The 54,543-nt window shown below is 44.9% G+C and overlaps 9 protein-coding genes across 13 annotated transcripts; 7 read left to right on the top strand and 2 right to left on the bottom strand.

Moving 5' to 3' along the window:
- Positions 1 to 2,026: 2,026 nt before the first annotated feature.
- LOC4348940 (uncharacterized) lies at positions 2,027 to 9,014 on the top strand. Of its 2 annotated transcripts, none has more exons than XM_015758683.3 (8): positions 2,027 to 2,356; positions 2,880 to 3,296; positions 3,814 to 3,866; positions 4,019 to 4,426; positions 4,860 to 6,687; positions 7,012 to 7,109; positions 7,548 to 7,689; positions 8,175 to 9,014. In XM_015758683.3, the coding sequence occupies exons 1-8, from the start codon at positions 2,152 to 2,154 to the stop codon at positions 8,780 to 8,782; spliced, it is 3,759 nt and encodes a 1,252-aa protein (XP_015614169.1). In that variant the 5' UTR covers positions 2,027 to 2,151; the 3' UTR covers positions 8,783 to 9,014. The 2 variants fall into 2 exon arrangements, with proteins under 2 accessions (XP_015614169.1, XP_066160778.1); XM_066304681.1 differs by having other exon boundaries at positions 7,788 to 9,014.
- A 1,150-nt stretch (positions 9,015 to 10,164) lies between these two features.
- On the top strand, positions 10,165 to 20,792 carry LOC4348939 (pre-mRNA-processing protein 40C). 3 transcript variants are annotated; one of them, XM_066304878.1, is made up of 16 exons: positions 10,165 to 10,633; positions 11,712 to 11,835; positions 11,983 to 12,219; positions 12,297 to 12,873; positions 12,973 to 13,136; positions 13,247 to 13,284; positions 14,821 to 14,899; positions 15,015 to 15,479; positions 15,753 to 15,836; positions 17,601 to 17,741; positions 17,889 to 17,995; positions 18,089 to 18,200; positions 19,314 to 19,457; positions 19,542 to 19,688; positions 19,780 to 19,902; positions 20,363 to 20,792. In XM_066304878.1, the coding sequence occupies exons 2-16, from the start codon at positions 11,812 to 11,814 to the stop codon at positions 20,645 to 20,647; spliced, it is 2,727 nt and encodes a 908-aa protein (XP_066160975.1). In that variant the 5' UTR covers positions 10,165 to 10,633; positions 11,712 to 11,811; the 3' UTR covers positions 20,648 to 20,792. The 3 variants fall into 3 exon arrangements, with proteins under 3 accessions (XP_066160975.1, XP_015614639.1, XP_015614640.1); XM_015759153.3 differs by having other exon boundaries at positions 11,712 to 11,858; XM_015759154.3 differs by lacking the exon at positions 11,712 to 11,835.
- Positions 20,793 to 21,397: 605 nt separating this feature from the next.
- On the top strand, positions 21,398 to 23,154 carry LOC4348938 (small ribosomal subunit protein mS86 (rPPR1)). Its single transcript, XM_015758916.3, has one exon. The coding sequence runs from the start codon at positions 21,494 to 21,496 to the stop codon at positions 22,778 to 22,780; it is 1,287 nt and encodes a 428-aa protein (XP_015614402.1). The 5' UTR covers positions 21,398 to 21,493; the 3' UTR covers positions 22,781 to 23,154.
- Positions 23,155 to 23,247: 93 nt separating this feature from the next.
- Positions 23,248 to 25,648, bottom strand: LOC4348937 (type III polyketide synthase A). The gene is made up of 2 exons (XM_015758918.3): positions 25,348 to 25,648; positions 23,248 to 24,525 (listed from the first exon to the last, which is right to left on the bottom strand). The coding sequence occupies exons 1-2, from the start codon at positions 25,541 to 25,543 to the stop codon at positions 23,552 to 23,554; spliced, it is 1,170 nt and encodes a 389-aa protein (XP_015614404.3). The 5' UTR covers positions 25,544 to 25,648; the 3' UTR covers positions 23,248 to 23,551.
- Positions 25,649 to 27,601: 1,953 nt separating this feature from the next.
- On the top strand, positions 27,602 to 30,096 carry LOC4348936 (uncharacterized). Its single transcript, XM_015758917.3, has 9 exons — positions 27,602 to 27,855; positions 27,945 to 28,075; positions 28,179 to 28,264; positions 28,396 to 28,490; positions 28,646 to 28,742; positions 28,857 to 28,971; positions 29,064 to 29,218; positions 29,311 to 29,436; positions 29,597 to 30,096. Exons 1-9 carry the CDS (start codon positions 27,674 to 27,676, stop codon positions 29,846 to 29,848), a joined length of 1,239 nt encoding a protein of 412 aa, XP_015614403.1. The 5' UTR covers positions 27,602 to 27,673; the 3' UTR covers positions 29,849 to 30,096.
- Positions 30,097 to 30,409: 313 nt separating this feature from the next.
- On the bottom strand, positions 30,410 to 33,007 carry LOC107277251 (uncharacterized). The gene is made up of 3 exons (XM_066304997.1): positions 32,300 to 33,007; positions 31,249 to 32,206; positions 30,410 to 31,075 (listed from the first exon to the last, which is right to left on the bottom strand). Exons 1-3 carry the CDS (start codon positions 32,887 to 32,889, stop codon positions 30,521 to 30,523), a joined length of 2,103 nt encoding a protein of 700 aa, XP_066161094.1. The 5' UTR covers positions 32,890 to 33,007; the 3' UTR covers positions 30,410 to 30,520.
- Positions 33,008 to 37,199: 4,192 nt separating this feature from the next.
- Positions 37,200 to 40,624, top strand: LOC4348935 (uncharacterized). The gene is made up of 2 exons (XM_015758920.2): positions 37,200 to 38,525; positions 39,618 to 40,624. Exons 1-2 carry the CDS (start codon positions 37,590 to 37,592, stop codon positions 39,651 to 39,653), a joined length of 972 nt encoding a protein of 323 aa, XP_015614406.1. The 5' UTR covers positions 37,200 to 37,589; the 3' UTR covers positions 39,654 to 40,624.
- Positions 40,625 to 41,746: 1,122 nt separating this feature from the next.
- On the top strand, positions 41,747 to 44,136 carry LOC4348934 (pentatricopeptide repeat-containing protein At1g09820). Of its 2 annotated transcripts, none has more exons than XM_015758915.3 (2): positions 41,747 to 43,565; positions 43,729 to 44,136. In XM_015758915.3, exon 1 carries the CDS (start codon positions 41,826 to 41,828, stop codon positions 43,560 to 43,562), a length of 1,737 nt encoding a protein of 578 aa, XP_015614401.1. In that variant the 5' UTR covers positions 41,747 to 41,825; the 3' UTR covers positions 43,563 to 43,565; positions 43,729 to 44,136. The 2 variants fall into 2 exon arrangements, with proteins under 2 accessions (XP_015614401.1, XP_015614400.1); XM_015758914.3 differs by having other exon boundaries at positions 41,747 to 43,570.
- A 566-nt stretch (positions 44,137 to 44,702) lies between these two features.
- On the top strand, positions 44,703 to 47,408 carry LOC136353774 (uncharacterized). Its single transcript, XM_066304996.1, has 2 exons — positions 44,703 to 45,587; positions 45,812 to 47,408. Exons 1-2 carry the CDS (start codon positions 44,747 to 44,749, stop codon positions 47,263 to 47,265), a joined length of 2,295 nt encoding a protein of 764 aa, XP_066161093.1. The 5' UTR covers positions 44,703 to 44,746; the 3' UTR covers positions 47,266 to 47,408.
- The last annotated feature ends 7,135 nt before the right edge of the window (positions 47,409 to 54,543 follow it).

The raw sequence follows: 54,543 nt of genomic DNA, 5'->3' as shown, positions 1-54,543 counted from the left end.
GGGCTAGGGGATGACGCCGTCATGTTGGACCACGCGTCAATGATATTGGCGCCATGAAAAAGATCATTTCTATAATAAGTTTTTTTTGTCTAGTTTTAGAATAAGTTTTCTAAGAAGATAAAAAGTAAAAAATCCATATCAATTTTCCACCCTATAAAACTTTGGTAGGGCCAAAACCGCAAGTGTTAACACTTCCAAACGTGGTATGATTCAACTTAACCAATCGGTTAATAGATAACCAATGGGGATAAAAAGTGGTAGTAAATCAATCATCTAAGTGGTTCTATTAAAGTTGCCAACATTCTCATTTGATAAAATTAGCTTCAATCCAAACAACCAAAATTTTAATTTGCATAACTCTATTTTTATCATAGTTCAAATACTAACATACTGTTAAAAAAAACTAACCTACACACTTATTGGTGCATTTTAGCAGGGTGTGGCTAATAGGCGATCGATCCCCATCCCCCTTACGCTCTCTTTCCCCTTTTCCTCCTCTCCTTCTTCTATTCCTACTACACCATAAATTTTTTTAAAAAAATAATAAAAAATAAAGTTAGAAAAATTTATGTATAGAAATACTATATATAAAAAATATTTGAATTTAAATTAAAATTTGAAACGGGTATGTAAACTTTTGACTTATAAACTTTGGGTCTATAAACTCATATTTGAATTCAAATTCAAATTTGAATCAGGTATGTAAACTTTTGACTTATAAACTTTGGGTCTATAAACTTTAGGTGTATAAACTTTAGATGTATAGAAATACTATATATAAAAAATATATGAATTCAAATTCAAATTTGAATCGGGTATGTAAACTTTTGACTTATAAACTTTAGATGTATAGAAATACTATATATAAAAAATATTTGAATTCAAATTCAATTTTGAATCGGATATATAAACTTTTGACTTGTAAACTATGGGTCTCTAAACTTTAGATGCGTAAATTTAAGGTGTATAAATTTACTAAAATAGGAAAGTAATACTGTGCCAAAAAGGAAACCACATGGAGAAGGGGGTGATCAACGTGGGGAGGGGGACCGATCTCTTAGAGCGATCGATTGCCTCTTAAGACTTTCGATTTAAGCATGGGCTTATTCTTGGATTTCTTCGGTTGGAGATTGGAATGGCACATGAAGAAAAAAAACTAATTGTAAGAAGTGTCCCCCCACTCATAAATATTTAGGAAAATTGGTTATATAGCATCAAAAGTTTACGTTTTCGATTTTATAGCACCAAAAGATACCGGTTCACTTTAATAGCACTCAAAGTTCACCCCGTTCCTATTTTTAACACTTCTGTCAATTTCCGATCGTTTTTCCGTCCACCTCGATCGCTATTGACCCAGCCACGCATGCGATATGACGTTTCTACCCCTCACAAGTACAAGTAGAATTCATGGCATATGAGGGGTAGAAACGTCATACCACGTCTTCGGCGACCGCGGCGACCGGAGCAGGAGTGCCTTGGGGTCCAACAGCGACGTTGGGCTCCTCAACGCCGGTTCCCCGCCATCCGCCACCCCGCGCTTCGCAGCCAGCCCAACAAACACAACCTTGGCACGGCGAACAGCGTCGCGCCACCGCCGCCTCGAACCCTCCCCACCTCCCCGCTGGCGGCGCCGTCCGGATCGAACACCATCCTCCGCAGCATCGCCGCCAATCTAACAAACTCACAAAAACGACACTTTCACTTTGACATGTGGGACCCACGTGGGTCCCACGCTAACTCAGCCACTACGTAGGATAAAACCGGGGTCAAAACTACTTAAGGATCTATTGTGACCAGTTTTAATTGGTTGTATTTAGTTCACGTTAAAATTAAAAATTTGGTTGAAATTGGAACAATGTGACGGAAAAGTTTAAAGTTTATGTATGTAGAAAAGTTTTGATGTGATGAAAAAGTTGAAGTTTTGGCCTTATATCTCGTTTTGGGATGATTTCGTAACTCGGGGGGGGACCTTCGACGGCAGGGGCACACAGCAGAGTATCGCCCCGCGAACTCCAGCGGTCGGGTCGAGCCCCTCTTCGCGAGCCCGCGACCCACGACACGAGACGAAAGTCGTGGGCTCCTACGGCGGGGGTGGCGCTCGCGCTACTACACAACTCCCCCGCCGCGCGCGAGGACGGACGGCCGCCCGCCATGCGCCTCCCCCTCCTCGGCGCGGCGTTGCCGCTCCTCCTCTCCCTCCTCGCGGCGTCGCAGCTGGGGGCATCTGCGACAGCGGCGGCGGCGAGCTCCGGTGCCGCCGCCTCCGGGCGCGCGGAATGGCAGGTCCTGACCAGGGCCAACTTCTCCTCCCAGATCCGGCTTCACCCCCACATCCTGCTCGTCGTCACCATGCCATGTGAGCACCCCCTATCCGTTCCTAGTCGAGAGCTCTGGTTCTCCGATGAGTCGCGTGGTCGCACTATGCGGTTAATTTGGAGAGCTGAGTTTTTCTCTCTTAGCGGAAATGTGAATCTCCATGTGTCGAATTATATAAACGATAAGGGACTAGGAACACATTTTGTTCTGTACTTCTGCTGAGTTGATTGATTACGGAAACCGCGACAATTTTGTAGTCTGAAATGCTCAACCGTTGTAAGATCCTACACTTCTGTTAATATATGCTTTATTCCCTTTTGAGTTTTGAGTCAGCTCTGCGTAGTTTAATAAGTTAAATGCTCTCATAAATGCGAATTTAAGCTAAACGCTCTCATAATTGCGAATTTAATTCTATGAAAATGCAACATTTTACCCCCAAAGACCCGGGCGAACATTTGTATTACAGCGAGTTCATAGTATCCAGCAAAGGAAAAAGGCTTGTATGGGATCTTTTTGCGCGCAAAGTCCTTACTTCTACTGTTTTTGTTTATGATAATCTGTAGGGTATGGCGAGTCAAGATCACTGATGGCCGAGATAGAACTTTTGGTTGCTGCCGATGAGCAGGAGCTCGGGCATCTCAAGTTGATGGCTGTGTACAGAAATTCTGAGAAGTTGCTAACGGATGTACTTGGTGCCACAGAAGGAATAAAGTTCATATACTACCAACGCTCGTTGCCATTCAAATATGAAGGGAAGCTTCGTGCACGTGAGATATTGTCTTCAGTCCACTATATTATGTCACTCAAGCATGCAGAGGCCCCATTTGTGGTTTTGCATACGAAGGAAGATGTGGAGGCTTTTGTTGAATCAACTGACAAAGCTGTAGTTCTATCTGAATTCTGTGGGTGGTTTTCCAAATTGGCTCATGGTGGGAGCAACAGAACCGAGGGCACTTCATCCAAAAATCACACAGAAAATGGTTCGTCAATTCTGATCCACTCTTTATGATTCATTTAACTATTACGTATTCTCTCGCTGCTATATTTTTTAGGGGCTTTGTTAAGATTGTGTTTGATAGCCGCAGTAGGTCAAGTAGTTCTTTCCCTGAACATGAGTGGGCACGATTTTTTCCCTTTCTAAAAGAAATAAATGGCCTAGTTTGGTTATTCTATTCTGACTTAAGTTAATTATTACTAAATAATTTAATATACCAAATGCACATGCAACTTATAAGACCACAAAAGCCAGGAGTCAGGGGGTGCAAATATGGTATAAGATGGTAAAAGTATCCTCATGTGGGGCTCCAAGGAGTATTTGGTTTGTTTTCTCCTTTTATGAATTCGTTCAAATTGATCTACTTTAATCTTTAACTCTCAATCCATTTCAAGCATGACTTGCTCCATGACCTTTATCATTTAACTTTTGAATAAATGATAATGGTTCCACTCCATTCCAGCATGTGCATGCTATGCTCATTTGTATCACTTATCATACAGTTGACATTTCTGGGAAGGCACTAACAGGAGAATCGGATGGGCCACTAGAGCTTGTAAGTGTAGCAAAGAGGATCACATTTATCTCTGATTAATTACACTGCTAATTTCTTTGAGAAGAAATATGAAATATCTATCTGAACTACGAAGATTCAGCAAATACCAGGAGAAACATCCCTGAAAATATACTTATTTGAGATGAAAACAGGTTATAGAGGATGAAGAACTGATTTTTGGAGGTGGGGTTCAGCTTGCTGGCTCTCCTTGGAAAGGTGGATTTACCTTAGCAAACGGAAGCATGTCAGATCAAAATGGGATTACAACTGATGAAAATAGAAAGTTGTGTACAGCGGAAAAGCTTCAACAGTTTGAAAGTTTCTATGCAAAGCTTACTGCTCTATCAAGAGATTATTTTCTTCCTCCAGAGAAAGTTAGATTTGGCCTTATAACTGAAAGATCATCATTACCTTCATCAGAGTTTATCAATGAAGGCAATTCGGAGACATGGTTCCTCAGTGTTCATTATCTGGGGTGCACCAATTGTTCAATTGTTGCAAAAGAAGGTGATGACCTAAGAAGCCTACTGCAATCTTATCATAATCTTAACATTAACGAGGTAGGTGAAAAACAATTTCATAACTTCTTTCCATAAAAAGTTGTCAACTGACAACTGTCATGTAACTGAGTGACAGATATAACAATGTGCATATCCTTATTACTTTTCTTACAACTCTATTCGATATTGGTTGAAAATGGACTAAGAAGATAGCTCATAGCTGCTTGCATTTATATTCTATTCCAAGCTTACCAATTCAAATCCTTTGAACCATGTTTCTCTCTTTGCAAATGTGTTGCTCTTCTTGAAAAATTTTCTTGGGCTGCACATAAAGAGAATACTTCTGTTCATATATTAGAAGTATGCAATTATCTTGATGACATAATGTTGTATTATATAGAAATGACATGTCCTGGATGCATTCTATGAGTTTCTTCTTTCTTTCTGTAATGACCTATCCAGTGACCTTTCGAGTTGCATGCTATATGTGTAGATGGATATTGATGCAAGTGGTATCGCTACCTTTCCTGCAAGTAGATCATCGGCTATTCTATTTATTGATAGATTGTCAGATTCTTCAAAAGTCAGAGATGAAAGCAAACTATCCCTCAAACTACTAAGGGAATATGTGCAGAAAAATTATCCATCTCATTTCAGTACTGGTGGTCTAACTAGTGGTAAATCCAGAATGAGCTCTAAAGCTGTTCCTTCCCTAGTTAGCACAGGTAGATCTGCCCATACTGAACGAACTAGGCTGAATGATTGGGCCTCCAAATTAATGGAAATTGGGGAGAAAATGTCAGTAATGGTGGTCAATGATGGAGAAAGTATTTCGTACAGAAGTGATAGCCAAGGTAGTACCGATAATCCATTATATGATATTCTAACAAAACTGATACACAAAACAAGACCAGCACATAGGTCAAAGAAAACAAAGATAAGTTTTGTTGCAAAAGATGTTGCCATAAAGAAGCTGTCTGATGATTCTGAAGTCCAAGTGGTGGAATCTCTGTCAATTCGAGATAGTCAACTTGAAAGAAATGAAGGGTCATGTGCCAGTTCAGACGGTGGTAATGATGATTACACTGAAGATTCTGTTCATGAAAACAGGGCAACAGAAGCTGAATATATCAATGATAGACAAGCACCCATTAAACTTGAGAAAGGTCCTGCAAATTACTGTGATAACAATGAAAAACATCTTGAATCCAGTGATACAGAAGTGGAGGAAGAACACAAAACAAAGGCCTCAGATGTAAGCCTTGATCTGCAGGAAGATATTTCTGTTGATGTGCACAGTAGCAATGCTCCTAAAAATTTCTGTAAGATCAATAAAGAAGATCTTGACTGTAGTGATACAAAAATGGAGGAACAAGAACATAAAACTGAGGCTTCAGATACAAGTGCTGATCTTCAGGAAGAGGTCTCCACTGATGTGCATTCCAGCAATGAAGTTGGTCATATATTACACAAACACAAAGATGAGGAAACAGTTAGAGAAGCTTTAGACATTTTGGAACCCGATGGGACAAATGTGAATTTTAACCAACAGAAGTCAGGATCAGCAAATCAGCAAGATGCTGTGTTTTCAGTCCTGGGTCAAGAATCTCGAAGAATTGAGGATGCCATTTATGAGGATAACCTATTTATTCTAGATGAAGGATCAGAAGAAAGTGATAGCAAATATCCTGTGCATGCAGCATTAAGCTCTTCCAGTAGCCTTGTGGGCGATAACACATATTATACAGAGCAGGAAACTCCAAGTATACCTGATGAACATTTTGCGGGTTCACTCTTCTTCTCTGATGGTGGTTATAGGCTTCTGCAAACTTTAACTGGTGGATCGAGAATGCCATCCCTTGTAATAATTGACCCAATTCAGCAAAAGCATTATGTCTTTCCAGATGAGATTGAATTTACCTACCCTTCTTTAGCAAATTTTCTCGACCATTTTATGAATCGAAGTCTATCTCCATATTATCGTTCAGCCTTATCTGTCATAAGTTCGAAGGAGCTTCTGAGACCACCTTTTATTAACCGTGATTTCCACGAGGCAGATTCCATCCCCCAGTTGACAACAAGTAATTTTTGTATGTTGGTCTTTGGATTTGAAGGTTGTGTTTCAAAAAGTGAACTGCCGTTTTCAAACACTGAAAATATTTCATCTGCTTGGAAGAAGGATGTATTGGTGCTTTTCAGCAACTCTTGGTGCGGATTTTGCCAGCGAACAGAGCTTGTTGTCCGTGAGGTATATCGATCATTCAAGAACTTTTTGAGTTCAAATTCTCAATTTTTACAGGCTCAAGACTTGCAGATTGAAGGTAATAACATATTCACCAATATCATGCTGAGAACTTAGATTAAACTTAGTCTCAGAAATATTTAAAATTTCCTGCTATTTAGCTTTGTTTAGTTCGAATTTTAGGATCATCCCGTCAATCAAATTATATCATACCAGAATGTAATGCAACATATGCTAGCAAACTTTTAGGCAGCACTATGCAATGCATTTCCTATATATAATCATACATGTGTCACACCATAGTAAGATAACCCTATAGCCTGTTGGAGCTCACCGTTTATATGGTACGGCACTTCAAACGTGAATTACCTGTGGCACTGATGAATCATCTTTTTGGTTGCAGAGAAAGAAGAAGAATCTACCATGAAGGGTTTTCCAGCTATTTATCTAATAGACTGCACATCAAATGAATGCCATCATTTACTGAAATCAGTTGGCAAGGTAATCAAATATTTGCCATTTATTGAAGTTTGCTCTGTCTCCTGACTAATAAAAAAAAAGATAGAAGTTCTCCATACTTATTGCTGTTGTTTACCCCGAAATAGTCTCATTTCATTGTTCGTAATAAATGTACCGGTATCGGCAACAGTCATTCAAGAAGTATGTTTTGGTTTATTTGGACTGATTAAACTATTAAAGTCTCATCATTTGAGTCTTAAGAATGACCTTGTCATTAGACTGTTGGAGATGTTATAATGACCATAGTTCTGTTCAGCAGTACTGAAGCTTGAATTAAAAATAAATAGATGGTCCATCTAATTAAATATACTTATGAATCTATTCTATTTTTTTGGTACTGAAGGGCCTTGCTTCACCTTACCATTTTTGTATTGAAGTGCTTATATTGACAATACTAATGTAACCTTCATGTGTTCACAGGAGGAGCGTTATCCCACATTGTTGTTTTTTCCGGCAGAGAACAAAAGTGCAATATCATATGAAAGAGGAATTTCAGTTTCTAATTTATTTGAATTCTTGGAGTCTCATGCTAGCAATTCACCCCACCTGTTGGAATATAAAGGTTAGTGCAAAAATCTCATAACTCATAAATTTTAAAAAATAAATGAACCTAGTACGATGATATATGTTGTCTTACTATAGTAGTGTTTGTTACTACAGGATGCGCTGTTGTTGCCACTCTCAAAAGTGTCCACTCCACTGTCTTTTTGTTGGCTAGCATACGATGTATATTAGTGTCTTGGCTGGGTAGCTGCTTGATGGTAGACTACCTTGTTAGAAGTGCTGAAAACCCCAGGGAATGCGACGTGAACAGTGGTCTGCTTGATTGAACCACCATGTGACTAATGGCTTTGATATTTTCTGACATTGTTATTCTAATTTCTCAATTCCTTTATATTGTTCACATTTCATATATAAACCAACCGTTCGCAGCTGACCTGGGCATTCCCAAATGTTGCACCAAAGATTAATAAGAAAGTGTTTTCACTGTCCACTATCACTGTGATGAAGGAATATTCTAATGCCTGCGCTCTTTTTGGCTCGCAGGATTTCTGTGGAAGAAGAAAACGGTCGTGCAAGGTGATGCACCACAGGCAATTCAGTTTGATAACAGCGACAAAATCAGCAACGATGTTGGTTCCCATTCACCAAGTCATTCAGAGAGGAACGAGGCACGTGTCCTCACAGGTTCCGTGCTCACTGCAACTTCGAAGCTCGGGTCTGCCGTTCCATTTGACAACTCCCAGGTGCTCATCGTATCCGCTGACTCTCGTGAGGGCTTTCATGGCTTGATCATCAACAAGCGCTTAAGCTGGGACACCTTCAAGAATCTGGACGGCTCCATGGAGCCGATCAAGCACGCCCCGCTTTTCTACGGCGGACCTGTTGTGGTGCAGGGCTATTACCTTGTGAGCCTTTCCAGAGTAGCCTTCGATGGGTACTTGCAGGTTATACCCGGTGTGTATTATGGAAACGTAGCCGCCACAGCCCAGGTCACCAGACGAATCAAATCAGGGGAGCAATCTGCTGAGAACCTGTGGTTTTTCCTTGGGTTCTCGAACTGGGAATACAGTCAACTATTTGATGAACTATCTGAAGGAGCTTGGCAAGTGAGTGAAGAGCCTATCGAGCATTTGGTCTGGCCAGAGAATTAATTAGGGCATTCCTCTTCTATTTTTAGAGAATAGACTAGAGTTTTGAGGGTTCCCGAATTGCAAGTGTTCCATGCACATACATGCTGACACTGCAATATGACGTTGTACTGCACTCTTTTTTTTTTTGGATCAGACAAGACAGCATTACACTAACAGTTTTGATATTTCTACTACTGAACTGTACTGCTTTCTTTGTGGATTAGAAAAGACAACATTGCATACAGTTTTGATATTTCTACTACTGAATCCACAGTATGCAGTATTTTTTCACTGTTACTGTATACAATTGTTTTAAGACTGTTGCTGTACACAATCGTTTCTTTGTGGAACTGGGCATGTACAAAGGTATACTCTGATATGAGCTCTTAGTTAATACATACTCACTTAGAGACTATTTTCCTGCAATAGTTGAGACAACAAAATCTCTTAACCTTCGCATTAATGCACATAAATATTTTTTTATTACTCTTCTTTCCTTTTATCCACCTGATACAACAAAAATTTCTTTAATAAATGCTAATAGTTGACTCTGAGCTATTATCGTGCGTAGCAATCATGTTTCTCTTTCCTCCCCTTTCTCTTCTCTATGTTACCAAAATTACTCTGCATGGCAACCAAAATTACTCTGCATGGCAACGGAGAGAATCCGTTAATAAGCATCTTTGTACATGCCCTAATAATTAACTAGTTTATACCTTGAGTTATGCGCGGGATATATGAATGGATGCATGTTGTATATTATAGAAATGGTATATGTACATGCTTAAATAATGTGAAAATGACGTGGAGATAATGATTTGACATTAATTGTCTATTGAGTTCTAAAAATATATAAATGGTATATCATATTTGCGTGATATTTAAAATACTCTACTCCCTCTGTTTCACAATGTAAGTTATTATATCATTTCCCACATTTATATTGATGTTATGAATCTAAATAGATACATGTCTAGATTTATTAACATCAATATAAATATGAAAATGATAGAATGACTTACATTATGAAACGGAGGAAATATATAATACTCCCTCCATCCCATAATATAGTCTCACATACCTCTAAAATCCCTTATATTATGAGGCGGAGGGAGTAATTGCTAGTGGATGATGATGTGACATGCTTGCATGTGATTTAAAATACTCTAGATAATAATTATCAGTGGGTAATGATGTGGCACACTTACATGTTGAGCTTTTAAAGATTGGTAGACATCAACTTTATATAGTAAGATATGATTAATCATAAATTTTTCATGAGTAAAACCAAGGCCAAACTACGAGTTGACGCCCATTACAGCCCACGGCCCAGATCCAGCCCACGGCCCACGTGTCAACGCTCGTGCATCCCCCAATTCTCAATTCGGCCGCTCGCTCCGGTTACTGCTCCCCTCTCGCAACATCCGGCTCCGCTCGCCTAGGCCGCAAAAACCCTAGGCCTTGCCCCCCGACTCCTCCTCTCCCATGGCGACGCCGGCGACGGCCGCCTCCGACGCGACCAACCCGGAGGCGGCGGAAGTGCCGTCCGCTGCCCCGGCGTCGGAATCGGAAGGACCGTTCGATTCCGGCGTCGTCGCGGCGGCAACGACACCGGCGGTGGTGGATAGTGCGGTGGAGGGAGACGCCCCGGCCGCTCCCGCTCCTACCTCCGGCTCCGGTCCTGCGGCGCCGTCTATGCCGGCGAATCCGGCGTCTCCTGCAACTCCAGGGCCCCCGCGGCCGCAGTTCGCCGGGTCGCCCGCTTACGCGAGCCCCCCGGCGCCGGCGTTCTCGTACAACGTTCTTCCGAGGCCGTCACCCCGGCCGCAGGTGGGCAGTGGTGCGGCCCAGCAGCAGCTAGCTTCCCCTCCGGTAGGGTATCGTGCACCCTCTATGCTTCACATCGCAATTATATTATACTCCATACCTTTTTGTTTTCACCTTAACTGCACGAAATGTCGTTTTATTTTTTTCCTTGGGAATGAGAAGCAATGTTATATAGCGTTGTTGGGACCAATTTGTGGTGTTCAGCTCAGATTATGAGCGGTGACTTACTGTTGCGTTAATTAGTGCTATTATTTGTATACAACTGCAGAAAATGAGAATTTCTGCTTTATAGATTCCCTATGAACTCTTGTGGGCTTCAAAAGTTGATATCAGCTGCCGTTTAATTTGCTGATCAACACATTGCAGCATTTATAGTTCCTAGTGGCGGTGAAGATTCATATCAGATTTTGTTAACTCCTGTTTAGCTTCAGTAGCCGATGGCTAGCTCATACTTTATCTGAAGAAATTTCTTGTTTAGATATACGCAGCAGCAGTACGAGTTGTGTTTATAATTTTTGTTCTCATTTTACTCTGCTTTTATCTTGATCTGATGATAAACATGCCTGCTTACGTTTTGCTCTGATACAAAATGTTGTGAGATTAGTCTTTCTCTTCTCATGTGAAATGTTATTAAGCTGATAAGTTCTTGCACACAAAACTGTTGAACCTTTCATATCGATATATAACCAAAATTGGTCACAAAACTGTTAGTAATCAGTTCATCATAATTGGTCACCTGAAAGCTGTTTATGCAGCAGAAGTTACATGGCTCTTTAATGTCTCAGCATAATCTGGTACTTCCTCCATTTCATAATGTAAGTCATTCTAGCATTGTCCACATTCATATAGATATTAATAAATCCAAACATATATGTGTCTAGATTCATTAACATCTACATGAATGTGGACAATGCTAGAAAGTCTTACATTATGAAACGGAGGGAGTACAATTCATATAAAATAACAAAACACATATAAATAGAGGACTATTGTTGTTCCTGTTTTATTCAATCATAGCAAACAACTCAACAAAGTTAAGTTGGATTAATGTACCATATGATGGCTTTACTTGTCAGAGTGGAATCCCCCCATGTGAAACTTTCGTCTTCTCTTTTCCTTCCAGGCCATGATGGCTCCTTCAGTGGCTGCTGCAGCTCTTCAGCCTCCTGTCCCAGGGCAATATTTTGGGAACAGGCCGTCTTTTTCATATAATGTAGTCTCGCATGCTAATGCTGGCTTGCCTACTGGTCAGCAGTTTCAACTTGACACCGTAATTCCTCATGTCTTTATTGCTAGCATTAATATTGAACATTTTTATTTGTCCATTTTACTTAATGATCTGAATCCTCTTCTCTGACTCACTGACTGACTGTTGATGCTTTCTTTTCTTCCAGGGCACAAACCATGCTGTCCAAGTTTCACGGTTTGTTCCACCATCATCCTTGCAACCTCCAGCTCCTATGAATTTAGCTCGCCCAAGTTCAGCATTTCCAGGAGCAGGAGCTATGCCACCAAATCCTCCTGGATCTATTCGCTTGCCATTTCCAGGTCCACCCAGACCATCCATCAATACTTTTGTTGCAAGCCCACAACAGGCACAGCCCCAGGCATCTCAGTTACCTTCAAACAGTGTATATGCTTCGACCAACTTTCTTTTATATGCGTGGGTTATAATGATCAATTTACTAATAATTTTGAATTATTACAGGGGAGCTCAGATGTTAGCACTTCCAGGTCTGATACTCGAAGTGTCCCAGAGGCTAGTCCCCAGACCATGCAGTTGTCGACAGGCCCACCATCAACAAGTACTGCTGGAAGTCCTTCAATCACTGTTCAGATGCCAACAAATCCATCACTTCCAACTCGCCCGGAGGTTTTTGGGGCCATTGGTGCTTCTGTACCTGGACAACCTTCCACAATCTTGTCTGCTCCACCAAGCCTCCTTGGGAGACCTATGACTCCATCTGCTTCTCCTTTTCCCCAAACATCGCAGTCTCCAACTGCTTTTCAACAGCCTGGTCAGCAACAGTTGTACCCCTCCTATCCTTCAGCACATGGGGTTCAACCTCAGCCTCTATGGGGATATCCCCCACAGCCTACTGGTTTTCAGCAACCCCCCTTCCAATCATACCCATCTGGTCTTCTAGGGCCTCTTGGTAGGCCGATGGTTGGGAGTTCTTCTGTGACTGCATACTTGCCAAGCATACAACCACCCGGTGTCTCAACAACTGACAGGGATTCCAAGGAGCTATCATCAGCAAATCCTGGATCTGAGCAGCCCACTCGTGCGTTAGCTTAACTTTCATCAACTGGGACAGTTTTACTTAATTTGATGATCAGTATTAGTGGTCCAGTTAATTCTTGTGATCTTTTGTATGCTGCAGAACAGGGAAGCCAAAACAGCGATCAGCTCGAGGACAAAAGAACTACTGCCATTCAGGATTCAGATTCATGGTCTGCACACAAGACAGAGGCTGGTGTTGTATATTATTACAATGCCTTGACTGGAGAATCAACTTATCAAAAACCACCTGGTTATAAAGGGGAGGTAGTTGCACAGAGGAATAGCTGTATCAAGTAATATGACTTAATTCTAGTCTACGGCATAGCAATTTAGCATCACAATTTAACTAATTTATTTCATTCGTTTTCCTGCAGCCTGAGAAGGTCGCAGCCCAGCCAGTTCCAGTTTCTTGGTACGTTAGTGTGAGAACTTCCTATATTCTTTGCTATCTTTAACAGATTTTATAACAGAAATTATATATTCTCTTGTGAGGGTTGTAACTGGTTAAGTCACCTTTTGAAATTGGTTTCTGTTTTCCACACAATTAGGAGTGCTACAACTTATTTGGGACAACCGATTTTGGTGACATTGTTACATGATTTCTGGTAACCTGCACAATAGCCAAAAAGTTAGCAAAATTCATGTTTGACATGGATAGTAAGACAAGAAATCCCTAAAGCTTTACTTTTTTTTAAAAAAAGAAAAAGATCTAACATTATCTTGCATTTTTGAAACTACTATAAATCTTGCTTTAATTTGGTATTTCTGAAACTGAAAATGGTGTTGACTGCAAGACTACCTAACATGCTTGGTACTCATTATTTAGGCTTAGTTTGTCCCAACAGTTTGGCTGGAGCTGATGACTGCTAAGAAAACGGGGCAGATCTAATGCACATTATTAATTAAGTGTTAACCATTGTAAATTTGAAAAATGGATTTATTTGATTTTTGTGAAAAACTTCTATATTGAATTTTTTTGCACAAAACACACCGTTTAGCAGTTTGGGACTAACAGAAAACGAGGAAGTTGCCACAACTAGTTGCTCTACCGAACTAGGCCTTGATAAGTGTAGCGGCTGATTAGTTGTATATCTATGGTGCTTGTTTAACAAATACTTTATAGGCCACAAATGTCATCATGCTCATGCAACTAGGGACGAGAATGGTTGGAAAAATCGTTTCCAGAACCATATTTTTCTTGAAAACGGAATTGAAAACATAGAGATGGAAATCAAAACAACATTGGAACTATTGGAATATAACTATTGGCAAGCAAATCACAGTATGTTTACATTATAAATTCGCATCACTTGCAATTGTTGTTGAACATTCAAAGAAGGGTGTAAGTAATTTAAAATATGCCATGATGATGCACAAGGGTTTAGGCTAAGGTATATTTTATTCTGATGGGTTGTCAGAACTATACCGTATTTTTCCAGAATTATGGATGAAAATGGTATACTGGTAGTTTCCTTTTCATAGTCTGTACAAAACAAAACGATAGGCGGAATGGTCGGGAATTTCCTGTAGGTTAGCCGCTTTCTAAGTTACTTGACCACATATGTTCTCATTGTGTTCAAAATAAGTCTAATTATGCAGAATGATACTATGTGAGATCATTTTTTCATTTCGAGCATATATGAATGATATTTTGTTGCTCAAAGCCTTCTAGTAGTTCATTCATTAATGTTCTCATATGGCACCAAGTTGATGAATAAATTTGCATGTTTCCTTAATTAGCTAAAGAAAAAAAAAATCTAGAATTGAGCTTTCTCAAACAGGTCTGTGATGTTTTTCAAAAAGTAGAAGTTGCAATATTTATGAATGCTGCTATTATTTTTGGCTTTTGCTCTTTCCCTCTTTACCCATATAAATGTCTTGATCTGTTATTCTGTTCTTGCTCATAAATTTCGTGCCACATGAAAAATTAAACACCTCACTTCGACAGGGACAAACTGGCTGGCACTGACTGGAGCATAGTAACGACAAGTGATGGAAAGAAATATTACTATGATAATAAGCTAAAGGTAAGGCCTATATTATGACATAATCTCAATATTGAATGTCTATGTAGGTATTTCAATGCCACGACTTCACAAGAACTTATATATAAGTATATAACTCATTTCTAAAACTGAACAGGTTAGCAGCTGGCAGCTTCCACCAGAGGTGGCTGAGCTCATCAAGAATGCCGAGTCTGGTCCATTGAAAGGAAGTTCAACTTCGCTGCAAGATGCTGGCACGATAGGGAATAAAGAGGAAATAAGTATTGATATTGATACTCCTGCTGTACAGACAGGTGGCCGTGATTCGTTGCCACTTCGACAAACAGTTGCCCCTGCATCGTCTTCTGCTTTGGATTTAATAAAGAAGAAATTGCAGGATGCTGGCGCTTCCAGTGTGCCTTCACCTCTTGCTACTCCATCTAGTGCATCCGAGCTGAATGGGTCTAAAACAACTGATGCTGCACCTATGGGACATCAAGTCTCAATTAGCGGCGAGAAATCAAAAGATAACAGTGGTGATGGTAATATGTCAGATTCCTCTTCAAATTCAGATGATGAGGAACATGGCCCAAGTGAAGAGGAGTGTACTCGTCAGTTTAAGGTGGTATTTTCACTTCTGACTGAGCCTTTTGTTTGTCATTGAAATTTTCCATGTTATCACTTTACATTAGTTCTGTTTGGTCATTACTGTTTTGTAGTGGTCTGCAATTTACGGTTTGCTTTATAATTTTCTTAGACAGCTTTTGGTTTTCTATTTTGTGTAGTTGGATAATTAGGATAGCTGTGCCTCAGTTCTATATGAAATCATGAATAGAACTAGCTGATTTTTTGACGAATGGATTGCATGACCTAAATGAGTTTTTTAATTTCACAGGAGATGTTAAAGGAAAGAGGTGTATTGCCATTTTCAAAGTGGGAAAAGGAACTCCCAAAAATAGTGTTTGATCCACGTTTTAAGGTTTGTTTTTCTTGGCATTTTGTACAGTTTTGTAGACTTGTTAATTTTTTTTCTTAGCGTTGCCTATGACTTGGCATACTATCACTTATGCTGTTGACCTGTTGTAAAATTATGCTATGGTTACCTTGGGTGTCGGAAACATTTTTCACCTGTAATGCATGATGTCATGTGCAGTTTCTGGTGGTTGATTATTTACCTTTGTTACTCGTATAGGATGTATTATCTTGATCTTAGTAAGTTGTACATAGATGCCTGTTAACTTTTGTTCAGGAAATTTGGGAAAAAACATAACGCACATTCATTTGATTTATGAGACTTCAAAATTCCAGCCGATTAGGAAAAAAAAACTGGACTATGTATTTGATGTGTCCTACTTAGAAGAACTAAATGCTTACACAGTAACACTTCATTTTTTATAGTGTTTAGTAAATATACTTTACTTTTATTGGCCTACTGCTGTGTCGTACCTTTATACAGTGGCAGTGCTAAACTGCTAATCCTATAAATTATAGGACAGGGTCTACTTGGCCCCCTTCAGTATAAAACGAAGCATTTTACTCCCTAAACTCAAAATGATCTAAATAACCCCTAAGATGCCGTGGTTTTGAAGGTAGTTTTGCCACCTGGCGAGTGACATGGCTGACACATAGCCATCACTTAAGGCTAATTTTTTTTTAATCAAGGTCCATGTGTTATACAGTTAAGATTATTTTGCCATGCAAAACATTCATGGGGGTTCCGAGAGTGGCATGAGAACTAATTGAAATATTTTTAGTTGCTGAGTTTGCGAGGAAGGCAGATATCATCTCTTATTTGTCAAAACCATGGCTGCTAAGGTGATAAGGTGAGGCAAAGTCACCGCCTTACAGCCTAAGTGGTAAGGTGAAGGCAAGGCAACACGTAAGACAAGGCCATACCTTATACACAGCTGAAAAGAAGAAAAGATAAAAAATATGGGCTATAAACAACACATTACACACTAAGGCTCAAACCTAACAGCCCATGTAAAGCACCAAACCAGTCCACATGTTATCCTTTCCCACTCCCGCAGCCTCCTAGCCTGGCTCCCCTGTGTCTTCTAACCTAGCTGCCACAACAACGAGCAGCAATGGTGTCATGGCACTATATCAAAGGCAGAGCAGAAGGGAAGGGAGAGGAGTAAATCGGTGCTAAGCAATGGAACACTAAACTTGGCAATAGGATGAGGATGATGGGCTGGATTGGGCGATGCTAAGACAGCAAGGTCACTGGCGGTGAGGCGGTGGGGAGGATGGTAGAACAAATCCACATTAGGATGGATGCACTACTGTCTATGTTGCCTTCTCCTCTGCTCTCTCTCTCTCTCCCCTGGTTGTGCCCACAAGGTGGAGGGATGCCTTGATCCCTGAATTTTCCTTAACATCTAAGCGGTGCCTCAGCGACTATGGTCAAAACCACTCCATGCCACACAGGTCATGTGGCCAAACTACCTTCAAAACCACACTAGCAGTTATTTAAACAGTTCAGCATTTTGCATTGTTCAGGAGGCACAAATGCATAATATGTAGTTTTATGCTTTAGGGTGGAGGGTGGGATTGGGAAATAGAAATGAATGAAGGGTTGGGATAAACTGAGGTGAGATGAATTGATGGTAGAGATTATATCCTGTCCTTTGGAGGGTGGGATAACATTTTCCTAACCCTTTTTCCAAACATGCCCTAGGTGTTAAGTAGACTTTTTCCTTAGTTTAGTAATATGATGTTTATACTAGATTGTCCGTCACAGGCTATTCCAAGTCACTCGAGGAGACGGTCTACATTTGAGCAGTATGTTCGGACACGTGCTGACGAGGAGCGGAAAGAGAAAAGAGCTGCTCAGAGAGCTGCAGTGGAGGCGTATAAACAGTTACTAGAAGAAGCATCCGAGGTTCGTTATTGATACTTTCTGAAAAGTTGTTTGAGTTTTTCACATGAACTTACTTTGATGTGCGATAATTGCCAAATGGATCCAGTTTTCTGTCCTGTATACTTGCTTTTTTTTTAGGGTCATACCATCTTAATACATAAAATGCAGGACATCAACTCCAATAAGGATTACAAGGAATTCAAAAGAAAATGGGGCACTGATCCAAGGTTTGAAGCCTTGGACCGAAAAGAAAGGGATGCTCTTTTCAACGAGAAGTATGCACACCCTTCTATTAACATTTTTGAATATCAATTTTTAAATCATATTAGTTCATGTACTATACTTGACGCATTTCCAATTTTCCACAGGGTGAAATCGATTGAAGAGAAAGTTCAATCAGTGCGCAATGCTGTGATAGCTGAGTTCAAATCAATGCTTCGAGAAAGTAAAGACATAACCTCTACTAGCCGTTGGACCAAAGTAAAGTCCTTGTACTCTTATCACCATACAAGTAAACATGTTGTGCCAAAAGATGAAAGAGGCAGATCTTATTCATGAAAAAAATGGCATTCAATTTACCCTGCAACGACCTTGTTGTATACATCTACAGATTATAAAATACAGTGGCTGCATGATACTTCCAGGGTGTTGTCCTTGTCAGTTTTCAGTCCTGTTATGTTCTAATCATGATAGCAGGAATGTGTTCAATCTCTTATTGTGTTTAAATTATTTTTTCTAGTTGTGATACTTCATATTATTATTTGCATGCCTTAGGGATTAACCGAGTTCCTTTGAATGCCGACCAACGATTTAGGGAGTTGGCCTTTTAACAACTACTCCCTCCATTCCAAATTGATCTACATATAGTTTTTTTGAGGTTATTCCTAAATGATCTACATATTTGTGTTCATTCATTAAGTCTATTCGTTATTTGTGCATTGGAGTAAATGGACATTGATGCATGCATCCATGCATACAAGTATTTATAACCCACATGCAATATCTTGATTTCCTATTGGCTAGGAAATAGTGGGGATGGTGCATGCATTGAGTTTGTTGCTAGAGTAAATATAGTATGAGAGAGTTATTAGTTTTTCTTGGTCTTGGTGTACCTATGAAATATGTAGATCAATTTGGAATGGAGGGAGTATTGTACTGGTGGTCTAGTGTAACCTTTCTTTTATACAAGTCTTTAACATCCTGATATGTTCTGAATGGACTTCAATGAAGCATGAAGGTCTGATCTGTCATGATAATTGATCATCTAACTTGCATGTGGTCATGCGTATCTGTTCTTATGGTATCTTTTAAACCATAACTCCAACTTTTACTTGGATGGTATCTTTTAGTGTATTAGGACTACAGTACTACTCCCTCTGTTTCACAGTGTAAGTCATTCTAGCATTTCCCACATTCATATTGATGTTAATGAATCTAGACATATATATTTATCTAGATTCATTAACATCAATATGAATGTGGGAAATGCTAGAATGACTTACATTGTGAAACGGAGAGAGTACACAGTAACATTTTAAAGTTGCTCACTGTACACAACTCATGAGTTAAGTACTAGTGTATTACATCATGCAGGTGAAAGAAAATTTCCGGAGCGATGCAAGGTACAAAGCCATGAAGCACGAAGAAAGAGAGGTTGCTTTTAATGAGTACATAGCAGAACTAAAATCCGCTGAAAAGGAAGCAGAGCAAGCTGCCAAGGCCAAACTGGATGAACAAGTCAGTCAATTTAACTGATGTACTCTGATGCTTTGTTTACTGAATGTAGCTTTGTAGCTTCACATATACTATGTAATAACCCAGGCCAAGTTAAAGGAGAGGGAGCGCGAGATGCGGAAAAGGAAAGAAAGGGAAGAACAGGAAATGGAGAGAGTAAAATTGAAGATCCGAAGAAAAGAGGCCGTGTCTTCATATCAAGCTTTACTTGTTGAAATCATAAAAGATCCCAAGGTAACTTGACACTTTGTTGAACTCCATTTGACAAGCTATTTTGCTATGTACTGTACAACTTCATATTAACTATGCTATTTTTTCTGCATAGGCATCATGGACAGAATCCAAACCAAGACTTGAAAAGGATCCACAAGGCCGTGCAGTAAATCCTGATTTAGGTAAAGGTGATGCAGAAAAGTTATTTCGTGACCATGTCAAGGACCTGTATGAGGTAATCAAAATGCTGTTATTGCCTGTAGTTTTCACATAGAATTTTAAATTGCTTTATATCCTAGCTGGGTACTTATTGAGGGTTTGCATGATGGGCCCTGAGCCTTAGACCTTTTCTTAATTCCTACATGCAGCATCCCCCAGACATTTGCACCATTAAACTCTTATGCATTGGCACATACGTCAGGCACACAGCCTGCTTGATGGAATATTGATGTAACATGTAAGGAAACATACTGTGTTTGTAATAATACTGATTTAAGTGAGCATACTGTATTCTTCCAGGGGTGTCAATGCATGCATTTGTTTGAGCTTGGATGGCTGTCTCAGTTGCTTGAATAAATTATCTTCACTTAATCATATATCGTTGGGTTTCCATTGCAATCTATTTATCATGTGAGCTTTGGATGTTCATTGCATGCCTTTTTAATTCTGACCTGCTGCTATAATTTTTCCTCCAGCGATGTGTTCGGGATTTCCGTGCGCTCCTATCTGAGGTGATAACTCCAGAGATAGCTGCTCGAACAACAGATGAAGGAAAGACTGCAATTAACTCCTGGACCGAAGCAAAAGGTCTTCTAAGATCTGATCCTAGGTACAACAAACTGGCAAGTAAAGACCGGGAGTCTATTTGGCGGCGCTATGCGGACGACATGAAGACAAAACTTAAACAGTCAGATATGAAGGAGAGATCAGATACAGATGGAAAGCAGCGTAGGTCCTCTGATCCGCCAAGGCGGAGATAGCTTTTAGAAATGCCCACCTGTAATTCGCTACTCAACATTATTGTTAACAGTAGTTCAGATTCTGTTTACACTTGTAACAATGAGGGCGTCAAATTAACTGGAAATTTTGAAGCATCCATGTTCTGTGAGTTTTTTGGCCATTCAATTCTATGAGCCGTGCATCCAGATTGCAGTACAAATTCCCAACAGTAGGTTTTTGAATTACAAATGCATCTCGTTGTTTACATGTATGTCCGAATGTAGTGATGCTAACTAGTGAGGAATCTGGTTGCTCTCTGTTAGTATTCTTACCGAGAGCTTACTAAGTGCGTTGTTGCAGTTCCTACACGTACCTAGTATGTTTATTTGATTTATCTGGATGCTTATTCGATATATCTGAAAATTGAGCCGTTTCCTGTAGAAAGTTCTGAGTTGGAACCAAAGTGGAGCGACGGTTAACCCAATGCAGGTTCACATAATCGTGCACGTTCCAGATCGGGCTATTGCATTTCTACTGTGTAGGTCTGGAAAGGAAGATTTATTTTTTTTATAACAAAGATTCCTGTATAAAATAAACTGATTTCTACGAAATTTCTATAAAATAGTTACTCCTTCGTAAATTTCTGTGAAATTTGTTTCAAAAAATCATTCAAATTTATGTGAAATTTATATATTTAAAGCATTCTCCATTCTCCACCATAGACTACCCTACCTAGCACGAGATGTCGACTACCACTTTTAACTGGAGTAGCCAACAAGAGCCTCTCCCCCAAACGTCCAAACCCTAGCTCGCACAGGAAAGAGAAGGGAGAAAAAAAAGTTGGGGGGATCGGACCCAAACCCTCCCAAACCCCATTCCTCTCAACCATGGCTTCCCTCCTCCGCCGCCACCGCCACCCCCACCCGCTCCCCGCCGCCCACCTCCTCCGCCGCTTCTCCGCGCTCCCCGACGTCGATCACCCGCCGCCGCCCGCCTCGACCCCCACCACCCCCGCCTCCACGCGCTCCCCCATCCTCGACCTCCAGCTCGCCGTCCGCGGCGAGGCCGACCCGGCCCGCATCCACTCCCTCGTCGCCACCGCGCTCTCCCGCCCCGACGACTACCCGCGCCTCCACGGCTCCCGCCCGCTCTTCTCCCTCGCCGCCTCCCGCCTCGCGCGCCTCCGCCGCCCGGACCTCGCCGCCTCGCTCCTCCGCGCCCTCCTCGACTCCGCCCCGGCGTCCCCGGGCCTCCTCGCCCGCGCCATCTCCCTCTTCCCGGGCCCCGACGACGCCCTCCGCGCGTTCTCCGACTCCGCGCCCGCCGCCCGCTCCGACGTCTCCCTCTCGGCGCTCCTCTCCGCGCTCTTCCGCGCCGGCCGCGTCGACGACGTCAAGTCCACCCTCGCCTCCGCGGAGACCTCCTTCGGCGTCGCCCCCGGACGCGCCTCCCACAACGTGCTCCTCCACGCTCTGGTGAAGAACTCCGAGCTCGCCGCCGCCCGCAAGCTGCTCGGCGAAATGGCCAAGAAGCTAAAGCACCGCCCGGCCCCTGACATCGTGTCGTACAACACCGTGCTCGCTGGCTATTCTGCGCAGGGCGATGAGGAGGGGTTTGAGAAGCTACTGAAGGAGATCAGCGCAAAGAAGCTGGAGCCGAATGTTGTGACTTACAACTGCCGGATACAGTGGTTTGCCAAGAAGGGTGAAACCTTCAAGGGGGAGGAGCTGCTTGATGCCATGGAGTCAAAGGATGTGGCGCCGAATTACCTTACGTACAATGCGCTTGTGCAGGGGTACTGCAAGGAGGGGAATGTTGGGTCAGCCATGCGTGTGTTCAAGAGGATGAAAGTGATGAAGAGGAGGGAGGGTAGGAGTGACTTGGGTGTGTCAGCGCATTCGCAAACATATGTGGTGCTGTTCAGGAGCTTGGTGGAGAAAGAGAGGCTTGATGATGCTCTATGGATTTGTAAGAGCTGCTTTGCGATGAAGGCAGCACCACCCTTTGAGGCAGTCAAGGGTTTGGTTGAGGGATTGGTGAAGGGTGGGAAATCTGCAGAGGCAAAGGATGTTGTCGCCAAGATGAACCTTCTTGTGAAAGGTGATGCTAAAGTGGCTTGGGAGAAGATTGCTGGTGAATTGTCCCTTGAAGGAACACCTAGTTCAAATCCATGATTTGCTTGAGGAATGTATGTCACTGTGTCACTTCTGATAAAATCATATGTTTTGGCCCTTGAATAATGCTGATGAAGAACTTCCAGATGGAATCTAGTGTTTTCGTTGCGTTATCATGGGGCTGTTTTTTCGAGTTCCAATGTTTAGATCAGAATGTAACAGATGAATCTATAAAGTGGAATTTAAGAAGTGGTATTTTGTAATCCCTTCAACGTAAGAACCTCTTTTTTTCCCCCTTTCTTTCGTTTTTTTAATAATATTTGAGAAGGATGTTTAAACATGTTGAAGTGAACTCATGATGCATGTACTATCAGCCACTGTAATATGTTTTTTTGTACTTCAGTGCACTTCAGAATAGTGGAAAGATTATGGTATGCTTGATGTCTTAAACAATATTTGTTCTGCTTATTTATTCTTTTGAGAGGAAGGTAGTTGGACTATCACATTACTTTTCTCACGTTATGCCATTTGTGTAGCCACTAGAAATTCATATAAATACTCTTGCAAATTACTATACATGACAATGTAACAGGATGCAATGTATTGCCTGATATTTTTTCAAGTATCTTGCATTCAAACTAGAGTACCTCACATTGTTTGATACATAAAACATAGATTACAGTAAAACAATAACTATGTAGTGCACAGATGCTGTCAAGACATCTATGCTCCTTATGAGATGTTTCAAGTTCATACTATATACTTAACCTGGAAATGGTATGTTTGTGATTCTTCCATCTAGCTGAAAGTCTTCTTGGACCCCTTTCAGTCTCAGTTAATGCCTCGAACTAGCATTCCTTCAAATGTGATGCCTGGGCCAAAAGCCAAGATCAGTCCCCATTCTTCCCTTATCATCCCTTTCTTCAACTCATCCCTCAAATACTCCAACACATAGAAGACGGTGTTGCTGCTCACATTACCATAGTTCATCAGGGCCTTTCTACTGATCTTGAGCTTCTCTGGCTGGAGTTCAAGGCAAACCTCTAGCCTGTTCAGTATTGCTGGACCACCAGGATGCACAGCCCAGAATACATCATTGAACTCCTTTATCCCAACCCGATCCATGAGTGTCCTGCAGAACCCTTCTATACGGTTTTCAATCTTTTCGGGCAAATCACGCCCCAGTTTGAAATTAATCCCTTCCTCAGTGATCTTGCCATCAATTACCTTGTCCGTCCCTGGTAGGAACTCCTGTGTTGAGAACTGAAGCTCTAGGAAGGGACTCTCCTCAGCAGCAATGGGGCCTGCTCCAATGATCGCAGCTGATGCGCCGTCACCAAACAGGGCAGCACCAACAAGATCGTAAGGACGGTCAGGACTTGGTGGCCGGAATCCCAGCACCGTCGTCTCCGCGGCTACTACAAGGACGCGGCTCCCTGGGTTGTTCTCAGCAATGTCCTTGGCGGTGCGGAGCGCGGCAGCGCCACCGGAGCAGCCAAGGAAGAGAAGGGAAGTGCGGACGGTGTTTGGATGGAGGCCAAGGCGAGTTGCCAGGAAAAGGTCACCCCCTGGGAGGCGAAGCTCACTGGACGAGATGTAGACAAGGTGGGTGATGTCAGCTGCTGGACGCCCCCATTCACCAAGGGCGGCACGGGCTGCAGTAGCACCAAGCTCAAGCACTGCAGCATTGCAGATGTCAAGCCGTGGCGTCAGTGTTGGAGTTCCCTCAGTCCTGAGCTCTGGGTGCTCGTCTAGGAGCTCCTTTGACATGACAGTGTACCTTGTCCTCACTGTGGTGGTCTTGCCTGTAAAAAAAAAATCAAATTGTAGGAAAATAAGTACCCACAATTTTGTGCATTGGAGGGACTGTGCAAGTCATGACAGAACAAATTCAAGGTATATATATTGTGATTATCTCCTATAACTCTTATTTTGTCAGCCCTTGGCCAAGCCAGAAAAATGGCAACTAAATTTGTGTTGTGCTTATTTGTACTGCAGACTATAATCCAAAATGATTTTGAACTTTGATTAAGAATAATTCTAGGTTGAATTTTTACATGTCCCCTTAGCAATCATGAAAAGAAAGCTGACCAATAAAAGTGATGAAGAAAACCCATACAATGAATATCTAAAATTCAATATCATATTTGGACTATAATCCAAAGACTTGCCAAGCAGCATTGTAGTGATTTTCCTAGAGCCAAGTGCTCCTGTAAGTTAGGGAGTACTTATCATGTGCACATGTTGTTTACTAATTACAATCTGTTGCCTTTTTCACTGTAATAATTTCATTTTCCACACCCTACTGATTTTTGTTAAGCAGAAGTGCTACTAAAATTTAGTAGTACTGATGATCATGTGCCCATTTTCACTAAACGATGATCTATTTATCTTTCTCATTCTACTAGTTCCATTATCAACCTATGATGATTAATAGTCTCAGATGCATAAAAATAAAGCTAGATTCTACACACAGTGATGCAGCCAAGCCAACAAACAACAATCTTTTGATAACTCAGGGTCCAGTTATATTTTTCAGGAGAGCTAAGCCAACTATGTTGGCTTCTGAAAATTCTCAAACCTAGAAAGCAGGATGTAAAATACCAAGTGACATGAACAAAACTCACAAAGTCTTTCCAGCTTTGCCCTTGTTGCAGGATCGTCGCAGATGGTGTCCTGGAGGTAGGTCTCGACGACCTTCTCCTGGGGAAGAACTTGCTCAGGGAGGCCCTTGCCGAGGGCGAGCAGCATCGCCTTCCCCCTGGAGCATTGGCTCCTGCTGCCATTGCCACTCCTGGCATCGCCGAATCCAAGGTCAGCCATCTTCGCCACCCGGTATCCTTTCGCCTCAGTAGTCAGCAAGTATTCTAGTCCTGTGATTTCGCTGTGTGACAGTGCAATCGCAGCATGCTTTGTGGTGTGCTTTAATAGGGGAAGATTTTGCAACTCCTGGAGGTTGTTTGGATTCAGGATTGCAGGGGACGACGGCATGAGGGAAGACTACAAAGCTTAGTAGGTTGCAGACTGGTTTGTTTTCTGCTGTCATTTTTTCTGTTGGGGGGAGCAGAAGGTTCATTCCTTCCACCCTTCTTTGGTTTTACCCTGCATTTTTGCTGCCCATCCATTCGGTGTGATCTCTGTTACAAACTTACAGTACAACCGTTTGTTAGGTGATGAAAACTATTGTTGACTAACAAGGCTAAAAATCTTTGAGCAAAGTGGGGTTTTTAGTTGATGCTGCATGCTGAATTTCTCCATGATTCCGAGCTAAAAACAGCGTCTCAGCTCGCGAGCTGGCTTGTTGACGAGCTTTATCTCATGCATATTACTTTTATCATTTTAAATTCATCGTATGTTAATGTAATAAAGTTATTACGAGTAAAGCATTCACTTAAATACAAGATACTAACTAAGACCAGGTACAATAGTAGACTATAAGCTAACTACAAACATATTTTAAGAAAATAAAAGAGAGGAGAAGAGCAGAGAGCTATAGATTTGTAGCCAGCTGCCGTACGGACTCCAAGACGTAATGTATACGACGGGTGGGACCATGTATTAATAGTATAATATATGTTTATATATAACTATTGTATGAATTGACTATAAATGATTTGGAGCTAGTAGTTAGCTGTACTATTAAACTTGCTCTAAAGGATTAGGTTGAGTTCTTTTCTTCACTTTCCCAACTCACCTCTCTCGTTTTCCGCGTGTACGCTTTTCAAAATCCTAATAGATGTGTTTTTTTTAAAAAAAGTTTCATATGAAAGTTTTTTTTAAAAATATTTTTTTTCGCGAACGCGCAAAAGGATTGCACATCAATATATTAAAAGAAAAGAATGTTATACAACGCAATCATTCAGACCAACTTATGTCAAGGGAAGGAAGAAAAAAAAACCAAGAAAAAGGGAAGAGATAACTATGACAGCTAAACGCAACTTCAACCAGCGGGAAGGGGGTGTAACCACACTACCCTCCTAAAAAAACCCCAAAGAATCAACGCCAGCTAACGACTATAGATGGCCCTCTGAGAGGATGGACTCTAGAATCACTGAAACCGAAGAGAGTGTAGAGTCGAAAATCTTGGAGTTCCGTTCCTTCCACCCAAGAGACCAGTAGGACCAGAGAGTCGAAGCCGGCACGGAGATGCTCAGGTAAGCATGCCCTAGAAGATGGCCACCAGTCCTGGAGCCAGTTGCCACGGGGAGGAGAGAGGGCAACCCAACCAAGAGGCGACAGCACACGGAGCTAGACCTGCTGCGTGAACACGCAATCGAGGAGGATGTGATTCGTCGTCTCAAGCTCCTGAGCACAAAAGTTAGTTTCCTAATAGTTAATTAATTATACATTAATAAACCACCAAGTTTTTCGTGCGGAGACTCCACCTCCCGAACATAATCTAAGTAGCCAATACGATGATATTCTGTAGTATCAAGATAAATGAGTGGTTTGCGAGATGGGCACCGGCAGCGTTGGCTGTGAAAACCGGCAAGCGACTGCCTCCCTCAACAAAGCCTTTCACTCCGTTCTCATATTACGAAGCAGCATAAACGTTTTTCACACATACTTGGACGAAATCTCTCGTAATTCTTGTTCTGGATACAAACTTGGGCCAAACACCTTAGTGAAACTCTGATAACCCTAGTACTTCCTCCGTTTCATATTATAAGACTTTCTAGCATTGCTCATATTCATATATATATTAATGAATTTAGACATATATGTGTGTCTAGATTCATTAACATCTATATGATTGTGGACAATGCTAGAAAAGTCTTATAATAAAATAGAAGTGGTAAAAAACTACGACTAATTATAAGCCATAATACATATTAACGAGAAAAATAAATAAATTTGCTGAATTGTCAGCGGCTCAATGGCAGTGGAGGCGTAGAACTGTAGAAGTGTATCTTATCCAGAACGCCGGAGACGCGAGCGCTGCGAGCAAGCGCAATGGAGGCGAAGCTGTCGGCGGCGTCGAGGCGGGTGGCGCCGTCGCCCATCCAGCAGCTCTCCCACCTGGCGCAGCGCGCCGGCGCCGTCAACCTCGCCGAGGGCTTCCCCGACTTCCCGGCCCCCGCCCACGTCAAGGCCGCCGCCGCCGCCGCCATCGCCGCCGACCTCAACCAGTACAGGTTAACCCCTCTTCTCCCCTCCCCTCGCGAGCCCCGTTCTACTTAACCACGCCTAGTGACATCAACGCGTGCTCGGTGCTCTACCCAAGGCATGTGCAGGGGATCTGCGACGCCCTCGCGGAGACGATGAAGCGGGACCATGGCCTCCGCGTCGACCCTCTCACCGACTTCGCCGTTTGCTGCGGCCAGTCTGAGGCGTTTGCTGCAGCGATATTTGCAAGTAGTACACCACTGCTGCAACCGAATGGCATTCAGTGATTTTTCTGTATGAGCCACACTGCCATTGGATTGGTGATGCTTAATTAAGACGATTTTTGATGCAGTAATTGACCAAGGGGATGAAGTTTTGCTCTTTGATCCAGCTTTTGAAACCTATCAAACGTGCATTGAACTAGCCCGAGGTGTCCCTGTAAGTCTTTTCTTTAACTCTTAGATTCTTTTCCTATCTAGAAGAATATGGTACTATCTATCTACAAGAATGGTACATTGTTTTATCGGAAATTAGTTAGCGATTTATGTATCCCTGTATATACATGTTAGGTGTATGTGCCGTTGGATCCACCTTCTTGGACTTTGAATGAAGATAAATTTTTGAAATCATTTACAAACCGGACAAAGGCAGTGGTCTTGAATAGGTGATTGATTCCCATCAGTATTCGAGGAGAATAAGCTTTTATGAATGTAACGATGGAATGTGTCTCGGTAATTGGAGCTGTTTGTGGAACGCATTTTCTTATGGGAACCGTATAATTTCTTTGACTTGTGACATGGCTAAATCTCACAACTGCAGCCCGCACAATCCAACAGGAAAGGTTTTTAGCAGAGAGGAATTGCTTATCATTGCTCAAGCTTGTCAGAAAATGGACTGCTTTGCAATAACTGATGAGGTAGGACTGTGACTAGCTGTAAAGACTTAATCAGCATTTATCGATAAACCTATGGAAGAAATTTTCATCAGTCTCTCTCTCTCTATCTTCTAAATATATCTGAATATCTTCCAGGTTTATGAGTACATTACTTACGATGAGAACAAGCATATCTCATTGGCTTCGCTTCCAGGAATGCAAGAAAGGACCATCATTACTTCCTCACTGTCAAAAACTTACAGCGTAACTGGTGAGCAGAACTCAAGTTTGCACACTGCAATGCAATCAACTACTTGTGAGACGTTTGGGACATATGAAGATTCTGTTGTCTAAACTGGCTAGGTTGGAGAATTGGATGGGCTTGTGCTCCAGCTAATATCGCCTCAGCAATAAGAAACATCCATGTCAAGCTAACTGATTCAGCCCCTGCACCATTCCAAGAAGCTGCGTTGGTTGCGTTAACAAGCCCACCAGACTTCTATTCATCCTTGAAACAGGTGATACTTGCCCTCCAGTTATACTCCCAATTTACTATGGTTCTATCAAAATTAATATAGCTCATATGATGTAACTGTCATTACTTTGGAAGGACTACACGGCGAGAAGAGACTTCATCCTTCAGGTGCTTACTGATTTTGGCTTCCGCATTAGCTTCAAGCCACAAGGCTCGATCTTTGTATTTGTTGAGCTTCCAAGGTCATGGCAACTTTCAGATGTGAGTCTCTTATTCATTTTTTTTTAAAAGAATGAGTTTCTTCTTCTTACAGAACTTCAATACTATGACTTGGAAAATGCCACAATTATCTGAGAATTATTGAAGCATTTGGAATGAATAAAATGACCAGCTGTTGTCTAATACAATTGGTGCAATGCAGATGGATTTCGTGACGAACTTGATAAAAAATGCTGGTGTGGCGGCCGTGCCTGGTCGGGGATTCTTCCACTCAAGTACCGACGACCCAAGCTACCATCACCGGTATGTCAGGTTTGCGTTTTGCAAGAGCAATGACACCCTAAACGCTGCTGCCGAGAAGATGAGGAAGCTAGCAGTCAGTCATGATGCAAGGTTATTGAGGCCTACTGATGATGGAGAAGCAGGTCAGACTGCATCAGCCACCTCTCCTTGATCACAGCCATAGTATCTGCGTTCCAAATGTTATTTTGCTTTAATTTTTGGGGAACCATCAAGCATTCAAGTTGCAGGGTAGAAGTTTGTTTTAATCAACCGTAGTATAAGTAAACATTTAAGTCAGAAGATGACTGTCCTGGTAAGTGTTTAAGCCCAAATGGGTTGCCTTCATTTTTTATGCAATCCAAACAGTTCTTAAAAATCTGAAAAAAAAATATATATAGCACATAATCTTGTCATCTACCATTACACAAACGTGCAAGATCATATCTGAAAAAACAAACTAGACTACGAAAAGTGCTGTGATTCTATAATTCCTATCTACCCAGGGACACCAGGGACAATGATTCAGACTCTGGAGAGGATATTCTCTCCTGTTATTTACATGTTATTTAAATAATTATAATTTTTTTAAAAAATAACAAGATAGATTAATATGATATATTATTTCACAAACATGCAAGTTTAAATATTTAAAATAACTATTTGATGTCATATAAGAAATAAGGTTATATACAAGGTTATCCTCTCGAAGAGTTTAAAAGTCCATTCTCATCTACCTAGCTCATTGCTGATTCTAAACCTATCTCAAATGGTCAGTGAAAGCTTGACTAATTACTCAAGAAAAAGATAATTTACAACTCATTGTCATTGCATGTTTCCCTTGGACTTACTGAGCATAATCCCTCCAGACCGGATACCAAAACAGGCTCTCTTCACAGACAACCGCACAGAACCTCCCATCGTACCATGCACCACTGCCATCATTTGCCTCCTGGTACATCCTTCTGACACGGTAGATCGTCTCCAGCTCCCCCGTCTTGGGATCGTAGTAACCCAGCGACTGCTCCGTGTTGAGCAGGATGCGCCCGCTCGTCGGGTCGACGCCCATCACCGTCGTCTTCTCCGACGTGTACTCCGGCGAGTACCCGGCGAGCTCGATGCGGTACACCATGGACCAGACGGCGGTGCCGGCGCCCTGCTGCATTGCCCACACGTCTATGGCGTTCGCGTCGCGGTCCGAGCACGCCACGCAGAGCGCGCCGTGGAGCCGGAGGACGGAGACGCGGCCGCACGGTGGCATCGGCGGCCCCCGCACGACGTCGTAGTGGTGGCGCGCGACGGCGTTGCGGCAGTCGAGCGCCACCAGCTCGCACGCCGACGTCGGCGGCGTCGTCGTGGTGGCGGATGCAGGGCCGAGCGCTGGGTCGACCAGCCAGTAGATCTGCCGTTGGCGTACGCCGGCGTCGCGGAGGCCACCGGCCGCCGCGGCGGCGGGATTGGTTGGGGAGACCACTCCCGCCGTTTGACGTAGCGCATGCGGCATTGCAGCTTGTAGCTCCGCGTCTCCGGGTTGTTCTCCGTGTAGGCGAGGCGCACCACCACGTGGTCGCCTACCTCCTCGTCGTACCCCAGCGCGATGCGGCCGTAGAAGATGTCGTCGTCGCCGTCGTCGTCATAGTCGTCGTCGCTTTCGATTAGTGGAAGTTCCTCGTGGTAGTCCATGATGGGGTTGCAGACGAAATCGAGGACGTCGGAGAAGCTGCCGACGTTGAGGCCATGGCAGGGCTGGGAGCAGACGAACGGCTTGGGGGAGATGTCTGGCTCGTGAATCTCGTCAGTGTGACGATCAATGTCGGCGGGTACACCGCCGACGGGGTCCATGACGAACCTGATCCGCGGTCTTCTCGCCGCCATGTTGGCGTGGACGGCGTGCGAGCGGATGAAGCGGTCGGTGGTGACCATGGCGCGCCACGCCTTGCACACGACGCTGAGCTCCGACACCGTCCTCGCCGGCAGCCACTTGAGGACGTCGGACCAAGCCCTGGTCGCCGGCGACGAGAAGACGATCTCCTCGACGGTGCGGCCCACGGGCACGAGGCTCTCCTCGTACAGGCCTAGCGCCGGTAACTGCGTGTCCTCGAACTCGCCGGCGGTGGCCTCGTGCTCGTCCGGCCGGAACAGGATCTCCGGTGCGCCGCCGCCGCAGGCGGCGGCGTCCACGGCGAACACCACGCTTCGCCCCGTCCGCATCAAGATCTTCTCCCCGTACATGCATAGCGGCACGATCGAGCGCGAAGGCCATGGGATCGGGTCGATGCAGCAGAGCTTCTCCCACCGCGCCGCCGTCTCGTCGCCGCCACCGTGCCGCCGGAGCAGCCATAGACGACAAGGCCCATGGCCATCGCTTCCACAAGCATATTGGCACACGCATAAGCACCCGTCCAGCTCCGTCATCCTCTCCCTTATCCGCCAATCCGCCACACCGTACACCGCCGCCGCCAACGGCGGCGGCGCCGGCAGCGAGCCGAAGCTCTCATCGGCGACGTTGAAACTGACCATACCACCACCGTCACTGCAGAGGAAGTGCACGGACCTGTCCAAGAACACGCCGGTGTTCTCGACGATGCACGCCGGAGGCGGCTTCCCGGCGGCAGGTCTCCAGTACGCCGGCGAGTCGAGGACGAACACCTCGCATCTTGTCGCCGTCTCCTCGTAGTGGCCCTCGCTGAACATGCGGACGACCTTGAACTCCTTCGCCGCCGAGCAGTAACCGAGGCCGTACGCGACGTTGCGGTAGTACGGTGGCCCGGGTCCCAACGACGGCCGGAACGTCGCCTTCGACGGCAGCTCGGTGTCGGGGAGGGCGAGCGCCTCGCCGCCGGTGGAAGGGTTGCAGACGTAGACGCCGTTCCTGCCGTAGCACATGACCAAGACGAGGCCACGGAGAGGCTTGGTGAGAGGAGCAGGCAACACGTCGCCGAACTCGCCGCCGCGCACGAGCTCCCTCCCAGGGCCGCCGCCGAGCTGCAGATCGTACAGGCACCACTGATCGGCGAGCATAAGCTTGTCGTCGCAAGGGCAGCAGAAGAGCTTGGGCGGCGCCGTCGTGTTGGCTCGCCGGAGGTGGAGGTCGACGAAGGACGGCGACGAGAGCTCGGCGCGCCACGAGCGCGACATGGCGCGGAGCCGGGCGGCCGACCTGGCCGGCAGGCGGGAGAAGATCTCCAGGAGGACGTCCTCCGGCAGCGACTCCATTGTTGGAGATGAGGTGGATCAACGATTCAACTCGTCACGTGTGGCACCGTACGGCGCGACGTGACACGACTTATGCAGACAGGACGCGAGCGAATCTGTTTACGGAATCGCTAATGCTCTGTTGACAGAGAATAGAGTGCTAAATCTTTTACTTTTTTTTCACCATTCATCTCTGCTTATAATTCGTGCTGCATTTGGATTGAGCAAAGTCAGACACGGCTGTGGACTTTGAGATAGACCGGGCTTTTGTTGTTGCGTTCTGTGGACTTTGTTGTTGCGTTCTGTGGGTCCCACATATTTACCGTTCAATTTCGAAACACACATCTGCTTTTTTCCTTGCATTTTAGCAGTGTTTTCTACTGCTACTTTGTTTACGATCCACGCTTACTAATTACATCGTGCTTATATTATAATTACATATGTAATTTTATGACTTACATCATAAATACACTAAAATTACATATATGAACTTACAATATAAATATATGCTAACTTTTTTTTAATAGTTACTCCCTAAATTTAAATAGATGAGATTAAATTTAGCTGTTAGATGTTTATCCTATGGCTTGAAAAATCTATATGATAGGAGGCTAAAAAATCTGTTGCACGATTAGGCAGTTCCGTCTGTTTAGGACACTTGGTAGCATAATAATACGAGGACGTCGTGGCGAGAACGGAACAAACGATTTCCAATGCACAAAGTGGGTTGGAGTTTTAATCAGCGACGTGCGAGGGTCAATTTTTTAGGTTAATTTAAAATCTCCCAAGTTCTGATTACGTACGTGCTTATACAAAGAGAGTTATATGGCTGATGAGAATTCACGATTCGATCGGGCGGGATTTCGTATTTTTTCGATTTTCAAGCGATCCGAGAGTTTTAATCTCCCTAGCAATGGCAGAGGGCGTATATATCCGAGAGTTTCTTGGCAACTCAGAGAACTCAACAGGGCTGACCAGATACTGCCTGTTCGATTGTTCGTCCGTGATTTAATTACTGGAGCATGCATTATCTCGACGAAGCTTTGGTTGGTACGCGTACTGAATCTACCTGCAACGACGGACATTGAGACTGCGTGTCAGCGTGTGGATGCCTTTTTTTTTCCTGTACTGTATTTCCTATATTGAGGGATTAGAGATTAATCTTTTACGTCAAATTGGACGGTGCATACATTTTTCTTCCTTTTCTATTTTTTATTGTTTATTTTTGCGAGAGAGTTCAGTAACGATGATGAACGTAACTGATTAACTGAACCTCATTGAGCGTGCAACGAGCAGAGAAGATAAAGTTTCTCGACAATCTTGAGATGAAGGTTAAAAGTGATTAGTGCCTGTCTCCTCCAGCGCAGACTATTATACTATACCTTCGACATAATTACAAAGCCTCAACAATTCCAGCCTGTTCTGTAATCAGAGCCACACACATAAGAACATTTCACCTCTGTGCTCAGAAATATATCGATCGAATGCTCAGTCGAGCCTCTGCATTCCATTCCTTTGAGCTGTTGCAGTAATGTGTCGAACTTTTTGGCAATGCAGAAATTCAGACAATCTCCCCTTCAATTCAAGGCTGCAACCAAACTACAAATCGACTCAACCATTTCTCCTTTTTTTTTTAGCGAGAGAGCACCTTCAAGACGTCTGCATGAGTTGCGATGAGAATTCAGACGAACTCACGGTTAGTTCTGACATGATCGGCCTTTTTTCGGTTTTCTCAAGCGGGGGCAGGGAGGGATCGGAGTTTTGATGTGCGAGTCCGACCCGCGATGTGGACTTTTTCTTCCGTCGTATTTTCGGGGGAGGAGAGGGGTTCGGAGTTTTCTTCGCCGAGAGATGCTTCCGGCGCGGCACACGCCTAGCCACAGCTGCTCCCGGCCCGCGCGTCGGGCAACACCATGGCCGACGCCGTCCTCGACACCGCGAGCATGCAGGCCACGTACACGTCGCGGATCCGTGCAAGCAACCGCGTCGGGGAAAGCCAGGGGCGGAACAAAATGAGGGGTTCCACTCGCTTGTTTTACTCTTGTCTGAATCAAATTTAACTTGATACGTATGTCTAACTTTAAACTGATGGGGGTATATATATGGTGAAAAAAGATAAACTATAGCTATAACCGGGTTCCTGGACATCCCCCTAGCTAGCTATACATAGCTCCGCCCCTAGGGAAAGGAGTGCCTATGTCACGTCACCTGCACGCAGACATGGAGCAGCCGTCACAGCCTCCACCCATGGTGCACACCGAGCTGCTGTGTCGCCCCCACTCCTCCCTTCTCAGTTCTCAACCTCAGCGAGTTGACGCAGGAGCGGTCGAGATAGAGCTCGACCACGTAAGAGATGGGCACGAATGGGTAGAGGAAGGCGAGGCCGCGAGCCGCGAGGAAGAGGAGGAGCGCCTATGTCACGTCACCTGCACGCAGATATGGAGCAGCCGTCACAGCCTCCACCCATGGTGCACACCGAGCTGCTGTGTCGCCCCCACTCCTCCCTTCTCAGTTCTCAACCTCAGCGGGTTGACGCGGGAGCGGTCGAGACATAGCTCGACCACGCAGGAGATGGGCACGAATGGGTAGAGGAAGGCGAGGCCGCGAGCCGCGAGGAAGAGGAGGAGCGGGAGCGTGCGGCCAGCGGACGAGAACGGGGACGGGGACGAAGAGAGCGTCGGCGGACACCCTGACCAGCTGACCTCGAGAAGGTGCTGACGTGGACACCTGACATATGGGGCCCACGCTGACTCAGCCATCACGTCGGATAAAATTGGGGTCAAAACCACCGAAGAACCTAAAGTGAACGGTTTTGTAAGTTGAGAGATGTCACCGGTTTTACGGTTAGGGGATGATTTTGTAACTCAATGACCGGTTGAGAGACCTTTGGTGTACTTTTTCCAAAAAATGAATTGCGGTTATTTTTGGTACGAATAAGTCCATTTTGCCTCCCTCATCTCTTGCCAATCACCTCCTTTAACCGCAAAACCATGTATAATACCTCCCTTATCTATCAAAACCAGTGCAAATTAACTCCTATGGTGGTTTAGAAAGCGGTTTCTACAGATGGGGCCCACATGTCAGTGAGATAGGAAAAATATATAGTGGGCCCCACATGTCAGGTCTTTCTCCTTCCCCCACCTCTCCCTCCCCCTCTTCTCTCCCTCTCTCTCTTTCATCCCCTTCCTGCCGATCCTGTGACTAAGGCTAGGCGCGCGCCACGCAGCCACCACTGGGGCACGCTTCCTCGTCGCCGGCTCGCCGCCCCCGTCCCTCTTCGAGGCTCGCGCTCCGGGACCTCACCATTAGGCCATTCTCTCCTACCGCTCCGGCGCTCCCTCCCAATGATAAGCAGCATCAACAGGGATGCCAGGAAGAAGACGCACCTGGGCACATGCTGCTGCACGCCGTCGCCCTCGCCCTCGCCCTCGGCGGCCTCAGCATCTATGCTGTGTGCAAGTACCACACCGAGGCTGACATCCCCAACCTCTACTTGCTTCACTCCTGGATTGGCATTGTCACCATCTTCCTCTATGTGCTCCACCATTGGTGGCCTGCGGCATCATAGTAACCGCCATCGTCGCCCTCCCAGGGTCCGACTCGTCACCATCGCTGACTCGCCCTGCCTCGTTCTCGCGCGGCCGCCGACGAGCTTCTCCTCCGCAGCCAACCATCCTCCCGCGGTCCCGCCCGTCGGTCCCTCCCCTGCCTTGTGCTTGCACGGCCGCCAACGAGCTTCTCCTCCGCAGCCGGCCATCCTTCCGCCCGTCAGTCCCTCTCCTACCTCTTGCTCGCTCGGGCGCTTACGAGCTTCTCCTCCTCCGCTGGTCATCATCCTACCTGTCGTTCCCTCCCTTGCATCGTGCTTGCTCGGCTTCGCGTCCTCCTCCCCGAAACTTGACGGCTCTTGGACGAACGACCGCACGAAGACGCCTGTCTTGGACGCCGACCCTGCCACTGACATCGATGCCGATGGAATCCCTGCGTGCATAGCCGCAGCCACGGGGTCGGCGGAGAGGGACGACATAAGAGAGGAGGAGGGAGAGGTAGGGTCGTGGGGAAGGAGAAAGACCTGACATGTGGGGCCCACTGTATATTTTCCTATCTCACTGACATGTGGGCCCCACCTTTAGAAACGCTTTCTAAACCACCATAGGAGTTAATTTGCACCGGTTTTGATAGATAAGGGAGGTATTATACCCGGTTTTGCGGTTAAGGGAGGCGATTCAATCAACGGAAAGAGATGAGGGAGGCAAAATGGACTTATTTATTTTTGGTATGGGTCAGCCCAACTGCTACTACAACAGAGCCATCTCGTCTCGATCAGGCCCAACACCGCCACTCCGTCTCCCCTGCTCCCCTCTGCCGGCCTGCCGCCGACGTACGCCGGGGCGCCGCGGCTTCCTTGCGCCGCCGAGGTTTGGATCGCGCCATCGACTCACTGCGGCTAGCCGGGGCAGTCGCCCTCGCCGTCTGGCCCGCGGAGGCGTGGCCGCCTTCCACGCGCGGTCGGAGAGGCACCACTACTCGAGCGGCGAGGCAGGCAAGGCTTCACGCGTCAAGGCTGCCGCCGTCGCGGTTCACCGGCCAACAGCACGTCGTCCTCGGGCGCGGCTCGCCTCCTCTCTTCCTGCGCCCCAGCCAGCCAGGAGGGCCAGAGTCCGGCGAGCCCGTCGGTGCCCGTGCTGAAGAAAAGGTTCGCCCGTGGGGTGTTTGTCGAAATGTCGCTCCGACAGCTGCTTCTCCAAGCGCGGCGCTTCGCGTCTCGGCCGCCGCCGCCGCTCTCGAATATGCTCGTTCTCTGCCGAGGCATTTCTGACCGCGGACACAAAGCCTTGCCTTCGGCGCCGCCTCGCCACTCCACCGGGCAAATCCAGATGCCGCAAACTTTCCATTGCTCAAATGCCAACCCCCTTGGCAATCGCTTCCAAATTGACGTGGTCGACTCCGACCTCTGGCCCGCATCCTTCGACCTGTCCATGGACCATGCACCGAAAACTGGGTGCCCTGATGATTTTCAAGAACATGAGGATGGAGAAATGCATGACTCTGAAGATGAGATAGATGACATGAGGCACCGTAAGAAGCTGTTTTACAAGTTGGACAGGGGTTCCAAGGAGTTTGAGGAGAACAATGTGTCCTTGCGCCACAGGCGGAAGAGAGAAAAAGGCAATGTAAAGAATCCAAAGGAATCCAAGAAGGTGGATCCTGATGAATCCGCTTCTGTGAAGCTCCCAAAGCTGAAAACGAAGTATACAGTGCGTGAGGAGGATGTGGTTGAGGCAAAGAGGGATCGGGTGCCAACATTTAACCAGATGACGGATCCTTACCACCACCCTTTCTGTCTGGACATACATGTCACCAAGGGGTCCGTTCGTGCTTGCTTTGTGCACCGAGTGAGCAGCAGGGTTGTCACAGTCGCGCACTCCATATCAAAGGACATGAAGTTTGATGTCGGTTCAAGGAAAGGTATGAAGGCGTGTGCAGCGGTTGGGGCATTGCTTGCAAAACGTGCAATAGAGGATGATATTCACAATGCGATTTATACACCAAGGAAAGGAGATAGGATTGAAGGGAAGATTGAGGTTGTGCTGCGTGCAATTATTGATAATGGGGTTGAAGTTAAGGTGAAACTCAAGCAAAGGAAGCCAACAAAGGTATTATTTGATCCTGTACTATGTACTATAATTTTATTTTTTTTATTTGATGACACTCAGGTTAAGTAAAGATTAATGTTATTTTTTCTATACGCCTTGTAGTTTTCTTATACTTTATATTGTGTCACATATATAGGAACAGTTCTAATTTTAAAATAATGGTTTGATATTCAAGTGTGTTGCTGTATAAGGAACTAGCATTTTACAGTCATTAAACCATGGAGATATAGAATTGAAGAAAGGCAGTTGCTTACTGAAATTCAGTTTGTGAGCTTCTTAATGAACCACATTGATAAATCTGCACTTGTGAATATAATGTTCTATCGCCTAATTATATTATTTTCTGATGTTTCTTTAAACATGAAAAACGATTTAGGTGCCCAATGGTTCATTCTTGATCTGGCAGTCGTTGTATTCTGTCCTCTCTGACAGGAACGGAAGGGAAGGAAACTTCCCTCTATTTTCAGTAAACCATGAAACCATGATTCATGAGCATTGACCTGCATTTGTCTTGCACTGACGACCACTTTGGTTCGTTGGAATTCATGAATTTTTTAAAATGTCATTCCAGCTCCTTATCAAACTATCTGTAATTCTATATATTTAAATACCTTGTTGGAGCTGGGTTTTTCTTTTGTTCATCCACTGAACTGAAGGGTGGCTTCTGAGGGAACTGCAGTAACGCAAAATCATTTTCATGTGTTCATGGCACTTGTATTGGTTTAGGGACCGAACTATTATAACTTTAGAAGTATTTCTTGTTGCAAATTCATAATCTCACTATGATGGCTTTAGTTTTGTCAAATGCTTCATTTAGATACATGGCATAGGTAAGCAAGGTGACCAGGATGCTGTGCTACTACTAAACTAATTCCCTTGTCTTATATCCAATACTGGTTGCTTCTGTAGTTGCCTTTGGCAAAGCTTGCGCATTTTGATATGGTTCCTCCTTAGCATGTACGTGTGATATGACACGTGTCAAGGATCGACGTTCAATCATTATTCAGAGTTCAAATTCCGTTATGTCAACACCATTTCTATCTTCCAAGTGCTGAAATTGCTAGACCTAACTATTTTGACTTTGACTTGCAGAATGCACTGGCTATGCAGCATTCTCAATCTCACTGATGGCTAAACTATTCATCCGCATGACTCCTACTAGAAATGCTCAGAAGTCATGAGAGTTTCTGTTACTACATGGACTGGAAGTCTGGAAGAGCTGGTGCTGCTGGGGCACCACCCTCTGTGTGCAAACTTTGGGTCAACACTTTTTTGTCATAAGAAGGTAGAACCAGCTCTACCTTATAGCCATTTCATTTGATATAAATGGACGGTTACAAAATTACATGAGTAGAAGAAGAGAGGGAGAGAAAAAAAAAAGGAAAAGGAAAAAGGAGAGGGAGAAATAGAATGTGCAAACGTTTAAAACTCAATACTCAATAGCCAGTTAGTTCTCAGCCATCAGTAACTTCAAATAGAAGGGGCCTAAGTCTTCAGGTGGGTGCTCTGAATGGCAAAACACTGTCCTCAGTTGATCTTTTGGTTAGGATTTGTGGAACCGGAGAGAGTAATAGATGGAACATCAGCTCAAACTGGGATGGGCATCCAGTCACACTTCGAGTTCATCAGAGATTTGTGGATCAAGCTCTTCTACCAGGAACATTATCCTGCAGCCTGAAGTCATATCTCATACAAAAGTAGAGAATTTAAGTACGGTGGTTCAGCCAGGTTAACGAACGAAGCCGGATATCACAAGAGCCGCATACAGGCAAGGCTTTGTTGCAGCATACAAGGACATGTTGGTGCTCAAGAATCTGCTGAAGCAAATAACAACCTTGCAAAGAGGTGCAAACGGTGCTACTGCTACTGAAGCCTGACTATGACTCTTTCGTGGAAGAAACAATTCTGGAACAAGAACTTTCGTGTGCATATTTTTGATATTATTATTTTCCTTCAATTGAAATATCTATTTTGCCCTTTCCCTCCATTAAAGCTGAGATATAATCAAATGGCGGTCCTATGGCTCATGCCGGCCCAGACCAGTTGATCGTCGATACCTTAATTCTAATGGAATGATCGAACACGGGCTTGTTGGCTTATCAGCCGCAACTAGAATTTTAAATTTGAGAAAATTTCACAAAACTACATATATTGTGACTAAACTACATAAGTTTTTCTTTATTGTAGTTTATTCTTCAACATTAGTTTTTAAATCGTTAAGGACACGTTTTGTGTTTATGAATTATTTTTTTGCTTCGTTTATATTTCAACGGCTTATCAATCATAGAGCAAACGATAAGAGGTTGTTCAAGCAATGCTGATGTGAAAGTTTCTAAGAAAATCATAGTTTTAAAAGAGTGGCCAAAATAATATGTGCCTCCTAGCTGTTTAAAACACACCTGTAGGAGGAAGTCGATTTTGTGCAACCCGTTGCCAATCCAACCTTTATGTACCACATCCCTCATGCATCAAGATTCGTATGCCCATTTAAACCACTCGCCAAGATTCATGTGCCTCATGAACATGGAACATACCATCTCATTGTAGCCTATAGATGTTAGGCATGATAATGGACACAAGCAGTGTTTAGGGAAATTCTGTTCAAGGGACTATTTTTAATGGATACTACAAAGGGACTATTTTTAATAGATACCACAGAAACGAAAATCTTGAAAGTGCACTACACTAGTCCTCGAATAAAATCTACAGGGATATTGCAACAAAATTAAGATGATCTAGCCTCAGATAAAAAATGTGCCAGATATATCAAATAAACAAATATGTTGATGAAATCCTACGAGTTAGGAATCTTCGTTTCTCTCACGCATTCAACCAACCTTAGGAAACCTTAGCAAATGAGAACCAAACAATCACACCACCGTCTATCCATTTTGGAATCCCCGAACAATATCTCCACTACCACTACGAGGAGAACCCGCAGCCACAACCTAAATGTTCCACACCGACAACAAGATGCTCATCACAGATGATTCTGTGCAAACATTTTCTAACATCTATTGGACCTCACGCCACCACTACAACCACCATAAAATCAAAATACATATGGAATACATACTCCCAACATAAATCTCGATGGACAGCCGATGCCATAGAGAATGGATGGGGCTGCAAACAGTTGGTACTCCTTATTTCTACCTATATGAACATGTCACTCAGCTTAAGAAAAATGTATATTCATGTAATCATGTCCTAACATTCGCAACAATTATGTTTCTTTTCAAGTCCTGAAAAGAACATGTTACTCTCCCCAATAGGCGTCGCCGGCGCCGCAAACTCGCCATGCCGCTCGCCACGCTGCTCGGCCACCTCGCCGCCGGCCGCTTCGGCCTCGTGCAGGCGCTCACCGGCGCCGCGACCGCGGCGGCCGCGCACCGACTCCTCCACCTCCTCCTCCGCACAGCGCCGCCGCCTCCCCTCCCGGACCTCGTCTCCCTCGCGCGGTGGTCGCGCGCCCACTTCCGCGCGCCGCTCCCGCTCCGGCTCCACGGGCTCCTCCTCGCCCGCCTCGCCTCCAAGGGGCTCTACCCCCTCCTCCGCTCCGAGCTCCACGTCCTCGCCGCGGCGCGCCTCCACTCCCCCGCATCCATCCTCCGCGCTCTCCCCTCCCCGTCCGCGTCCGCGTCCGCATCCACGCCGCTCATCGCCGACATGCTCGTCCTCGCCCTCGCCAGGGCATCCCAGCCCCTCAGGGCGTACGACGCGTTCCTCCTCGCCGGGGAGAGCCACCCGCGGCACCGCCCCTCCACCTCCTCCGTGAACGCCCTTCTCGCCGGCCTCGTCGGCGCCAAGCGGGTCGACCTCGCCGAGAAGGCGTTCAGGAGCGCGCTGCGGCGGCGCGTGTCACCGGACATCTACACCTTCAACACCGTCATCTCCGGCCTCTGCAGGATCGGCCAGCTCCGCAAAGCCGGCGATGTCGCCAAGGACATCAAGGCATGGGGTCTGGCTCCCTCTGTGGCCACCTACAATAGCCTCATCGATGGGTACTGCAAGAAGGGTGGAGCTGGGAACATGTACCATGTCGACATGCTTTTGAAGGAGATGGTCGAAGCCGGGATCTCACCGACTGCAGTTACATTTGGTGTGTTGATCAATGGGTATTGCAAGAACTCGAATACTGCGGCCGCAGTGAGAGTCTTCGAGGAGATGAAGCAGCAGGGGATCGCTGCGAGTGTCGTGACGTATAATTCGCTAATTTCAGGTCTCTGCAGTGAGGGTAAGGTGGAGGAAGGGGTGAAGCTGATGGAGGAGATGGAGGATTTGGGGCTGTCACCCAATGAAATCACCTTTGGCTGTGTTCTGAAAGGGTTTTGTAAGAAGGGAATGATGGCAGATGCCAATGATTGGATTGATGGTATGACAGAGAGGAATGTGGAACCTGATGTGGTTATTTACAATATCTTGATCGATGTGTATCGCCGTCTTGGAAAAATGGAGGATGCAATGGCGGTGAAGGAGGCAATGGCAAAGAAGGGGATCAGTCCCAATGTCACAACATATAATTGCTTGATAACAGGGTTTAGCCGCAGTGGGGATTGGAGGAGTGCTTCTGGCCTTCTGGATGAGATGAAGGAGAAAGGTATTGAAGCAGACGTCGTCACTTACAATGTGCTTATTGGTGCTTTGTGCTGCAAAGGTGAGGTACGGAAAGCTGTAAAGCTCTTGGATGAAATGTCGGAAGTTGGATTGGAACCAAACCATCTGACCTACAATACCATAATACAGGGGTTCTGTGATAAGGGTAACATTAAGTCTGCCTATGAAATTAGAACCAGGATGGAAAAATGTCGGAAACGGGCAAATGTGGTTACGTACAATGTGTTCATCAAGTATTTCTGCCAGATAGGGAAGATGGATGAAGCTAATGATCTACTCAATGAGATGTTGGACAAATGTCTAGTTCCAAACGGGATCACTTATGAAACGATAAAAGAGGGGATGATGGAAAAAGGCTATACACCAGATATTAGAGGGTGCACTGTCTCACAAGCTTCTGAAAACCCAGCATCATCCTGAGAAGTATGGTATGCTCTCATATTAATATAGCTTTCCACTACTTGGTTATTCATAGGATTGATACAATGAAATGTTGAATTGTTTTCTAAGTGAGAAATGACGCTCCTTACTTTTTTAGGTTCTCTTAGTTTTGGTCTGGTAATTCTTTACTTTGTGATTATTGTAGGAATCTATGACCTTCATCAAGCAAGCATTCGCAATTGGAAGTAAATGAAACAATGCTGGCAAACTGGAGTACCTGATTGTGCTCATAATGGAGATGGTCAGCTAGTATTCACCATGGCTTTTGAAGATGGGCCTGGCCCCTTGATTCTGGCCAATTGAGCATCTAGTCTAGGTAAGACTAACGTACCAAAGTAACTGCAGATAGTTAACGGTCTCTTGTGTAAATTTCTTATCCCATCTATTGTTAATGCCCATACAAATGACAGAAGAGATTGCAATCTCAGCAATAGCAATGTCCTCACCTGTTACGAATGGATTAGAGTTAACATCTCTGTACGAATGATTCGAAAAAAAAACAGCTTATATGAAATATTGAAATGCAATAGGGCATATTTATTTGATCAAACCATCAACGTATCCCATCAACGGACCAGATCATGGTGCAATAGACATCCAAATCGATATCAATCCCTTAAAGCATGAGCTGAAATATGCTGGGTAGATAAGCAGATGAGTTATTGGGCAACCTGTTTTTAGGGTGTGTTTGGTTGCAAGCCACACTTTGCCACAGTTTGCCACGCCTAAGATTAGGCAAATTTGACAGGTGTTTGGTTGTAGCCACAGTTGTGGCAAGATTCCCCTCCAACAAATTGGGTCCCACGTGTCAATGGCTCAAAAAAGTGTGGCAAGATTCTCTTAGGCTTAGTAAGTTGTGGCTAACAATTTGATCACCTCACCTTAGACAAAGTGTGGCAACTTTTGTTGGCAAGTAATGGTAAAGTGTGGCTGGGAACCAAACAGCCCCTTACTGATTTGTTCGAGAGTAACCCAACAGGGGTGGCTGGGTGCACTTGTGCAGGATTTGATCACGTTTAATTTGGACTCTCGGCCGTCAAAAGTTGTAACCCGTTCCGTGTTGTCTTCTCCTCTGTTTCGTCCAGGTATCAAACACGGGCTAAGTATTAGTACTATTTATTAAGGATTGATCAAATACCGGACGACATCACACGAGCACAACAATGGCGGTCGAGCACAAGAAAGCCGTTGGCTCGGTTTGGTTACCCGACGACGTCTTCTTCAGTATCCTCTCCTACCTGCCGGCCAAGCCGGTGGCTCGCTTCCGCTCTGTGTCGCATTCATGGCGCGACATGCTCTCGTCGGCGCCTTTCGTCCAGCTCCATCTCCGGCGAGCCAATAGGCCAGGCCAGCTTAAGGTCTTCTTCCACACGGGCTTGCCGGTGGACAACGATCTCCCCGACAAGCACTTCTACTACACTTGGCAGCAGGACGGTGGTCCGGCCAAGAAGCTCATGCGCCATGGCTTCTCCGGAGGGTTTTCTCGGATCACCAAGCCTCTCCATGGCCTCGTTCTGTTGTTCCTCTTCCACTCCTATGGCCGCGGCTTCTTCGTGCTCAACCCTTGTACCAATGCACTCCTCACTCTTCCTGACACCAAGTATCCATTGAAGAACAACCGTCACCTTGGAACAAATTTGTCCGGGAAATACCGATCACCGGGGTACATGTACTGGTCGTACGGACTCGGCTACTGCTCGGCCACCGGCGAGTACAAGGTCGTCCGGCTGTTCAGTCTACCGTATGACCCTGAGGCGGCGGCGACATTCTGTGAGGTCTTCGTCCTCGACGCGCCGGCGTACTGGAGACCTACCGCCCAGCAGCCGCCGGCGCCGGCCGACCACAACGTCAAGGTAATGGTGACGGACCCGCCGGTGTTCTTGAACGGATTATTCTACTTCCTCTGCCGTGACGGCTTGGACGTCATCACCTTGGACGTCGGCGACGAGACGTTCGGTTCACCGCCGCCGCTGCCGGTCGCGAACATGGCCTTGGATCGGAACAGTAAGCTCACCCTGACGGAGCTCGATGGCTGCTTGTGCTCGTACTATCGAGAGGCATGTAGCATGCGCAGCTACGTGTTATGGCTGCTACGAGATGGCGATCACGAGGCGGCGCGGTGGGAGCAACTCTGCCGCGTCGACACGGAGGCTTGGCCGGATCCTCCGTGGAGCATTGCTCCCCTCACCATGCTTGACGGGGCGAGAAGAAGATCATCTTCAAGACAGATAAATGCGTTGTGCTCGGCGTGGACCTCAACGGCAGTGGCACCAGTGCAACGCCGCCGGAGATTCTGCTCAATCCGGAGGACGCCGTCGCAACGGCGGCGGAGACTCATCTCTCACCGGAGACCACCACAGCCACCTGCAGGTTCAGGAGTGAGTATCCACCAGAGCTAAGCCTATTCGAGGAGAGCCTCGTGCCCTTGGGCCGCACCTTGGAGGAGATCGTCTTCTCGTCGCCGGCGACAAGGGCTTGGTCGGAGGTCCTCAAGTTGCTGCCGGCGAGGACGGTGTCGGATCTCAGCCTCGTGTGCAGGGAGTGGCGCGCCATGGTCACCACGAACCGCTTCATCCGATCGCATGCCGTCCACTCCAACCTGATCGCCACACACCCCCGGATCAAGCTCGTCGTCGACACCCCTCGCGACTACCTCGACGCCTCCGGATTCGCCGATCTTGACGACCTGATAATCTCCGGAAACCGGCCAAGAATGTGTACTTCTACTTCGTTCATCTGTTCGCCGCCATGCCATGGGCTCAACCTGGGGACCTTCCGTAGGACGAACTACCTGTTCAACCCCTGCACCGGTTACCAAGTTGAGCTATGCCCTCCTGACTACGACTACGACGACAGAGTGTTCGACGGCGTCATGGCGCTCGGCTACGACGCGGCGACCGGCGCGCACTTGGCGGTCCATCTCGACTGCTGGAACTTCGAGACGCGGGCCTACGAGCTGCGGTGCCGGACACAGCTCGTCGGTGGCCACGAGGTATGGAAGCCTGCAGAATCTCCGCCAAGGGCCGCGGACATGGAGGTGCCGGCGGCCTATGCTAACGGGAAAATCTACTGGGTGGTGGACCGTAAATTCGGGCCGCAGCCGAGCTCCACCGCCGCGGCGGCGTGCGAGCTCCTGGTGTTCGACATGGAAGCTCGCAAGTTCGAGGTCATCCAAGGCCCACCATGCCGTCTCCCACGGTTCAATTTCGGTCCTATCGGACCCCCCGGAGAAAGGGACCCAAAGAAATACCAAAAAAGGGTCGTTCGAAACAAATACCGAAAACGAAAGATTGAACCCTGCCATCGCCATGGCGAGAGCAGGATAACCCTCCTTGAGCTCCATGGCGCTCTCTGCGTAGCCTGCTCGGACCCGGCCACCGACGCGATCGACATGTGGATGGTGAAAGACGACGGTGCTTGGTCCGTGGAGTATCGTCTAGAGATCGGCGAGCTCTCGCCGGAGTACTCGTTGGAGACGACCTCGCCGATGGCCATTGATCCGGTGGATGGCCGCATTCTGCTCAACACGGGCACGTCGCTGGGCTACTACGACCCCAAGACAAGGGCGTTGGAGACGATCTACAGTGTTGATATTCGACATGACAATGAGGGACTCAGGTACAGGTTCTGTCCCGTTATCTGCCAAGAAAGCCTCGTCTGCCCTCTCCCTGGGAAATACTAATTAATCTACAAAGTTTGGAGTACATGTGATGTGTGCAGCTCCTAATTTTATCATTTGGGAGCCATTTTGTCTCATTTATTATGCAAAATAAATACTGTTTAGGCGGGATTGTCTGTCTTATACTCCACTTAAAAAGGTTTTCTCCCGTTCCAAAAAGTATTCTCTCCCAAAATAACTCAACTAAAGTTTATCTGCCTCTTAAGCCAAATTAATCTTATAGAAAGTAGAGTAGGATTAAAAATTCATCTTCGTATATATTCTCGAGATTTCCCTAAATCTTTCAGAGGTAGTGCTACTAAGTTTGGTTGGGAGGTATATACCTAATGCATTTCCGTCCTAATGTCACGTGTTATATATGCATCCCTATATTATCCAACTTGTAGTTTTGTGATTTTTCCTCTAGAAGCTTCACTTTATTTCCTTTCTCATCTACTATACATATACATTGGTGGAATGGGCCCTATTGGGCTGAAATACACACGCCTACACTCAACACTCCCCCCTCAAGATGGGCGATAAATATCTATCATGCCCATCTTGCTACACGAAGAAGTGCACTCTCTAGCACCTAATGCCTTCGTTAAACTATCAACTACTTGTTCACCAGAGTTTACAAAGCCTAAGTTTAAGGTTCCCTCATCCATTCTCTCTTTAATAAAGAAGCGATCTATTTCCACATGCTTCGTTCGATCATGCTGGACTGGATTGTTAGCAATATTTATGGCTGATTTGTTGTCACACCACAACTTCATGGAAGTGCTTGTCGACAGCTTCAATTCAGCCAAAAGATTTTTCAACCATAACAATTCACTCAAGCTCATCGACATTGACCTGTATTCCGCCTCAGCAGTCGAGCGAGACACAACTGATTCTTTCTTGCTCCTCCAAGATACCAAATTGCCACCAATAAATACACAGTAGCCTGATGTTGACCTCCTATCATCAAGACAACTGCCCCAATCTGCATCACAATATCCCTCCATATCTAGGTGTCCATTCTTCTTGAACCATATGCCTTTACCTGGGCTTGCCTTCAAATATCTCAAAATTCTATACACAACATCCATGTGACCACTTCTAGGATCATGCATGTATCGGCTCACCACACTCACAGCATAAGTTATATCAGGTCTTGTGTGACACAAATATATCAACCTTCCCACAAGTCTTTGATATCTCTCTTTATTAACTGGATCTCCAGATTCAGCACATAACTTATGATTTTGTTCAATTAGTGTAGAAGCTGGCCGACATCCAAGCATACCTGTATCACTGAGCAGATCCAATACATACTTTCGCTGTGAAAGAACTATTCCTCTAGGAGATCTTGCAATTTCAATACCCAAAAAATATTTTAATTGGCCCAGATCCTTGACCTCAAACTCCTTGCTTAGATTTTGTTTCAACCTAGATATCTCCAAGCAATCATCTCCAGTGATAATCATGTCATCAACATACACAACAAGAATAGTTTTAAGACCTCTATTATGGCGATAGAAAACTGTGTGGTCTCCATTGCACTGTTTATAACCCATACCACACATTGCACGTCTAAAGCGATCAAACCATGCTCTTGGTGATTGTTTAAGGCCATATAAAGATTTTTTCAGTCTCAACACTTTACCTTCAGTTTGTGAGGTAGCAAATCCAGGTGGAATTTCCATATACACCTCCTCTTGAAGATCTCCATGTAAGAATGCATTCTTGACATCTAACTGATGCAATGGCCAATCAAAATTAGCTGCACAAGAGATAAGAGTTCTTACCGTGCTCATCTTTGCTACTGGTGCAAAAGTTTCATCATAATCAATTCCATATGTTTGACTATATCCCTTAGCCACAAGCCTTGCCTTGTATCTTTCCACATTTTCATCAGGATTTTGCTTTACTGTATAAACCCATTTACAGTTAACCACTTTCTTCCCTTTAGGGAATGGTACAAGGTCCCATGTTTTGTTCTTTTCAAGAGCCTCTAGCTCCTCTAGCATAGCTTGATGCCACCTTGGGTCTTGCTTTGCTTCCCTCCAATCATTTGGAATTTCCACTGAATTTAGTGATGTCACAAAGGCCTTATATGTGGATAACAAAGAAGCATAAGAGACATAATTGGCTATATTATTCTCATCATCATTCACACCTTGAGCTTCAAAACCATACCTTTGTGGAGGTTTACCTGCATTGCTTCTTACCCCCTTTCTTATAGCAATAGGAAGATTAGTTTCTTCTCCCCCTGTTTCAAACTCCTCTCCTTCCGTATCCGATGAAATCTGTATAGTATCACACTGATCAGATGGTTTATCACCTACTTCAGCAACAATTGAAGATTGTTGCTGCTCCATCCCATCCATAGGAGACTCATGTTGCCCCATTGTTTGCGCCTCCAAAGACCTTGTTTTCCTCCTAGTATAAACTTGTAGATTTTCTTCTTCACGTGGCCTTCTCCAATTTTGCTCATGAATGGGTTCACTAACAGGATATGGGATTGAGCCAACCACAAATTTCATGCTTCTTGATTGTGTGTCTTCTTCAGTACCTGATGAGCCATTCTCCCCCTCTTGTCCATCCTCATCAATAATTGGATTGTCAAGATCAACAAACAAGGAACTCAAATCTGTTCTTTCTCCATAGAACTGAACAGACTCTAAAAGTAACATCCATACTAACAAAAGTTCGCCGCTCAGATGGACTCCAACATTTATATCCCTTTTGCCCAGAAGAGTAACCTATAAAAATACACTTGACGGCTCGAGGATCCAATTTTCCAACGGATGGTCTATGATCTCTGACAAAACAAGTACACCCAAACACTTTTGGAGGAATAATGAATTCATTCTTCCCAAACACCATTTCATATCGAGTCTTCATCCCAAGTATTCGTGATGGCATGCGATTGATGAGATATGTTGCTGTCATGACTGCCTCACTCCATAGAAACTTTGGTACATTCATCGTATACATGAGTGAACGAGTTACCTCCAGAATATGTCGATTTTTCCTCTCAGCTACTCCGTTCTGTGGAGGTGTGTCAGCACAAGAAGTTTGATGTACTATTCCTTCTGCTGAGAGAAAACTCCTAAATTCATCATTCACATATTCTCCCCCATTATCGCTCCTAATAACTTTAACACAAGTGTTTAATTGATTCCTAACCCAAGCATAGAAATTCTTGAAACATTTCAATACTTCACTCTTGTGTCTCATGAGATATATCCAAGTCATTCGTGAGTGGCAATCAATAAAGGTGACAAAGTACTTTGCTCCACTTACCGAAGCAATAGGAGAAGTCCATACATCAGAGTGAACCAACACAAATGGCAAAATGCTTTGAAGTCCTCTGCTTATGTATGTGGTTCGTGTATGTTTTCCATACTCGCATGCATCACACATTAATTTGCTTTTGTCCACCTTACTCATCTCATCAGGAAATACCTTAGACATAGTATCAAAGGACATATGTCCCAATTGACAATGTTTTAGAATCAATTTAGCCTCCTCTTCACTTGTGCTAGCTAACAAAGCACTACATAGTGCTTTGTCCGTCCCTCTTCTATCCAGATACCACAACCCATTATGCCTAACGCCGGTTCCAAGCTTTCTTCTAGTTCTTCTCTCCTCAATTAGAAAATTCTCTCGGTCAATAGTAATTCGACAATCCATATGATCAACCAACGAGCTTACGGATACTAGGTTAACAGGAAAAGAGGGAGCATATAAAACTGACGACAATGTAATTGATGGAGTACATTTGACTGTTCCCACTCCCCTCACATGTCGTAAAGTTCCGTCGGCAGTTTGAATTGTTTCTTTAAATGATGACTGAAATGGAGTATATGATGTAAACTCACTCGACATTCCTGTAACATGTCTAGATGCTCCGGAGTCTAATATCCAAGTTGAGTTAGGTACCTGCATAGGATGTGCGAGATTAACAAAGTTGCCAAGCACTGTTGTTTTCTCCTTCACTTTCTGAATTCTTCCCCTTATTTCTTCAACTTCTTCAGCCAATTTCTCAAGTATTTGCTCAATTCCTTGAATTTCCCCCATGGCAGATCAACCAAATCTTCTAGGATACTAGCCAAATCAATTAATAGGAGTAACAACACTACTCCTCAGTTTCTCACCAAAAACAGAACAGCAGCAGTAGCACTACTTCCTCCCACCAGCACTACTTTTCAGTTTCCCCCAAATCAGCACATCAGCAGCAGCAAGCCAAGCTCTCGTACTCAGTTTCTTCCCCAAATCAGAACAACAGCAACAGCAAACCAAGCTTCCGCTTCACCTCCAAATCCTCACCTTCTCAAGTAGCAACAGCACCAGCAACAGCACCACCAAAGTCACCACTGGAACGGACAACAATAGCCAATAGCACCAAATCCTTCTCTGTTGATCCTACAGCCAACAGCTGCGCGTCTCTCAGTCGCTGTGCTCCCTACAGCTTGTGCTGCACCAAATCCTTGCGCAGCTCAACCAGCGAGCGTGCGCCCTGCTCCTCCTTCACGCTGCTTGCGTCGAGAACCTCTGCAGCAGCCGTCGCCGCCTCCGCCGTCGACACTGCCGCTCCGCCTCCGCTGTCCGACGTCGCCGCTCCGCCTCAGCCGTCGACGTCGCCGCAGAACCCCTCTGGTCACAGCGCCGCCGCCGACTAGGGTTCGCATCGGCGAGGTCGCCGGTGACCCAGCTCTGATACCATGTAGTTTTGTGATTTTTCCTCTAGAAGCTTCACTTTATTTCCTTTCTCATCTACTATACATATACATTGGTGGAATGGGCCCTATTGGGCTGAAATACACACACCTACACTCAACACAACTATCAGGAGCGTCATTGATATCATCGATCATTCACTTCTGTTCTGATTAATTCCATCGATTTGAATTTCACTTCTGTTCTGATTAATTCCATCGATTTGAATTTCTTACCTCTCCAAGAGGTACAGGAGACATATACCTTGTCTTTTCTAAGGATGGGGAGAAAACTTTTGGACTAAATTTCACAAAACTACAGATACTATGATCAAACTATCACAAAACTACACATTTAAGATGAAGTGTCACAAAACTACAAGTTTAGAACCAATTTAGTTAAAAAAATAATAATGTTTATAGCTCCAGATAATAATGGTGCTAGGGATTTCAACTCTAAAAGCTGTAGTTTTGTGATAACTTCAATATTAAATATGTAATTTTGTGATACTTAACCTTAAATCAGTAGTTTTGTGATAAATATGGTGCTAAATCTGTAGTATTGTGATATAACGCCTTAAATCTATAGTTTCGCGATAGTTTGATCAAAATATTTGTAGTTTTGTGAAATTTACTCAAAGTTTTGCTTAAAAGCAGTCATTTGTCCTAACCCTCTCTTCCCTAGCGTGCAACATATCTTACTGTAAGAAAAACAGAAAATTCCAAGAGAAAAAAAAAAGGTATATCACCATCCATCCTCCGCTCATGCCCTTGCCACCAACCACCTCCAATTCGGGAAACTATTTTAATTCATCAAGATGTTCCCTTGTTTACTTAAAAACTATCTAAACGATTATAAAAATTCAATAAAAAATTGACAACACTTAACATATCTATACAACTTCACTTAATTGTTGATCCAAATTCAACTCATACGGCCGTGATATAAAAATGACAAATTCAACGTATAAATAATACCGTACTGTTTGCACCTAAATTTTAACTTTTTTGTTTCTCAATGTTTTGATCGAATTTGAACTTAATTTTTGGTAGACCAATATATATATCACCATACTCTATGTTGTGAATATTTTTCATAATTTTTCGGTACAACTTGTATTGAATTTGGAAGAAAAATGTACACAAGGTGACGTGCCGGCGTGCTGGAGGCCTACCGCCCAGCAGCTGCCGCCGGATAATTGGCCAGCAGTTTCTGATTCAACACCGTTCTTCTCTGTTCGAAGCCATGCCATGGCATGGGCTCAATCTGGGGATCTAACACTCGGCTAACTACGTGCTCAACCCCTGCATGGGTTACTGGGCGATGCTGCGCGACGACGACGTCTGCCGCTGCCCGCTGCTCGCCGGCCACGCCGCCATGGGCTACGACGCGGCGGCGTCATGCTCGTCGGCGGCGGCGACGACGACGAAAGGAGAAAGGCAAGATCGCCGCCGCCAAGGCCGGTGGCGGACGACGTGCCGCCAGCCTACGCTAACGTGAAAATCCACGAGTTCCGCCATGGCGTGCGAGCTCGTGGCGCTGGACATGGAAACTCGCGAGTTCGAGGTCATCGTCCAAGGCCCGCCGTGCCGCCATGGCGAGGGCAAGATGACCGTCCTCGAGCTCCACGGCGCGCTCTGCGTCGCATGCTCGGACATGGTGAATTGTGACGCCGTGACGGCGCTTGGTCGATCGAGTACCGTGTAGAGCTCGGCGAGTTCTCGTCAGAGTTGATCCGATGGATGGCCGCATTCTGCTCAACGCGGGCATGTCGCTGGGCTACTACGACTACGACCCCAAGACGGCGGCGCTCGAGACGATCTACCGTGTTAGCGTTCCAGGTTATGATGCCGTCTGGAACAGGATCTGTCCAATTATCTGCCAAGAAAGCCTGGTCCGCGTAGACCGTGGCGATTCTGATTAACCTGCAACGTTTAGAGCATCACCAACTTGATTGATTATCCACCTGATACAAGTGTGATTAGGGAAATCATTTAGTAAAAGATTTTGCATGGGTACTGTAAGCATACTTAAACAAAAGTCATGCAGCATTGGGTTTTGTTTGCCAAGAAACTTTCGTTGGATGCTTACACCTTGTTTCAGTATTTTCAAATGATCCTGCATATTCTCAATAGTGTTTACCGACCACACCAAAACATATGACACATGCCATGCCACATTACCCTTTATGTAGGTGAACAAACAAAGTCCTACTTCTAGCCAGAAACTTGAATTTGAGATGATAAATTATCAATATTATATCAAAATAGGTATAAGCAGTATACAGCACATGCCTTCAGCCTTGTTTAGTTTTCCAAACTTTTTCTTCAAACTTCCAACTTTTCCATCACATCAAAACTTTCCTACACACATAAACTTCTAACTTTTTCATCACATCGTTCCAATTTCAACCAAACTTTCAATTTTGGCTTGAACTAAACACACCCTTCATATCATACCTCGAGTCCTCGACGTTATCTATCATTCCGTCTCCTACAACTCCTGCCTTCTAGAAACAGGAATAGCAAAGTGGATGCTCAAAATGTCAAGGAAAAAAAAGTAACTTCTGAGTAAAACTGAAGGTCACATTAACCT

The sequence above is a fragment of the Oryza sativa genome, chromosome 10 (genome assembly GCF_034140825.1).
Source record: "Oryza sativa Japonica Group chromosome 10, ASM3414082v1".
Classification (NCBI taxonomy): Eukaryota; Viridiplantae; Streptophyta; class Magnoliopsida; order Poales; family Poaceae; genus Oryza; species Oryza sativa.
Note: the sequence above shows the minus strand (reverse complement) of the source record. Positions and strands in the feature narration are given on the sequence as shown.

What these genes read in the sequence shown, in the direction of transcription:
- LOC4348934 (XM_015758915.3), top strand. Translation starts at nt 41,826, where the DNA reads ATGCCGCTCGCCACGCTGCTCGGCCACCTCGCCGCCGGCCGCTTCGGC.
- LOC4348936 (XM_015758917.3), top strand. Translation starts at nt 27,674, where the DNA reads ATGGAGGCGAAGCTGTCGGCGGCGTCGAGGCGGGTGGCGCCGTCGCCC. An exon ending in GCCGACCTCAACCAGTACAG is followed by an intron (nt 27,856 to 27,944) that starts GTTAACCCCTCT and finishes GCTCTACCCAAG; the next exon opens with GCATGTGCAGGGGATCTGCG. An exon ending in AAAAACTTACAGCGTAACTG is followed by an intron (nt 28,972 to 29,063) that starts GTGAGCAGAACT and finishes TAAACTGGCTAG; the next exon opens with GTTGGAGAATTGGATGGGCT.
- LOC4348940 (XM_015758683.3), top strand. Translation starts at nt 2,152, where the DNA reads ATGCGCCTCCCCCTCCTCGGCGCGGCGTTGCCGCTCCTCCTCTCCCTC. An exon ending in GCTCGTCGTCACCATGCCAT is followed by an intron (nt 2,357 to 2,879) that starts GTGAGCACCCCC and finishes GATAATCTGTAG; the next exon opens with GGTATGGCGAGTCAAGATCA. An exon ending in ATAATCTTAACATTAACGAG is followed by an intron (nt 4,427 to 4,859) that starts GTAGGTGAAAAA and finishes CTATATGTGTAG; the next exon opens with ATGGATATTGATGCAAGTGG.
- LOC107277251 (XM_066304997.1), bottom strand. Translation starts at nt 32,889, where the DNA reads ATGGAGTCGCTGCCGGAGGACGTCCTCCTGGAGATCTTCTCCCGCCTG. An exon ending in TTCGTCCTCGACTCGCCGGC is followed by an intron (nt 32,207 to 32,299) that starts GTACTGGAGACC and finishes CTTCCTCTGCAG; the next exon opens with TGACGGTGGTGGTATGGTCA. An exon ending in CGCTGGGGTACGACGAGGAG is followed by an intron (nt 31,076 to 31,248) that starts GTAGGCGACCAC and finishes CGCCAACGGCAG; the next exon opens with ATCTACTGGCTGGTCGACCC.
- LOC4348935 (XM_015758920.2), top strand. Translation starts at nt 37,590, where the DNA reads ATGTCGCTCCGACAGCTGCTTCTCCAAGCGCGGCGCTTCGCGTCTCGG. An exon ending in AGCAAAGGAAGCCAACAAAG is followed by an intron (nt 38,526 to 39,617) that starts GTATTATTTGAT and finishes TTTGACTTGCAG; the next exon opens with AATGCACTGGCTATGCAGCA.
- LOC136353774 (XM_066304996.1), top strand. Translation starts at nt 44,747, where the DNA reads ATGGCGGTCGAGCACAAGAAAGCCGTTGGCTCGGTTTGGTTACCCGAC. An exon ending in CATGGCCTTGGATCGGAACA is followed by an intron (nt 45,588 to 45,811) that starts GTAAGCTCACCC and finishes TCTTCAAGACAG; the next exon opens with ATAAATGCGTTGTGCTCGGC.
- LOC4348939 (XM_015759153.3), top strand. Translation starts at nt 10,247, where the DNA reads ATGGCGACGCCGGCGACGGCCGCCTCCGACGCGACCAACCCGGAGGCG. An exon ending in CTCAGTTACCTTCAAACAGT is followed by an intron (nt 12,220 to 12,296) that starts GTATATGCTTCG and finishes GAATTATTACAG; the next exon opens with GGGAGCTCAGATGTTAGCAC. An exon ending in TGGATCTGAGCAGCCCACTC is followed by an intron (nt 12,874 to 12,972) that starts GTGCGTTAGCTT and finishes TGTATGCTGCAG; the next exon opens with AACAGGGAAGCCAAAACAGC.
- LOC4348937 (XM_015758918.3), bottom strand. Translation starts at nt 25,543, where the DNA reads ATGGCTGACCTTGGATTCGGCGATGCCAGGAGTGGCAATGGCAGCAGG. An exon ending in GGCAAAGCTGGAAAGACTTT is followed by an intron (nt 24,526 to 25,347) that starts GTGAGTTTTGTT and finishes TTTTTTTTACAG; the next exon opens with GCAAGACCACCACAGTGAGG.
- LOC4348938 (XM_015758916.3), top strand. Translation starts at nt 21,494, where the DNA reads ATGGCTTCCCTCCTCCGCCGCCACCGCCACCCCCACCCGCTCCCCGCC.